General features: G+C 46.8%; 1 protein-coding gene across 1 annotated transcript; it reads left to right on the top strand.

Annotated features, from left to right (window-relative positions):
* Positions 1 to 39,026: 39,026 nt before the first annotated feature.
* On the top strand, positions 39,027 to 42,955 carry A4galt (alpha 1,4-galactosyltransferase (P blood group)). The gene is made up of 2 exons (XM_051189500.1): positions 39,027 to 39,115; positions 41,160 to 42,955. Exon 2 carries the CDS (start codon positions 41,204 to 41,206, stop codon positions 42,251 to 42,253), a length of 1,050 nt encoding a protein of 349 aa, XP_051045457.1. The 5' UTR covers positions 39,027 to 39,115; positions 41,160 to 41,203; the 3' UTR covers positions 42,254 to 42,955.
* Positions 42,956 to 64,770: the final 21,815 nt, after the last annotated feature.

The raw sequence follows: 64,770 nt of genomic DNA, 5'->3' as shown, positions 1-64,770 counted from the left end.
TGTGTGTGGTAGTGTGGTATGGTGTGGTGTGTGTGGTGGTGTGTATGTGGTGTGGTGTGTGATGTGTGTGGTATGGTGTGGTGTGTGATGTGTGTGGAGTGGTATGGTGTGGTGTGTGGTGTGATGTGTGTGGTGTGGTGTGTGTGTGGTGTGGTATGGTGTGGTGTGTGATGTGTGTGGAGTGGTGTGGTGTGGTGTGTGTGGTGTGGTATGGTGTGGTGTGTGGTGGTGTATGTGTGGTTGTGTGGTGTGGTAGTGTGGTGTGGTGTATGATGTGTGTGGTGTGGTGGTGTGTGGTGTGTGGTGTGTGTGGAGTGGTATGGTGTGGTGTGTGTGGTTGTGTGGTGTGGTGGTGTGGCAGTGGCCGTGGTGATACATATTCTGGGTGTACTCTGCAATTCTCAGTGCAGCCATGTTCAGAGAGTAAGCTGGTAACTCCCATCCTCTGTTTCTCACTGCCCTGGGGCAGAGGACAGAGACCAGAGCAACCTGAAAAGGAAGACAAAACCTACTTAAGGAGGGGAGAGCCATTTGCTTCATCTCCCAGAGCACTGAGGATGCAGCCTCTGCAGGTCTGGGGCGGGGTGGAGAGCATAAAGCCAAGTTGACAATAGAAGGACTGGACTCTCACTGCTTGGATTCCTTAGAAAAATTCTGTGTCAGACCAGGAAAACTCAGCCATGCGTCATGAGGACATAATCAGCATCAATCAGCAGGCCTTGCCATGTGGAGAGCAGGGGAACAGCAAGAGAACCTGCCAGAACTGGAGCCAGATGCCCAGATAATCCGGTTAGGGCTGAAGCTGAGCAGACATGGACAGCCTGACCCACGTCCATTAGGGAGTTCACTGGCTCCCAGAACCACAGCTCATGAAAGGGTTCCGCCCAGGATCCTGCTAACAGTATGCTACCCCAAACATGAGGGAAGGATGTTCATTCCTCCTAGTTAGCAAATAAAAACAAAACCAAAAAAACACTGAGGGTCTGGATAGCAGCCCATAGTCCCACAGAGAGTAAATTGCTGAGACACTAAGTGTGTTGGCATTCCAATCTTCCTGCGTCCTAGAGGTAGGGGTACCTTGGCTAGCACTGCTCCTGGCTGCCCCAACCAGTCCTTTTCCCATGGGACATGGAACCCCACCCCCACCCCCCAGTGTGTGTGTGTGTGTGTGTGTGTGTGTGTGTGTGTGTGTGTGTGTGTGTTTCAAGACAGGGTTTCTCTATATAACAGCCTTGGCTGTCCTGGAACTCACTCTGTAGACTAGGCAGGCTAGCTTCAAACTCATAGAGATCCACCTGCCTCTGCCTCCTGAATGCTGAGATTAAAGGTATGCACTACTATGCCTGATCAAATAAAAAGTTTTTAAAGGAAAATAAACCAATGATAAAGGAAGACTGGACATAGCAGACAGACAACAGACCAGACACTCATGGCTAGCTACATGTAATAAAACAGCATGCACAAGAAAAGGGCACTTGCTCTCCAAATGAGAGAGGCAGGTGACTCATGAATATGTAAATGGCATGTGCAGGCTCAGGTCCAGGCGTCCAGCCCATTCCTTCATCAGCCATATGGCCTGAGTCCAAAGCTTCATTATGGAACTCAAGAACTTGGACATCTCAGTGGGTCCATTCCTTCAGCATCAGCCAGACAAGATTCACTGTGTACCCACTGATCCAGCTGAGGAGACACTGAGCTGAAACTGGAGTATTGATTGCATAGACAGGAGTTTCACTGTTCTGTGGATACCACCTCCACATGGGATTATCAGAAATGACACGTGTGGGAAGCCTGGAGAACACTTTTGCTATGGGAAATAAGATCCTCCAACCGGGCATAGTGTTGGCCACCTTCATTCCCAGCACTTGAGAGGCAGAGGCAAGTGGAGCTCTGTGAGTTAGGGGCCAGCCTGGTCTACAAAGTGAGCCAGGGCTCCATGGTGAGTCCTTATCTTAAACATATATACATGCATGCATGCATGCATGCATACTACATTCCTCACTCTATAATAATAAAGTCAAAAGACTAGATAAAACAAAACTGTGTTTAATATGCCGTCCTACAGAAAGGGATGACAGCAAAAATAGCTGTGCTGATTTGGTGCCAGGCAGTGACTTTTAAATCTCCAACCCTGAAAAATCCCGACCCTCTTTTTCCAATAGGGCAGGACTTCAGAGATGCATAATCTAGCACAGCCCTTTTCAAAGATCCTCCACCCTATTGCTTTAGGACCCGAGGCTTTATCTAAACACTATTCTGGGGCTATTCTCATTATGGCTTCGGGTCATATCACAGATTGCCTATCACTTTCCAGTCTCAGTGTTAAAACAAACAAGTCCTCGCTTCCAGCCAGAAGAGAGGGGCCTGATGCCTCCTGCTCACTCATACTGAAATAATTTATATTTTATACCAGGGATGTCCCATTGCATGTCAGAATGTCACTAAGTGGGAAGAGGTGCTCATCTCCCATTGTGCTGGAAGCTGCACACAGCTGGAGACTAGGCCTGCAAAGGGAGGAAGGAGACCTAGGCAGTATCACCTACCCTACCCATCCAGGTAGCAAGGCAGGAAGGGAGGGATTTCAAGCCCCAAGGGAAAGCTCACAAATTGAAATCTGAATCTTTAGGGCCACACCCTGCAGCTGCCCTAACACAGACAGGAGGATGGGCAGGGAGCTAATTCTGTTTCCTCTCTGTGGATACACAACTTTGAAAGCCATGTACTCAGATTGAGAATGAGACTGGTCTGAATGTATACACTCAAACAACAAGGGAAAGACAGTGATTTTAAAAAAAGGTTTCCTCTTGTTCTGAACAAGTCACATTATTCCCCAGGGCATTTCTCCTGAGCAAGGCAGTATCACATCTGTTTGCCTTGTTTCGTAATGAGTAATCCAGAAATGATGGAGGGAATAGGTAGCCAGGCATAATGATGAAGGTTTATCATCCAAGTAGCCAGGCATGATGATGAAGGTCTATAATCCTAGTGCCAGGGAGGCTGAGACAGGAGGATGGAGTGTTTGAGACCAGTCTGGCTTCAAACTTTTTTCCCCCTCATTTAAGAAAGACAGGATTTCATATAGCCCAGGGTGACTGTAAACTTGCACACAACCAAGTGTTGACCTCTCAAGGGCTGGGATCATTGTATTATGTGTCTACTGTTCAATGTTGCTCTTGCTGGTTGTAGGTTTTAATTTAATTTGTGTATGTTTTTACCTTTCCTTTTCCTGGAATATACTTCATCATTGTATATAGTTTTTGCATCAGGCTTAAAACATTCTTCAGACTGAAAGGGGAATTGTAGTAGCATCTCACCGTGCCAGTCATTTGTGTTAATGGCCACACCCCTTTGGGCGTGGCTTCAGGTGTGTACTTGACCAGGAGGGTAAAAAGGTAGAGAAGATAGAGGCAGGTGTGTATTCTCTCCCTCTCCCCTACTCCCCTCCCCTCTTCTTTTTTCTTCCCCCTCCTTCCTCTTCCCCCTCCCCTCTCTCCTCCTTCCCTCTCATCTCTCCCACCCCCCCTCCTCTGAAGCAAGAATGCCGCAGCAATTCTTTACTATCTGTGTAATTCGTTCCCCAATAAAACACCCATTTACCCATTTATCATTTATCTTGGGTCTAGTGAATCCATTAATACACTGCCTTCACAGCACACTGGCAGACATTATACCTGCAGAGCTCCTAAAAAATATTTCCACAATCCCTATGGATTATGGGGGATAAATGATAATAATGTTAGTATTATTACTGAGTTATATAGCCCTGGCTGGCCAAGAACTCACAGAGTTCTGCCTGCCTGTGCTGGGATGAAAGGTGTGAACCTCCACAACTAGCTGGGATAATTTATTATTAATAGTTATCCAGAACATTTTACTGAATCTAAAGTACAATACCATAAACTAAAGCAGTCATTCAGACAGTGCCCCTGACACCACCCCTGTGTTTACATTTCTCTAGTGTCTTAGTTTTTTTCTTTTAGTTTAACATTTTAAAGTTATTTTACTGTATGTGTATTTGCCCAAGTGGATATCTGTTTTAGAATATTAGTTAAAGATGTGTTACATTTGTTTATGCTATGGAATATTTGTTTAATGATGCAAAGATGTGTTGCATTATTTTATGTTGCATTTGTTTAACTCTGTAAAGCTGTGTTTCTGTGCCTGTTTAAAGCACCTAATAAAGAGTTGAATGGCCAATAACTAGGCAGGAGAAAGGATAGTAGGGACTGGGAGGCAGAGAGAAAGCTATGCTTTGGAGAGGAACAAGAGAAGGAGGAGGATTCCAGGGGCCAAACGCCCAACTATACAGCAAGCATGGAGTAAGGAGTAAGGAAAGGTTGCTGGGCATTGAGAAACAAGGTTTAATCATAAAGAGGAAAGAGCTTAGTTTGTCTTTACTATGATATGGCCTCTTAGCCCAAGATGGAGGTGGGCTGGTTCATCAGTGTACACACACACACACACACACACACACACACACACACACACACACACAATTAAAAATAAAGTTAAAGGAATGAAAAGCTGGCTCAGCGGTTAAGTGTCTTCCAGAGACACAAGTTCAGTCCCAGCCCCATGTGATGATGGCTCACAACTGTGTTCCAGGAAATCTAATGGATTCCTCTGGTTTCCACAGGTACTAGGTACACACACAGTAGGTACAAAGACATCTGTAGCTGGTTGTTTTATTATTCTTTACTCTTAGCTCTTTGGGGGCCCACTACCCAACTCCCAAATAAATCACATGGAGGTTCATTCTTTCTTATGAATGCCCAGCCTTGGCTTGGCTTATTTCTAGCCAGCTTTTCTTAACTTAAACTATCCCATCTACCTTTTGCCTCTGGACTTTTATCTTTATACTATATACCTCTCTCTCTTTGAGACAGCATTTTTCTGTATTGTTTTGGAGCCTGTCCTGGAACTCTCTCTGTAGACCAAGCTGACCTTGAAAGGATGGAAAATACAGCCTAACTCTCCAATGACCCCAGGAAGCTAAAAGTTTAAAAATACTATCTAAAAAGCCCTAAATACCTTAAATTCCAGACCCTATTCTCTGCCAGTAAATAGGCAAAAGGTCTAGGAGCCCATGCAAATCCAGACCTCCGGGGCTATAGAAAACTGATTGGTCTATAAAGTGCGGGCTTGGATGATTTAAAATAATTGGTTTAAATTGATTGGCCTGCACTGCACGGGCTCTTGATGCTATGAGATGATTGGTTACGATGGGCTTTGTTGTAAATTCTATAAAAGCTGTCTCAATTCTATACTTGGGGTTCTCAGTCCTCTACCCCTGCATGGTGTATGACTGTGGACCCCAGTGCACTTGTAATAAAAATTCCTCATGCAGTTTGCATCAAGACAGATTTTCATGAATGATTTGGGGTGTCACCTTTCCTGAGTAGGAACATGAAGGTCCATACTCTGTGGGTCTTTCAACCTCAAATACAGAGATGTGCCTGCCCCTGCCTCCTGAGTGCTGGGGTCAAAGGCATGCACCCCCACTGCCTGGCTGTGACTAACTTCTTATGCTTATGCTCTCTGCTCTTGTAACCCCACCTATTTTGCTCCTCAAATCCCCCATTTGGAAACCCCTACCCCGCTCAAACCCTACCTTAGAGGCAGCCAGTGCATAGGAATAAAAAAAAGCTTGCCTTAATTAATTGCTTGCTTTAATTAATTTGGTCATGATCATTTGAGTCACTGGGTTTTCTCCAATCTTTGGGATTAATACTAGTCCCACTGAGCAGGACCATACCGGTCTCATCCAGTCATTTCCAACTGAAGCTCTGATGAAGTTTGACAGATGGAAACTTCTTACAAGTAGGAAAGTACTTGCGAGCTATTGTTGAAAACTCATTCATTCACTCAGTCATTCATTCATGGTTTTGTTTTGTTTTTCTTGAGAATGGGACTCATTGAGATTGTGTGGTCTTGGCTGGTTGTATGATACTTGTTTTAAACAATGATGAATCTTTTCAGGGTCAATAGAGAAACACTGAGACCAGATTTTAGGTGAAATCCCCTCTAGTTACCCAGGCTACCCACAAAGGAGGACTGGACTGTAGATTGACAGCAATGTTCACCTTGAAGGAATTTCCTTCCTTTTACAGACAGTAGAGGGGCACTTTTCAGACTGCAAAGATAAGGCATTACAACAATTGAGGAACAAGCCCGATGGCTTCTGCCAGTTACTTTGTAGCTTTCAAAGGTAGATAAGATGTAGGTCAGTAAATCAGATTGCTTTGGAACCCGCAGCTGAAGCAGAGGTTTTCCTGACCTCCCTGTGATAATGGTCTCAGCAGGGAACCTGATAATTGCAGCATGGGTGGGGGGAGGGGAGGAAGCAGCAGGGGGGGCGGGGCGGGGCGTGACTAATCCCAAAGCCTGACCCGTGCTTGTGATCTCATCCCTGTAGTCCAGGTTGGTCTCTAATTAAAGGCAGTCTTCCTGTCTCCACTTCCTGAGTGCTGGGATTATAATCGTGAGCGCCATACTCAGTCAGATTCAGCCTTCAGGACTTTTATTTTTGTTTTTGAGACAGGGTTTCTCTGTGTAGTTCTGGCTATCCTGGAACTTGTTCTGTAGACCAAGCTGGCAGTAGAGATCAGGGATTTCTGATTCTCTGGAAAAAGAATACACATTTATCCAACCACAGTGGAGCTAGGTTTTCTCCTTCACTAAGACTTCCATCTTTGACTTTTTCTTCCTTCTTAAAAAATAATTTTGATTACTTAAGTTTTATTATTTATTGGTTTGTTTATTTGTTGAAAGGGAGGGTCTCACTATGTAGCTTTGCCCCACCTGGAATTCACAGTGTAGATCAGGCTGGTCTCAAACTCACAACAATCTTCCCGGCTCTGCTTCCTAAGAACTGGGATGCCGCAACATGCCTGGTCTGATTCTTCAAATTGTTATTTTTTCATTTATGTGTGTGTGCATACATGTGCGTGTTCATGTAAGGATAAATGTGTTGAGATGTATAATGCGACTCTTTTATGTGGGATTGAACTGTGAGAGTGCTGCATCCAGGGGAGCCAAAAGAGGGCGTGGAGCTGAGTGGTGGGAGCTGCCTAATGTAGGTGCTGGGAACTGAACTTGGGTCTTCTAGAAGAGTAGTAGAGGCAGCTGATAAGGGCCCAATCAGATGCCTTAACACCAAGGTCTCTCTACCAGTAACTGCAGTAAGGTTAAGGTTACCCCTAGCGGTTTAACCAATAACACTGAAGTGGAATCTAGACTCTTCACAAGAACAGAGCTGCAGCCAGTAAGACAAGATTCTGCTCACAAAGAGGAGAGAAGGATTCATCCTATGTAGCCTACTTGTGGGAAAAGGGAGCTGACACAGTAAAGTTAGCCTCAAAAGAAATGAAGTGAGTCAGTGAGTCTTGGGGAAATCCCTACATAATTTAAAGGGCTGGAACAAATTTTAGATATAGCCAGAGTGGAAATCCACCCTTTATTAGTTTGGATAATAACTGCATGGAGGCAGGCTTTCCCCATACTTGATCTAACTCAGTTTGGAGGCAAAAGGAGAATGGGAAAATGTGAAAGAAGCAGTTGGACTGCTTTACGTTATTCAAATGTAATTGGCCCCCATAAGCTTATAGGGAATGGCACTATTGAGAGGTGTGGTCTTGGTGAAGTAAGTGTGTCACTGTGGGGGCGGGCTTTGAGGTCTCCTTTGCTTAAGCTTCATTCAGTCTACTTCCTGTTGCCTTCTGATCAAGATGTAGCCAGCATCATGTCTGAGCACACCACCATACTTCCAGCCACCATGCTCCCACCATGATGATAATGGACTAAACCTCTAAAACTGTAGGCTACCACGAGTTGCCATGGTCATGGTGTCTCTTCACAGCAATAGAAACCCTAGACACAGCCCAGCACCAGAAGTGTTGCCACTGCTCCCCAGCATGAGGAAAATTCTAATTAATGACAGAGAATGACATTGAAATCAACTCTGGCCAATTGTCAAACCACTGGAGAAGCCATCAACTACTTCCAGCAGACTAGAGAACTGGAGGCAGATAAGACAGTATCCTGGTATAATGTACAGAATAGAACCAAACGAGCACTATGGAAAAGCTCTCCTAAAAGGTAGCTTTTATCAGGCAGAGGCCAGGCAAGACCACCACCCAGACCCAATCCTCCATTCTTTCAAAAACTTAGGGATAAAAGACCATTTGGAAGATGAGATCAGATACCAATAAGACAGTTCCAAGGAGGATTCAGAGACAGATTCCTAGGAACACCAAAGAATGGATGGAATTGACAACCCCAGAATCAAGGAAGGACCCGAAGCTTTCATACAGATCCCAGAAAAGATCAGGAGAATGGTCCAACACATAAATTAGCTGATAGATATAAGGAGTAAGATGAAAACTTGCAACCTTTTCCCAATCCTGCCAAACTACTACAATTATGTAATTATTGGAGTAGCAGAAATCAAAGCAATAATACAATATGTAGAATTATTAGTTTATAACTTACCTCTAAAAATTCCCACAATATTTATACTAGCACCCAACTATGAGTTGAGGAGGAATGTCATACTCAAATTATTTACCCAATGGTATCACATTAAAAAACTTAAACCAGGCTGGACAGTGGTGGTGCATGCTTTTAATCCCAACACTCATGAGGCAGAGGCAGGCTGATCTCTGTGAATTTGAGGCTAGCCTGGTCTACAAAGTGAGTTCCAGGAGAGCCATGGCTACAGAGAAACCCTGTCTCGGAAAAAAAAAAAAAAAGAATAAATAAATAAATATGGGGCTGTACTTCTCTTCTGGAGGACCTGAGTTCAGTTCCCAGTACCCATGTCAGATAGCTCACAACCACCTATAACTCCAGCTTCATAGGATCTGAGGCCTCTGGCCTCCTTAAACACCTGCACCCATGTGCATATCCCTCAACACACATATACATACACATAATTTAAAAGCAAGTACATAATTTGCAGGGGTTTCAAGACAGGGTTTCTCTGTATAAGGGCACTAACTGTTCTGGAACTCGATCTGTAGACCAGGCTGGCCTTCAACTCATAGAGATCCACCTTCCTCTGCCTCCAGAGTGCTGGGATTAAAGGTGTGCACCACCACTGCACAGCCAAAGAAGAGTTTGTTTGTTTTTAAATTAAATTAGAAACACTCTTACTTTATATATCAATCCCCACTTCCCTCTCCCTCCAAGAAAAGGTTTTTGAGACAGTCTGTAAGCTCATCTCCAAGCATGCAACCTGACCAATATTGAACTAGATGATACCCTAATTATGAATATCATATTTATTAGGGAATATGGCAATATGACTCTTCATAAAGCTAAAGGGAGTCCACCAGCATTTGCCTGTTGGCTTCTATTGCAAATGTTTCCCAAATGTGGAGAATAAATAGTCATTCTTTGAGAAACAAATGTGTACACTTTATGAGACATGGAGAACCCTACACTCAGTCATTGCCAACTACCCTATGGTCATAAAGGAGCTCATTCTAATAATGGACTGGATCCACTTAAAGGCAGAGCGTCCTTCAAAGGCTCAGCCATGGAAGGAAAGGTGGAACCGGTACCTATCTGAATTCCTTTGTGACCAGGATGTGGTAGCAAAGGGATCTGTCCCTTCCCACATTGAGGAAATAGCTCAATTGCCTATAATCCCCATCCCTAAACCACTCAATCCAATGGAATGGTTATGACATTTGGCTAATGATGGTTCACTGATGGAACACCAACAACAGATGGAACTAAAGTTCAATGGAAAGTGACTAGAGCACTGGCTACTAGACAAATAGCTAACGAAGGCAAGAGGAAAATAATCTAGATCTTCTCCAATTACTTGACCAGCATCATGGTCAAGTAAGACTAGAATATTACAACTTGCTAGGTAACAAACTCAGTACAAACAAACAAGGATGGTAGATCACACAGTTAGTAAACTTGAAGGTTTACTACTAACACTAAAAACTAAGGGGAAATGGAAGTCCAAATTGAGTCAGGACAACCTGTGAGAATGATTATGTAAAGGAACCCAGATTGGAAAATTAAGACACCTAAGGATATTAGCATAGTCAGTAAGGAAGAAATTCTAGGATTAAGACATTGGGACATATAGGCACACACACTGTTTCAATAGTTTGATAAAAAGAGTCTCAATGTATCCTGGCCTACCTGGAAACAGGTATTTGTCAACCCCCCTACTTCCCCAGCAATGGTTACTGGTGAGCCCATGATAATGTCTGACTTCAGCCTGCCTGCAAGACTTATAGTTGCACCTAGGATCCAGAAGATCTCACTTACCTTCAACCTCAAATCATGACTCCTGCCTGAAGAACTCTGCTCTCAGCCTGAATTTAGAAGAATAGCAGACTTCTTCTACTCAGGAAATATGTTTGCTGCAAGAAAACCTTTACAGTTGATGACTGTTGGTTGGCTCCTCACTCAGAGCTGGCAGAGCATCTTCTGTTCTTTCATATATCATTGCAGATATTGTAGACGGAAATCTTACTGAACAACAAACACTGGCTATTACCTTGTCTGGTAGGTTATCTACAATTCACAAGTGGATTCCAAGTCTTCATCGGGAACTAAATGTATTAAAGCAATAGTTGGTGCATACTAACAATATACAGCTGTAAATGTGAAGAGATTAGTTGTAGCCAACCAGATCCCTCAGAATTTCCTGCTATAATTTATCCAAAAGGACAGACAAGAGAACAATGTATCCAAGCAAGATTGGCTTTTAAACGAGTAGAGACAATTGTGTTTTGTTGCCTGAGATTTCTCTCCTTACATTTATTTGTCTTTCAGTAACTGGAATGTTCACTGTATGTTTTCTCCTTTGCCGGCTTTGGCCCAATTTTGCACTTTGCTGTGAAACTATGATGTTAAGAGTTCTTTTGTGTGGTCCTTGTTGGCACAGTGTATGCTAGGACCATAATGAGCATAGTACGCCTTTAATCCCAGCACTGGGGAGACAGAGGCAGGTGGATCTCTATGAATTTGAGGCCATTGTGGTCTGCAAAGCAAGTTCCAGTGCTGTTACACAAAGAATCCCTGTCTCAAAAAAAAAAAATAAAATAAAATAAATAAACAAAAGAGGTGTACCACCATACCTGTTTCCTGTTTTACATGAGGCTGGGAACTGGACCCAGGACTCATGCCTGCCAGGAGAACACTCTGCTCTGGGACCATCCCTATTGCAGGGCAAAACATTTTTGAATCGGTTCCAAATGGCTTGTTTTTCCCTCCTTCTGCCTCATACACAGGAGCACTTCCTCCTTGGTGAGAACTATTTGGCTCTTGTATATCAGACTCCCAAGAATACTGAGAATATAGCCCCCCTCCCCTGCCCCCAAGAGATCTTACCTAACTTCCTTTTCTCTCTTGCAGCGTGGAGCTGGAACTCAATGTCTCACCTTTGCTCCGGCTAGGCCAGCTCCACCAACAAAAGCTCTGCCCCCAGCCCCTGGATCTTTTCAAAACTGGTTCACTTCCTTCTCTGTCTCAGAGAAACCTTCCCCAGGCCCCCATGTGAGTACAAATGGAACCCTAGACCATTCCCACCAACCAAGGTTTCAGTACCTCTACACCCATTCTTTTCTGGCTCCTCTCAGGTCCCAGTGTCTCTCAAAAAGTGGCCATTCTAGTCCTCTCGTTTATCCTGGAGAAACTTGGGCAGGTGGGGGGGGGTTATTCCAGGTGGAGGCAGCACTTACCCTCAGCCCCGCATGCTTCCAGGCTTGCTAAGATGGTATCACTTCCAAGCCTCCTCAGGTCTCCCAAAGTTTGTTCATTGCAGGGGCTCTGGTAAACTTTAACCATTCACCCTCTGGGTGTTAGATTACAGACCCTGTGGCTGCCTCTGCACGCGCGCACACACACACACACACCTACCCGCAGCTCTCTGGTAGAGGAGAAAATTGATACGCCAGCTATTCTGGCTTCAAAGTCTACTCCCCAACCCTTCCCTACCTTCTACCAAGGCCCAAGGCGATCTTGAATTATAAGTTGACTTTAGCTAGTGCCTTTCTGCCTGGTGACCTCGCATTATAAGTTGCATGTCAGCTATGCAGCCTTCCCAGAGGAACTTTTCAGCAAGCAGACTATTGAAACAGTGAACCCCAAAGAACAAATTCCTTTCAGGAAACTTGTGCTGGGAGATGAAGGGGAAAGTCTCAAGCTAGGGTCAGCCACAGAAGAAACTTTTCTCCAAGAAAGAATCATCACTTGTTAGTGTGGTGACTCACCATACAAAAGAGACAAAGATGGTCAGCAGTAGACAGGACCACACCTTGACTGACAGCTGCTGAGATAGGCATGACTCTGATTTTTACTTAAACCCCAGTTTCACTTCAGGGGGCATGGATACCTGCATCTCTTTAAAATAAAAAAAAAAAAAAAATTATGTGTCTGTGCATAAGGGTGTAGGTGCCCATGGAGGCCAGTAGAGGGCATAGTGTTCCCTAGAGTTGGAGTTCTAGGAAGGTGTGAGTTGCTAATAATGTGAGAGTGCTGGGAACAGACAAACTTAGGTCTGCAAGAACAGTACTCACTTTTTTTTTTTTTTAAAGTAACTTACTTATTTTACTTTATGTACATTGGTGTTTTGCCTACATGTCTGTTGGATCATCTGGAACTGGAGTTACAGACAGATGTGAGCAGCCATATGGATGTTGAGAATTGAACACAGGTCCTCTTGAAGGGGTGTCAGTGATCCTAACCACTGAGTAATCGCTTTAGCCCCCAGGTACTTACTCTTAACTGTTTAATTATCACTCTAGTGCAGTGGTTCCCATCCTTCCTAATGTTATGGCTCTTTAATACAGCTTCTCATGTTGTGGTGACCCCAACCATAAAATTATTTTGTTGTGACTTCATAACTAGTTTTGCTACAGTTATGAATCATAATGTAAATATCTGGTATACAGGATATATCTGATATGTGACCCTCCCCAAGGGGTTGTGACCCACAGATTGAGAACCACTGCTGTAGACCTAATTTGTCTATTTTACTTGGTTTATGGGGATGGGTAGCTAAACCTGGCTTGTTGGTGTACAGACTGTGACCTCAAGTCCTATGACAACAGTATGTAGTCTAAGTCAGACTTCCCCAACCCAAAAGAAACTCCCTTTGAGAACTGAAAAATGGCTCAGTGGTTATGTTACTTGCTGTTCTTACAGAGGACTTGGGTTCAGTTTCTAGAACCTATGTGGTGGCTCACAACCATCTATAATTCTAGTTCCAAGGGATCTGATGTTATCTTCTAGCTTCTACAGGAGCGAGGTATACACAATACACAGGCATTCATGCAGGCAAAACACACTAATAAAATAAAAATAAATCTTAAAAAGAAAGAAAAAGAAATATTGTCCGTGGAATTGAAGGCTCTCTTCCCTCAAGGCCCTATCATGACTGCCTGAAACCGAAGGGCAGTATGTTTCAGCACCTGTCTACATCAAACCAGCCTTAAGATTTTTTTTGTTTTTAATTATGTGTACATATGTGCATGTGTGGGTACAGGGGCATCAGATTCTCTGAAGCTAGAGGTACAGGCAGCTGTAACCCACCTGATGTGGGTTCTAGAAATCAAACTTGACTCCTCATGAGAAACAGCAAACACTGAACTGCTGAGGGGGTCCTCAACATCTCTTCCTGCTTTCCCCTCACTGTGTAGCCCTGGCTTGGCCTCTGCCTCCTGAGTGCTGGGATTAAAATAACGGGCTGTCCATGTTAATTTTTGAGACAGAATGTCACTAAGCCAGTAGAGTTAGATGCCACTGAATTAGATGACTGCCAGCAATCTCCAAGGTCCTCCCAAATGCTGAATTTATAGACACACCCTCCTGGGACTGACTTTTTTTTTTTTAACATGGATGGAAGGACTCAAACTCAATCTCATGCTTATCTGATAAACACTTTATTCAAGCTAGCCATCTTCCAAACGTTTGTCTGAGGGTCTGTTTGTGTGTGTAGTTCTTTTTGAGACTGTGTAACTCTGGCTGTCTTGGAACTCACTATGTAGACCAGGCTGGTCTTGAACTCACAGAGCCCTGCCTGCCTCTGCCTCCCAAATGCTGGGATTAAAAGTATGCAGGGCTATGTGCAGTGTTTCTTGAGTTTTCAGGTGGGAGGAGCCTGTCATCCCAGGGTTTGGGAGGTGGAGGCAAGAGGGTTGCCACAAGTTTGATATATATGTTTTACATATATATCCATTACCAAGAAAGCCCTGGGCTAAAATGAGACCCAGTCTGAAAAATCCAAAACAAAACCTGGGCATAATGAGCACTAATGGGAATGAGAGGGGTAGGATCGCCAGATGGTTGTCAGCTGAAGGCTGAGGCTCTCCTGGAAAAGGAGAAGGGGTGGGTATAGCCAAGAGCTGGGTAGTGTCAGAACAAGGAGGGTATGCGTGGGGTGACAAGTTTTCTACAGATTGGCTTATTCAAAACCCCTTTATCCAGAGTGTTCTGAGGGTTGGGATAGGGTGTTTCCATTTTCTCAGAGTCCTGGACACCGGTTTGTGTCCAGCAGGGGAGGAGAGCTGGCTGGGAAACTGCCACTAAGGGACATCACGCAGTGAGTGGGCCCAGCCCTTCCCTGGATCGCAGCAGGCTGGGGGCCAGGGAGTGGAGTATTTTCAATAGAGGTTGGGAAGTGGCGTCAGGCGGACTCCAGTTCAGACTCTCCCCTTTGCAAACTGCAGAACAATCAAGTAACTAACCAAACCGCTTTGAGCATGGGTCCCGCCCCCCAAATCTGTTAAAATAAGAAAAAGTTGCCACGGGATGGGGGATTCACTCCTATCTTCCTAGCGCTTGGGAGGCTGAGGCAGGAGGATTGCTAGGATTTCCTGGGCAGCGTGGGCTGGAGAGAGAACCCGAACAGGATTTTGAGCCGCGTAGTGTGAGTGGGTGACGGAGAAGCTGAGAAGGCTGTTCACACCTGTTGGTTACCAGCTAGCGATGACTCAGGTCGCGGTCCCTCTCCCGCCAACCCCCTCCCCGCAAGTGAGGACTAGCTGCAGACGAAAGCGTTGGACAGGGACCCCGCAGGCAGAGAGGGACCCGCGGGGCAGGGCGGGCTGACCCCGCCCAGGGCTGGAGGGGCGGCGCTCTGTCCGCTGCGCTCACGCCACCGCCCTCCAGGGCCACAGTAGCTAGCCGCCGCCGCGGGAGCCAGAGGTACTTGGGGATAAGAGACAATGCAGCGGGAGGGGGTCCTCATTGGGATCCAGGGCTCCCTTGGTCTAGGCCTGGTGGGGAGATGAGCTTCGAGACCCCAGAGGCCCGGGTCCCCGCCTGGCCACCTGTTACACAGGTGACAACTGCCTGCGCACCAGTTCCGCGCCATGGTCCCTCGGTCGCCGCCTGTACCCGAGCTGCGCCCAGAAGTTGAGCGCGGCACGGGCTAGTCTGGGCCGGCAAGGGTTCCGAAATTCCCCCCGCAGCCCCGGTGGCCCTTGGTGGGTGAGTTCCACAGGGGATGGGGACGAAGCCCTGATGCCAAAGCGCTGCTCTGCGACCTTGGGCGCGCAGGAGACCGGGGAGGCCGCGGCGGGGCGCGTCCTGGAGAGGACTGGACCACCGCGCGCTGTAGGGAGGGCTGCGGGCCGGGAGTTGGCGCTAGCCTTTCGGGATGCTCCGGCTTCGGACCCGCCGCACGGGGAAGGGTCTTCAGATAGAAGCCTGGGAAAGGGCTGGAGAGCAAGGAAAGCCGGCATGGAGCCGCTGATTCCAGCGCTCAATCCCGGAATCAGCATACTCTCGCCTCTCCTCCAGATGAAAACAATTGGGGTGGGACTGGAAACCTGATGGGCTTGGAAAAGGCTGTGGCTGGGAGATTTATCCAGTCTACGACTTTTCGCTGTTAGGGCGAGCTCCCTTGCCTCAGTTTCCTTGCATGTCATATGAGGCTAGAAGTCCTCATCTCCTTGGCTGATGACACTGAGTCTCTTGCCTACTTGCTGGAGATTAAAAATCTCACCGTGGACTCTCCGCTCTCTCACATTCACAGCAATCTAGCTGCTGCAACCCCACCCGGCTCCGAAGTGCCCGCCTCTCCCCCAACACTCTGACCTTTCTGCTCTCCTCCCTAAGGACAGGGAATCAGCCCGACTGCCCCCGAACTGCTCCCGCAATCACCCCAACCTGACCTCCCGCGGGTCCCTAAACCCACCTATGCGCTTCTTAAGTGGAAATCCCACAAAAGAGAAGCCCTCAAAAGACCAAAACGCATGAGAACTGGGAGGAGGAGAAGGGAGTCCTGGCCTCCTGGGTTTTTTGTTTTATTGTTTTTGCCTTTTGTTTTTGAAAACGTTTCTTCAATGCCTCAGTTACTGGTCCCTGCCTGGACCCTTCAGTGTAAGGGGACCTACTTGGAAATTCTGTAAAAAAGAGTTTGCTTTGTTTCATTGCATCAATTATAGCCCTACAGCTGTCTGGGTTGACAGGATTAGTCCCAGAGAGAGGCTGTGCACTCCCAGGGTGTGGGGAGGGTTGGTTGAAACTCTAGAGTTGACCATGAGCTCACATCAGTCTTGGTAGGAGTGGAGGGGGCGGGTCCAGTCCTGACCTTCAATGACCCAAAGTAAAACCTTTGTTTACTGAGCCCACCTCAACTGCCCTGGGTTTTGTTTTGTAATGCATTTGTTTCTTTTAGCTACTGTTACTTTTTGAAATGGAGTCTCACTGTGTAGTCCTGGCTGCCCTGGAACTCAATGGAGACCAAGCTGACTTCCAGCTCAGAGATCTGTCTGCCTCTGCCTTGGAAATGCTGGAACTAAAGCCCCTCACTCACCCCAACCCCCTGCCCCCGCCTGAATAGTGTTATATTTTAATAAATGCATACATTTATACATTGCTGGGTTTTCCCCTGAAAAGAATTAACTGGTCAACGCGTGAGAATAAGAATGTCTCACAGCTGGTTCTGCTGAAGGCGTGAGCCTTGGCACACTTCCTCAGGCTGTGGGTGTATCTCTATTTTCCCTAGAAATGAAACCATGAAGTCAAACCCTGAGCAGCCTGTGTGAGCTCTTCAGTGAGGGGCATGTTTGTCTCTTGTCCAGTCTTCCGAAAAGGGTCCCCCCTCCTCTGTTGTCATTTAGCTTTCTACTCCTGTCACCACGTGGACAGTGTTGGAAGAGCTGGGCTTCTATTTATTTATTTGTGGTGGTTTGGTTTCAGATTTAGTTATTTTGCTTTCTGTGCATGAGCATTTTGCTTATATATGTGTACCGCACTGGTGGGAAGAAGGGAGCCTGATTCCCTGGACCTGGAGTTGAAAGCGTTGTCACCATGTGGTTCCTGGGAATCGAATCTGGGTCCTCTGAAAGAGCAACAAGTGCTTTTAACTGCTGATCTGTCTCCAGCCTCAGGAGCTGAGTTTTATGGTTTTGTTTGTTTAGGTGTTTTGTGTTTGTTTGTTTTGAGATAAGTCTCAGGTAGCACAGGCAGGCTCCTAACAGGCTATGTAGCCTTAGGGGCTGACCTTAAGACTTCCAATTCTGTTTTCCTGGAGTGTTGGGACTATAGACCACAGTGCCCAGTTTTATGGGGTGCTGGGGATCAAACCTAGGGCTTCATGCAACTTAGCAGTCTAGCAACTGGGCTCTGTCCCTCCCCCAACATGGAACAGGTTTTTAATTTTAATTTGGCTTTGTGTGTGTGAGGGGGTGGGAGTGTGTGTTTACTGAGAGACTTGGCTTATATTTAGAAGCTGATTGGAAAAAGCCAGAAAAGGGCTCTGCAGATGCCTAGAGTGAAGGAAGGGGGCCAGGCAATAGACTGAGGCCCCATGGGACCCAGGAAGTAGGGGGAAGTCAACCTACACTAGAGGGAAGTAAGGATAAGAGTTGGGAGAAGGGGCTGAGAGAGCCCTCTTTGAACTGGCTTTGAGCACCTTTGGGGAAGGGATGAGACATCTCAAGAGAGGGCAGGGCCTCTGCACTGAAGCTGAAGGATATTGAGGGCCCCCTAACAGCTGCCAGGGTTGGACTGGCTGTTAGAGTCTCCAGCCTCTGGAGCCCTCATATGAGATGGCAGGTGTTGACACCAGCCATTGACACACTCCAGATGTGAAGAAATACTCCAGGTGGTTGTTTCCCTTTGTATTTGATAGATTTCAAGAAGCAGAGCCCAGCAGTTCCAGTGTGAGTGAGTGTCCCTTGCTCTCTCCCTGGGGACCTTCATTTCCATCTGGATAGAGAGCCCTACCTGCAGCATTGGGAGGATGGCTTTTCTTTCTATTCCCAACCTGCACTTCTCCCCTGGGTCCAGGTTCTCCTGACAAGCTCACTCCATCTGATAGCACAGCCTCTGAAGCCACGCCTGCTATCGTAAACTGTCAAACGTGGAGCTTGGGCCACCATGCCCTGCAAGTGTGGAAACTGTCAAGTGGACCAAATCCAGTGCTATACTACCTCAGGCTGAAACGTCTCCACCCGAATCCTCTATCTCTAGTCTAGAAGCTAGACTTCATGTCCCTCCCTCCAGCTTCTCTTGGCTCTTCTCTTCTCTTGGCCATAGGCTTCTCTCTTGGTCTGCTTGGCCTCATCTCCCCCTCTGTCTTTTCTTCCTGGATCCTTTCATTGACTTGTTCAGTCTGGTCGGTCTCTACCAGATGCCTCTGGCTGTATATTTGCTCAGACCTACAATAAAAATCTTGACCTCAACCATACGTAGTAGTGATCATGTCCTCATTTTCATTCATGGTGCTAAGAATGTACCCTGCCATTGAACTAACCTACCCTTCTGTCTGTCTGTGTGTGTGTGTGTGTGTGTGTGTGTGTGTATGTTTTTTATTTTTGGTTTTTTGAGAAAAGGTTTCTCTGTGTAGCCCTGGCTGGCCTTGAATTCACAGAGATCCGCCTACTTCTGCCTCCCAAGTACTGGGATTAAAGGTGTATTGGACTACTGCCCAGCTATATTTTTAAAAATCGTTCTTGCATATGTGTGTATGATGTGTGTGTAGGCATTGGTGTGTGGAGATCAGAGGACAATGGTTCTTCCTCCATGGGTCAAAGACTGAACCGGGTTTCTAAGGCTTTCACAGCAAGTGAATTAATTAATGGGCTGTTTTCCTGCCCTGCTGCCTGTTATTAATAATTTTATTTTAATTATGCACAAGCTAGGCAAAGAAGCATTCCGCCACAGTTACATATGTTTTAATTAATTCGGATGTTGTGGGGTGGAGAGATTGAAACAGTCTTGCTATGCGGTCCAGTTTGGTCTCCACCTTGAGTCAGTCAGCCCTCCTGTCTCAGCCTCCCAAATGCTAGGATTACAGGTGTGTGTTAGCACGTCCATCTTAATGTATTTTTAACATTAAAAAATTTATGTGTGTATGAGTATTTTGCCTGTATGTATGTATGTTCACCACATATGTGCCCACTTCATTCAGGGCCAGAGAGGGGCCAGAACCCTTGGAACAGACACTTGTGAGCCTCCATATCTGTGCAGGGAACCAAATCAAGTTCCTCTGCAAGAGTAGCCAGTGTTCGTAAGTGCTGAGTCATCTCTCCAACCCTGTCGTTTTCATCTTCCTATTTTTTTAATTTCATTTTTGAGACAGGCTCTCATGGAGTCCAGGCTGGCGTTGAACTCACCTGAGGATAACATTGAGGTTTTGATCTTTTCCTTCCTCTACCTCCCATACGCTAGATTTAAGGTGTGTGCCACCATGTCCCCTGACTCCAGCGCTGTGGATGGGATAGGGCTCTAGCCACGCTAGGCAAACATCCTACCCACTGAGCTGGATCCCAGGCCATGTTGTTTGTTTTTGAGTTTTTGTTTGTTTAAGTCAGGTCTCTTTTTGTAGTGCTAGCTCTCCTGGCACTTGCTCTGTGTACCAGGCCAGGAACTCAGAGATCTGCCTGCCTCTGCCTCTCCAGTGTTGGGATCACAGGTGTACACCACCACACCTGGCAAGTGTAGAAGCTTTCAAGTGAGCCAAATCCAGTGCTTTTCTGACTCAGGCTGAAAGTTGTAGATCCCCTTTGCTGGGTTATTGCATTGCCGGCCGTGGTTTTATATGATAAAGATTTGCCTGCTATCTACCCAGCAGCCATGACTGAAAAGCTGTCCACATTCAGCCACCTTGGGTGTGTGGGGCTCAGTGAAGGGCCAGGAGCCCAAGGTTCATGGAGCCATACTGTGTCTTTCACAGGGCATCAGAGGGTGACCCCATCTTGTCCCAAGGAAGCCAGCTGCAATTCCAGTACAGGACAGGAGTGATCCTGGGAGGAATAGGGAAGGTGTTCTTGTTTTTTTGTTTTGTTTTTTGAGACAGGGTTTCTCAGTATCTATGGAGCCTGTCCTGGAACTCTATCTATAGACCTGGCTGGCCTTGAACTCATAGAGAGCTGCCTGCCTCTACCTCCCAAGTACTAGGATGAAAGACATGTGCCACCTTGGCCTGGTGGTAATGGCGTATGCCTTTAATCCCACCACTTTAATGCCACCACAGAGCAAGTGCCAGGACAGGTTCCAAAGCTACACAGAGAAACCCTGTCTCAAAACAACAACAACAACAAAAAGACATGTGCCCACTGCCTGGTGAGAGGTGTTCTTGGGAAATCCAAAATTTATGTCCTTATTTGTACCCTCAAGTGGGTTATGGTAGTTACAATTGTGACTTAATCCTTAAATCCCAGCACTGGGGAGGTGGTGAAGGGGGATCTCTGAGTTCCAGGCCAGCCTGGTCTACACGGTGAGACCTTGTCTCAAAAACAGTTTTGAGCAGGCATGGTTTTTGTCTTTGGATGGGGGTCAGTAATTTATAAGCAGCATTCCCGTGAATTTGTTAACTTTATTTGATGTTGGACAGGGTGACCCACTCATGATTCAGGGACTCTATTGGCCCACGTGTCACCTGTCCTGAGTCAGTCCCCTCAAGAAGGACCATGGGGTTTTCTAATCTTATTCTGATTGCAAACAAATCTATGACCCATGACCTTTCACATAGGCCACCTTTCTGTAGGACAAATCCCCAGACAGATGAGACGCTACAGGGATTTGTGTGTGTGTGTGAGTGTGTGACTGAGGCCAACCTCCAGTATATCCTCAGTTGTCCCCCTGGGTTTTTGTTGTTGTTGAGACAAGCACTGGCCTACAGGCACCAAGTAGGCCAGGATAGGTGGCAAGGGAGTCCAGGGATTCTTCTGTCTCTGTGTCCCAAGCTCTGGGATTACAAACACACCCCAGCACTCTTAGCTCCTTTTATGTGGGTTCTGAGGATCGAACTTGGGTCCTGGTGCTTGAGCAAGCACTTAATGTCTGAGCCTTCTCCCCAGCCCATGCCTGGAGGTTTATTTTGCTGTTGTTTTTAATAATTTGTCTATTTTTATTTCATTTATTGCATTGGTTGTTTTGCTTGCATATATGTCTGTGTGAAGGTGTCAGAACCCTTGCGACCAGAGTTACAGACAGTTGTGAGCTGCCATATGGATGCTGGGAATAGAACCAGTGCTCTTAACTGCTGAGCCATCTCTCCAACCTTCATCTGGGAGTTTTGACAACTGTCTGAATGCTGTCTGCAGCTGAGCAGCTCTGTTTTGGATACACACCATATGAAATGTCTACTTAGCCTATAACTTTTCTAAAAGCCAGTGTTTGGGGTGCTGCCAGTCTGATTAGGTGAGATGTTATCAGTTTGCATTTCACCTCCATTGAAAAGTATCCTTGGGGGCAGGGGGTTGCCCCCATACCCCCCTCTCCCGTTGTTGGACTGCTTACCTAGCATACATGAAGCCCTTGGTTTGGTGAAACTGGATATGGTGGTGTACATGTGTGATCTTGGCACTCAGGAAGTGGAGTTCAAGGCCTTCCTCAGCTGCTTAGTGAGTTTGAGGCCAACAGGGCAACTTGAGACACTGTCTCCAAAGCAACAATCTTGCATAATTATTAAGGGTCATATTTTGCCTGTGTTCAAATTGTTCCTTGTCCAGTGTCTTTTGTGGTGGTCCTTTTTAATTCTGGGATCTCTTTATATTGCAGGAAAAACCTAGCACTATATTGTTTGTTTGCTTTGTTGCTGGTGGTTTTTTGTTTTGTTTGGGGCAGGATTTCTTTTAACGTTTTTTGTTAATGATTATTATTTATTTGGTTTATCAAGACAGCTTTGATAGCTTTGGAGCCTATCCTGGCACTTGTTCTGTAGACCAGGTTGGCCTCAAACTCACTGAGATCCTCCTGCCTCTTCTGGGATTAAAGGCATATGCCACCACTGCCCAGCAGTGTTTCTTTCTATATTTAATTTCTCAGTTAAAAATGGTTTACTTTTATACTAATGTGCATAGATGTTTTGTCTGCATGCATGTCTGTGTATTATGTGTGGGCCTGATGCCTACAGAGGTCAGAAGAGGGTGTTGGGTCCCCTGGAACTGGAGTTACAGGTGTTTGTGAGCTGTCATGTGAGTGCTGGGAACTGAACCCTGGTTCTCTGCAGGAGCAGCTGTTGCTCTTAACCTCAGAGTCATCTCTCAGCCCTAATTTCTCAGTTATTACGTTTCTACTCATTATTGTTTTATGGCCATAAAGTGTTTATCATCATAGATGTCTTTGAAATTTCCTTTCCTCCTCTCTCCCTCCCTCCTTCCCTCCCTCCCTTTCTTTCTTTCTTTCTTTCTTTTTTCTTTTTAAATAAAGGGTTTCTTTGTATACTCCTGGCTGTCCTAGAACTCGCTCTGTAAATCAGGTTAGCCTCCAACTCAGTGATCCACTGCTGCCCATCCAGAATCCCTTTCTCCCCAGTGCTGGATTAACAGATGCATGCCACCATGCAGAGCTTATCTCTTGACAACAAGATAGGGTTGGGTTTTGCTGAGATCTGACCTAAAAATCCTTTCCTAGCCTGGTCAAATGGCTACTTGCCACAAAGCCTGATGACCTGTGTTCAGTCCCAGCGACCCACATGGTGGAAGGCGAGAACTGATTCCCAGGAGTTGTCCTATGACCTCCATATGCATGCCATGGCATGTGAGCCCCCTGACACACACACAATAAAACAAGTAAATAATGTAACTTTTAATTAAATCCTTTTCTTCCTAAAGATATGTGAGTTCCCATATAAATTTGGAGCCAAACTGTTTAAAAGAGAGCTAAATGAGCACATCCGGTTTACTCTGAGACAGCTGTCTCCAGTCTTCCTGCCATGTGACAGGGTGGGAAAAATCCTTTAACCATCCTGGGAGGGATTTTGCATTTTAAAAAGTGTGGTCATAGAGGCTGGAGAGATGGTTCAGTGCTTACAAGCACAGGCTGTTCTTGTAGAGGACCAGGTTCAGGTCCTAGCACCAGCATGGCCCACAAACATCTGTAACTCCAGTTCCAGGGAATTTGATGCCCTCTTCAGGCATGAGCCATGTACATGGTGCAAATACATACAGGCAAAACACATAAAATAAAAATAAACAAACCTGGGGCTGGGGAGGTGGCTCAGCAGTTCAGTGCTGTCCCAGATTCAATTTCCAGTGCCCATATGGCAGCACACATATAGTTCTCTCTGTAACTCCAGTTCTAGAGGATCCAGTGCCTTTGCAGACATGAGTGCAGGCAGAACACCCATGCACATGAAATAGAAATAAATAAAAATTAAAAATAATAAATCTAAAATACATATCAAAACTGTGTTTCTGCCAGACCTGGTGATACACACTAGGGAGGTAGGCCTCTGAGTTCCAGGCCAGTGTAGTCACATAATGAGCTTTAATTAGCCAGAGATACATAGTGAGACCCTGGCTTGAAAAAACAAAATCAATTCAAACAAAACTGGTCTGAGCCAGCAAAATACCTTAAAGCAAGATTACAGTTATGAAGTAGCAAAGAAAATAATTTCATGGTTGGGGTCACTACAACATGAGTTGTATTAAAGGGTCGTAGCAGTAGGAAGGTTGAGAACCACTGCCTTAGCAGGTAGAGGTACTTGACTTGAAAGCTGATAACCTGAGGTCAGGTCCCCAAACCCAGGTAAAGTTGTATTCTGGTCTTCACACAAGCATGCCCATTCCATCCCATATCTCTCTCTCTCTCTCTCTCTCTCTCTCTCTCTCTCTCTCTCTCTCTCTCTCTCTCACACACACACACACACACACACACACACACACACAAGTCTTAGTTAAGGGTTTCTATTGCTTTGATTAAAAAGCATGACTAAAAGCATCTTGGGGAGGAAAGGGTTAATTTAATCTTTCAGTTTGTAGTCCAGCATCCAAGAAAGTTAGGGCAGGAACCATGCATAGGCCCTGGAGGGGTGATACTTACTGCTTTGCTACCAAAGGCCTGCTCAACCTACTTTCTAATAGAACCCAAGACCACCTGCCCAGGAATGGCCCCAGCCACAATGGGCTGGGCCCTCCCCCATCAAGCACTTATTTAGAAAATCCCCAATAGGGTTGCCTATAGCCTGATCTTATGGACACATTTCCTTAATTGAGGCTCCCTCCTCTCAGATGACTTGAGCTTGTGTCAAGTTGACAACACAAATAACAAATAACTGTGGTCTTAATATTTAGGAAGGATTTTCTGTTTCGTCTTTGTCTTTGTTCTTGTCTCTTTCTCTTGTCTAATCTGATTTTTTTTTTTTCATTTAAAAAATTACGTTATAGAGCCAGACAGTGGTGGCTCATGCCTTTAGTCCCAGCACTCGGGAGGCAGAAGCAGGCAGATCTCTGTGAGTTTGAGACCAGCCTGATCTACAAGAGCGAGTTCCAGAACAGGCTCCAATGCTACACAGGGAAACCCTGTCTCAGAAAAAAAAAAAAAAAAAAGTTACTTTATGTATATGAGTTTTTTGCCTGAAGTATGAATGTGGACCAGGCATGTGCCTGTTCTTGAGGAGGTCAGAGGAAGGCATCCGATACCCTGGGATTGGATTGGTAGATGGTTGTGAGCCATTGTGTGGGTGCTGGGAGTCAAACCCCAGTGCTCTGCAGGAGCATCAAGTGCTCCTAACCAAACCGAGTCAGCGCTCCAGCCCTTCTCTTTGAATTTTGTATAGGGTTTTACCATGTAGTCCAGGTTGGCCTTGAACTCCACATTCTCCTGCCTCATCTCCAAAGTCCTGGGCTCAGAGCCAACCCTGGCTGGCTTATGTGTGGATATAAAGATAAAACACTCTTACCCCCTCTTTCAGTAGCATCCATCATTTCTTTCCTGCAGAAAAAGATATGCCATTGGTCTGTCCTCCTCACCTTCCTTCCTCATGGTTCTGCCCCATTTTAGCCAATACTGTGAGCAATTTTAGGGAGCAATTCTATAAGTTCTGCCATCTTTCAGGGCAGTTGAGGCACATAGCACATTTGTGAAGATCGAGGACAACATTCTTTCCACTGTTGGTTCCAGGGTTTGAATTCAGGTCATCAGATTGCACAGCAATCGCTTTTCGTCTGCTTAGCCATCTTCTTGGCCCAATAACTACAGTTTTTAGGATAAAAGCCAGGGCTCTGGTTATAGCAGTCCTGTTAAACTCAGCAAGGCTGCCTGTCCCAGCACACAGCTGAGAGGAGTAATAATGAAAGCCAGGTTTACTTGATGTGACCACATGGAAGGAGGAATAAAGAGGTCCAGTAACTCCCAGTTCTGTGTTGAGTTACTTACTGACGTGGTATGCAGGTTTAAATGGTAGACGAATCAGGGCGGGGGACAGGGCATGTCTTGTGAAACAGTCCTGGTGGAGGTGTGATCTGGCTGGTCATGGGCCATATTGTAGTTGAGCAATGTGGTCTTAAACCCTTGCTGTCAGTGCTCAATCGGAGCAGTATTATTCCTCCAAGATGACTCCCCAAGGCATAGTCTCCTCTTCATAGATAATTCCCTTTCCCTGGGTGTGTGTGTGTGTGTGCACGTGCGTGCGTGCGTGCGTGTGTGTGTGTGTGTGTGTGTTTGTGTTTGTGTACAGGGTCTCAATTCTTCCTGCTTCAGCCTCCCATGTGTTGGGACTTTAGACATGTGTCACTATGACCCCAACCATTTGCTTTCTTTTTCTTCTCCTCCTCCTCTTCTTCTTCTCTTGCTTCTTTGTGTGTTGAGACAGGGTTTCTCCTGGCTGTCCTCTAACTCAGAGATCTACCTGCCCCTGTCTCCTGAGTGTTGGAATTAAAGGCTTGCACACCATGCCTCATGAAGCTTTATTTCTTATTTATGTGTATGTGTGTATGATGTGTGTAGGGGTGTCCATGGATGCCAGAAGAGGAGTTGGATTTCATGAAGCTGGAGTTTTGGGTGGTAATAATCTGCCTCATGTGGGTTCTGGAAACTGAACTGGGTAATAGGTTTTCTGTACCCTGGCGATAGGTTTCTCTGCCAACACAATAAATGAGATCAAGCAGAATTGAAAAAGTAAAAGGTTTAGTTGAGCAAAGCAACTCCCATGTGTGTTCTCCAGCCCCAAGTTCCAGGCAGGAGAAGTCACACACCTGAACTAAAGCATGGAGCTTATATAGGCTGTAGGCGAGGGGTGATGATGTGTCAGCCACAAGCTGGGTTTATGCCTAGTATAATCAAAAGCTGGAATGCTGGGGCGGGGACTTGGGCCACCAAGAATGCAGAACTGGCCTTTTTGGTGCCCTGCCTTGTTGGAGATTCTTTCTGGATTAAGCAGGAAAATTCCTGCTGTGAGCTAGAGGTTCCAACCAAACATCCCAACCTTTTTGGGTATATGGGAGCCAGTTCAAACCTGGCTACTTTCTGTTGGTATGGGACGAACTAAGGAGTAGGGAGTTGGTGGGCTCATGCTCAGTGGGAGGCATGGGTGAAGAAGCAATTGGTTAGCCGTCACCCTGGAGACTCATGAGTCTGTTCTGGGAGGAAGCAGATAAGGCAAGTTGCTAGGAGAAAAAAAAAAAAAAATAGATTATTACCACCAGCCCTATGAACAAGGTTGCCAATGGGAAGAGCAAAGGAAGACAGCCAGAAAGAATGGAACAAAGGTATGCCTTGGTTGTATTGGCAAAGTTCTTCAATTTCTGGAGTGACTCAATATTTATTAGTTTCCACCAGGCCAGATTTCCTTGATGTAGAAGCAGCACTATTTCCCCAGGAACATGTAGAGCAAAGGCTTTGTTTAAAAGGCATGGACATTTTTTTTTTTTTTTTTTTTTTTTTTTTCCTGAGACAAGGTTTCTCTGTGGTTTTTAGAATCTGTCCTGGAACTAGCTCTTGTAGACCAGGCTGGTCTCGAACTCATAGAGATCCGCCTGCCTCTGTCTCCCGAGTGCTGGGACTAAAGGCGTGTGCCACCACTGCCCAGCAGGCATGAACATTTTTCCTGTGTCTAGAGAGTCTGATTTTAGCCCGATGAAACACTCTTTAAGTCTATACTAAGAAGGCAACCAGAGGAAATTTAAAGCCCTGAGCTTGTGACTGAATGTAAGTAGTCAGGGCTCTATCAGTTTATCAGAACTCCATTTACCAATGCTAAAACTCTGCCCCTCTGAAATGCCAGTGTAGGGGAGAACAGGTGTGTCCTGGGCTCAAAGCAGCTCTGACTCCGGCCTTATAAGAAAAAAGGACAGGGCATTTACTCAGATTAGGGTGGGAGGGCAGGAAAACAGATCGAATCTGATGCGGGTGGAGCGAGCAGATAGGATACTAGCATGGCCAGACCAAATGCCAGGAGAGCCTAGTATTATCCCAGGCTGGGGGAGGAGAGAGCAGCAGAGCAGCCTAATTAAAAGGGAAGACAGAAGAAAACCATTGTGTGCTGGCTTCTCCTCTCTGATTCACTGCCAGCAAGAGCATCAAGAACTCCACCATGCCTCCCCTGCCATAATGGACACCACCTTCTCACAGTGTACACCAAAATAAGCCCATGCACTGCTTTTTATGAGGTATTGATGACTTATTTTAAATATAACAATACATGACTAATATCTATTTTGAAGTTAATATAGAGAGGCACAGTATGTGGTCCTGTCTAATTCTCTCTGCTTGAGGGCCATAGTCACAGGCAGGGGATACCGTTCAGCATGCAGGAAACCCAGGGGTCCATCCATAGCACCATATAAACCAGGCATGGTGGCATGTGCCTGTAATTCCAGTGCTGTAACTTAAAAATAGAGGTAGATGCAGAAGGATCAGGAGTTCAAAGTCATCCTTGGATACATAGAGCTGAACAGGGCTACAAGAGACCCTGATAAAAAAACAAAAACAAAAAAAAAGCAACATCCCCCCCCAGTTCCACATGTTGCCCTCTCTCCTCCATACACACATTTTGTGGATTATTCATGCGCACATACGCACACACACACTTGTACACAGTTGAGCCAAAGGGTACTCCTAGGTAAATCATACGTTTATAAAAGGTTAGTATTCTAGAATTCTCCATAAAGCCATCGAGATTTCACAGTTACATATGTTACAATAAAAAAGTCCGGGTCCCAACACCTTTGTTTCTGTGTGACTTAAGTCACAAAATTACAGAAATCAATCTCCCCTGTCACACCAGCCTGTGCTCAGAATACTTTACCTGAGCCCACATCTGCTTGAAAGGATCCCAAAGACAGATGGCAGACAGTTCAGTAGAGCTCCAGACTGGCTCAAAAAAGCCTTGAAACTGACAAGGAAAACGGAGGGCAAGGCCTGATGTGCACCTCGTAGGGAAGGCTCACCAGGGTGTCATCAGGACCCATGTCATCTGAACACTCACCTCTGCTGCTTGGGCTAGTGGGAGAAACTGCTGAGAAGCCAAGGCAATAGGAAGGGACCCTGCAACAAAGAGACCCCGGCTGCGTGTGGGCCATTCAGTCTTTCCTCTCTTTCTGGGGTTTGAGTGGCTGACCCCAGAGGGTGGCTTTCACCTGGTTTGGTCTCCCAAAGTTGCCACTGGTATATTGAGGGTGAGAAGCCCGGCCCCCCATCCATTAGGGGTAGAACTGGTGAGTGATGGAGGTGAGACTTGCTCAGTATAGCCACACTGGGAAGAAGAACAAAACAAGGAGGTTAGTGACACCCCTAAGTCCGTCTCCACAGTACTGGCATGCTCTTTAGTTTTAAATGGAGGGAGAATCAGGGCAGGGGGAGAGGTTGCACAAAGGGGCAGCCCTGGTCAAGATGTGGTCTGACTGGTTTTTCAATTCTGGTTCTATAAGGTGATTGGGGAATGCTCTAATCTCTCTTGCACTGCTCTTGGGGTGGGGGTGGGGGTGGGGGTGGGGTTCTGTCCTGCCTGGTTTTATTCCAAGTTGACTCTGAGCAGGTTAGAGACTGGCTTCTGTCTTTATGCCTTCAAACATAGTAAAGGAGATGGGCACCAATTGAAGGTAGAGATGCCAGACATTCATCTTGCTTGTAGCTAGCCTAATGATCCCAAACAAGAAGCCTATGCTTTTGGTAAAAGCAACCCCTAGCCATATGGGAATAGTCACGTATGTTTGAGTTCCTTGGGAACTAGGGCCCTAGGACCCTGAGAACTTGATTACTGCTGGATCTGGCCCAAACCAGTGGCTTTTGAGTTCTTGGGGGATTTGAAGAAAAGAACTGATGAACCTTCCAAGACAGGGTTTCTCTGTAGCTGTGGACCCTGTCCTGGAACTAGCTCTGAGATTAGGCTGGCTTCAAACTCACAGAGATCTGCCTGCCTCTGCCTCCTGAGTGCTGGGACTAAAGGTGTGCGCCACCACTGCCTGGCTTCCCTTTGAGTTAGGAATGGAGCTCAGCCTTGAGCCATCTAAGCAGCCACATGGCAAAAGGGTGGGAGAGGGGAGAGAGGCTTCAGAGACAGAAATCCAGAGTACCTGCAAAGTGTGCTAGGCCTGCACTGGCAGAGTTAGCCATTCTGAGTTAGGACTCCAGAATGTCCAGTTACCCAACAGAACCTCATGGTGAGTAGGGAGGACTATACTCAAGGTCAGGAATTTTGGGAAGGAAAAGAATGTTATCTCAACAAAAGTTTAAGTTCCTCCTATCTCTTTAGTGGGGCTTAGGGTGGATGGATCTACTAATGATAGGGTGGTCCAGCCTTCCTGAGAGGTGACCCTGTAGCCAGATGATTAACCGGTCTGACCTGTTAACTCTTGGGTAGCTTGGAATGCTACCCCCTCCCATATCCAGGCCAGAGAAATAGCTTTCCCCAATGGGCCACTACAGTCCCAACCAAAGCTACTGAATATTTAAGCCTGTTTCAATGAAACCAGAAGTATCAGTGCCTTGAAGAATTCTAGAGGCCATAGTGATATCATGCTCTCTCCTGCAGTAGAAAACACAGGGGTAAAACCACAGAAGAGTCAGGCCAGACAGCTGTGAATGGGTGAATGACATAGCATATGTTTAGCAGGAGCAAGGCCTAGGGTCTGTCCCCAGCACTAAAAAAAAAAAAAAAAAAAAAAAAAAAAAAAAGGAGGGACATGTCTTTCAAAATAAATAAACATTCTGTATGACAAAGTGGCCTGTTGTAATTGGTACCATTTTATTTCTTTTTATTTTCGAGATAGAGTTTCTGTGTGTAATAGCCCTAGCTGTCTTGAAACTGTTCTTTGTAGACCAGGCTGGCTTTGAACGCACAGAGATCTGCCTGCCTCTGCCTCGCTAGTGCACCATACCTGGTCTGTTTTATTTCTTGGTGGCTCATGATAGCAATGGTACAACTTTTAAACAGGGTATATTAGATCAGTGTCAATAAAAACAGCCAAATCATCCTTCACCACAGTCATCTTTGTTATTTATAAACAATCTGAACTCTTATTGTTCCGTCCGTCCTTAGCTATTATCCCTTGCAGGGGAAGGTGGTGCAGCCAGCCACTCCCACTTTCTTCCTGGCTCTCTTGCCAGGTTTTTGTGTTTGGTTTTGGTTTTGGCCTTGCTGGGGTTTGAATCTCATGCCTTAAATGCTCTTTGTTCTATCAATAAATGATTCCCACCCTCCCTACTGGTTTCCTCATGGTTTGAGATAGGGTCTCATTAGGTAGCCATGGCTAGCTGGAATTCACAAGAGAGCCACCTGCCTTCTGAGCTTCTGGGACCCTAGGCTTTGATATTCATGACAGATGCATGTTACTATGGCCCCGGGGAGTCTGAAGTCAGCCTGGACTTTGATATGTGACCACAGGTATATGCTATGTGGGTAGAGAGCCAGAGGTAAGGGAAGATAATGGAAGTGGCTCCCTTCACAGTTCCTGAGGAGTGCTGACTGTGGGCGCTCATCTATCCACCAGCAATCCTTCAGAATTTAGTCTGAGCTGAGGTGTCATAGTTTCATGGTAATTTTCTTTTCCTTTTTTCTTAATTTCCTGGGAGTCAGAGGGCAAGCTTCTGGAGCCAGTGGCTTCTGGGATCTGAATTTGAGTTGGCAAGCTTGGCTGTGGACACGATACCTGAATCATCTCTCTGGCCCTCAATCAGTCCTTTTTTTTTTTTTTTTAATTTGAGTACAATTTTATTAGAGTTTAAAAGAAAAACACTGCAGGACAGGCAAGGTATAGATCTTAGCAGCTGCTCAGAGTACCAAAAGAAAACACTTGCTTCTGGCCAGCACCTGAGGGAAAAAGAAATAGTTTCATCATTCGGAGTGAGGACACAGAAATGCAGATGGACCCAGCTAAGCTTCATGACTACTTTGACTAGTAGGACTGCCAGGAATTTTCTTCAGATTTACCAAAGCAGTTGTGCATCTCCTTAACCTTTAATTATCTAATTAACTCTGTATCCAAATTAATAAAAAATTTCTGGGCCAGCAATGAACAGGTTTTTTGGTTAGTTTGTTTTAGAAAGGGTTTTGGCCTTTCTAAGGGTGTAGTCTTGGCCAGACTGGGACTTGTTTTGTAGACAAGACTGGGTTTGAACTCACAGAGCTCTGTCTGCCTGTCTCTGCTTCCAAGTGAAAGGTGTGCACCACCAAGTCCAGCTTGACATTGGGTTAGAGGCCTGGGTTCTAGGTCTCTGTTGAAGGGCTTCCTCCTCCTCCATTGCTGTTGTTACTGTGGTTGATGGTTCTTCGAGGGTACCCTGGTTTGGGGTGGCCAGCTGCATTATGGTGTTGAAAATCAGGAGGTAACACAGAGATATTGCAAGGTAAACTTTATTCATGGCTGGGCCAAATTTAACAGTTCCCCTCCTCAGGCATAGGAGAATGTAAGCAACCTTCAGCGCAGCTATAGGATCCTCTATAGGTCCTTCATGACCTTTGTAAGCAAGCAAACCTTAAACAAAAGCAGATTTTTTTTTTGCTATTGGCATTTAACATAAACACATTGTTAGCTGGGTGTTGGTAGAGCACACCCTTAATCCCAGCACTCGAAAGGCAGAGGCAGGCGGATCTCCGTGAGTTCGACACTAGCCTGGTCTACAGAGCGAGTTCCAGGACAGGTTCCAAAGCAATACAGAGAAACCCTGTCTAAAAAAACCAAAACAAAAAAAACCACATTGTCATTTTTTGATGTTGTTGTGATTAGCTGGATTCAGAAAGCCCATTTTTATGTCAAGTTGACATGATTTCTCAGATGGTCTTTGTGGTCTGTTGGTTTGAAAAACGGTCTACATAATAGAGACATGAGTCCTGTTTCACCTAAGAAAACCAAGTACAAAATCAAGATTCTGGGAACATGTCTGGGAGTTGTGTAATAGGAGGAATGGAGGCTCTGACGTAAACTGTTTAACCCATACTAAATAATAGTGAAAGCAGAAATGGTGGGGTAAGCTTCTAATAAACTGCTTTTAGCCAGCAGCCCTTTGTCAAGTTCAAAGGAAACTCCATTTCCCCAAATGCTGGAAGTTAGACAAAAGCATTTCTCAGAACTTGAAAGCCTGTTCCTCTCTACCAAAAGGAGCCATTTCCCTCATCACTGGCAGAAGGAACATGTGGCTATCTGTGGTGCCTGCTAGGTACCAAAGCCCATGCTGGCCTCCAGGCTCCCATAGTATCACAAGTACCTATTACACATTTCAAAGTCCCTGCTGACATCCTGGCACTTCCCAGCCTAAACCTCTCTAGCTTGAGGGTTTCTCTCCCACCATTCATTCTCCATATAACCCTGCTATTTCGACTATCTCTCTCTTTTGCCCTCGTCTGTTCCCACGCTTTCTCTCTGTCTTCATTAGTCACTCCCCCCTCCCTCTTTTCCTGTCTCTCTGCTCCTGCTTATTGCCTGACCAGGTCCAGTCTGCTGGCCATGTTCCATCTACTACTTTTTCTCTCTGCTCTGGACTCTTCCAGATGCCTCTAGCTGTTCTCTCCTGCATAGCTACAATAAAAACCTTCCTCTAGGCCTGGCAGTGGTGGTGGCTCACGCCTTTAACCCCAGCACTTGGGAGGCAGAGGCAGGAGGATCTCTGTGAGTTCGAGGCCAGCCTGGTCTACAAAGTGAGTTCCAGGACAGCCAGGGTGTTACACAGAGAGACCCCGGAGGAAGGGAAGAAGGGAGGAAGGAAGGAAGGGAGGGAGGGAAGAAAGGAGGAAGGAAGGAAGGAAGGAACCATGGAAATGGATTCTCCATGATTAGGGGGGAAGGCTTTTATTGAGAATAAAAGGTGTGTGGGGCAACAGAGGCATATGGAAGAGTCTGGAGCTGAGAGAGAGAAAGCAGCAGACTGGTCATGGCCAGGGCTATCTGCAAGAGAAGCAAGGAGAGCAGAGAATAGGAACAGAGAAAATAGCAAAAATAGTAGGGGAGAGAATAGCAAGAAGAGAAGTGGGTGGAGGAGAACCTTGCCATTATATAAGAATGAAGGGCTACCTGGGAAGATGGAAGGCTATGAACTACAACAGCCTAGAAGCCAGCCTCACAGGGTGTGGGGGCCATAAGGGCAGGTGAAAAGAGCCAGCATGCTAGCTAGCTTTGGGATGTTTAACAAGTACACGTAAATAGGGGCTGAAGGAGCCTAGAGGCCAGCATGGACTTTGATAATCTATCAGGTGTCATATGTCCTTTCTGCCAGAGGCTAGGGAAATGATGCTTTTTGTTGGACAAGGTCCTGAGGAATGCTTCTTCTAAATGCCAGAAATCCTTCTGTAGCAGTGGTTCTCAACTTTTCTAAGGCTGCAACCCTTTAATACAGTTCCTCACATTGTGGTGACCATAACCATACAATTATTTCCATTGCTACTTCATAACTAACTTTGCTACAATTATAAATTGTAATGTAAATATCCAATAGACAGGATGGTCTTAGACATCTGTGAAAGAGTTGTTCCACTCCCAAAGGGATCGCAACCCAAAGGTTGAGAGCCACTGTCTAAAGTCCAGCTTGAGGTGCGCCTAGACTCAATTTTGAACCAATTCAGTAACAATGGGTCTGCCCTTTGGGGAGGAAATGGGGAGTATTCTTTGGGCCTGACACATTCCTTTCTTCCCTCCTTTATTTAGTTTTTATTTTTTAAGACAGGGTCTCATATCTCAGGCCAGCCAAAGATAACACTGAGTTTCTCATCTTTCTACCTCTAACTCCCAAATGCTAGAATTATAGGCATGTGTCACCATGCCTGTTTTGTGTGGTGCTGGGGATGAAATCGTGAATTTCATGGATACTGAGCCAGCACTCTGCCAACTGAAATACTTCCACAGCCCAGCCCCGGAGCATCGTTTGTAGTGTCCTGATGGCCCAGGAAGCACAGCGGAATTAAAGCCTTCTTCCCTTGTCCTGGGTGAGCCCCTGCCCAGGTCTCCTACAGTTGCCTGGACCCTGGGAACTGCAAGGGACCCATGGCTCAGGGAGGTGACTTGTCCTGTGGCATGTGTCCTGTACACAGCCTTGCTGGAAAGAAGCACTGAAGTGGGCTGGAACTCTGGGACATCTTAGTCCCTGTCTAAGCAGGGGAGAAGGCAGTAGGAAGGGAACCTGACTTGATTGCACCAGAAACAAGTGTGATCACTGGATGGGGATTGTGTGCTCTATTATGAAAGTTGAGGGGGGGGATAATAAAAAATAGGGCCAGTCATGGTCAAAGGCTGCTTCCTGGCTACATGTAGCCATACTGCTGAACTTGGAGATGAGAGGGAGAGGTTCTACTGTGTCCTCCATGACCTTAGAGATTGTCCCATTTGAATGAAAAGAAGAAATAAGGAAGGACAGACATTTAGGTATAGCGGAGGACAAGGTTTATTGTAGATACAAGGGAGAGCATAGCAGGGACCTCAGGGAGAGTCCAGAGTGGGTATGGCCAGATTGAGCTGGACTGTGAGGGGAGAGAATCCCCTGACCAATAGGGCAGCCTGGCCTAAGAGACTGGCCAAGAAAGTAAAGGGTAGACCAAAAAGGGGTAGCTAACCAAAATGGCCAGATTGTATAGGGAAGGTGGGGGAGAGGGCAACCCAGGCCCTGGGCTGGAGAAGCTTGGGGTAGGGGTGAGGTATGCCAGCCAGGAGGGCTCTGTAATAGACAGAGACTCAGGGATTCTGGGAGAACTGGGCAGCCTAGTCCACTTTGATATGTTAAATAGTACCTCAGCCTTAGGGACCTAATGCCAATGTCCTTTCTTTTCCAGGCCTTTCACAGATGCCAGATTTCAAAAAACAAAAAACACCTGACACTGTGGCCGTGGAGGCCTGCCTTTCCAGCCTAGGCATACATTGTGCTCTCCAAGGCCAGATGGGTTTTGTTTTAAGCCTGGTCTATAGAACAAGTTCTAGGACAGCAAAGCTCTGCAGAGAAACCCTGTCTCAGAAAAGGGAGAAAGAGAGAGAGGGAGAGGGGGACAGATGAAGGCTCTGCAAGGCTTAGAGCCTCCAGCTAACCTGGGGCTTTGTCTTTAGACTCCTGGGGTCACATGTCATAGGTTGGGGGTTCTCCCTACCCAGCCTGACTTGTCTGGTAGCCTGGAAATCCCAGCAGACTTGCTCCTGGGCGCTGAAGGGATCACCCTCCCCATCCCACTTTTCGAGGACCTCCCCAGTCTCCACTCTACAGCCCTAGCTCAGCTCCTCAGGGTCCATGTCCCTGGTCCTCCCAGGCATGTCACCAAGAACCTTTTGTGTTTCTTTGCATTTATGAGGATCCCTGGGTAGGGGGCAAGTTGTGTCTGCAGAGGACTGGGAAGGGAAACTGATGAGACACCACACATAGCAAGCCTGCCTGAGTCACCATCAGAACGTCTGACCCTCTGTTGGCTCAACACAGGTTTTCTGTGAGCCATTCTATTGGTACTCAGCCCAGGGGTGGGAATCTCTGGAGTTCAGTGTGGGCTGTATCGGACTATCCCCACGACACTGTCCTGGCTCATGTTCAGCCAGGGAAACAGATGGGAGGTACAGCCATTAAGGGTGCAGCACTCAGGTTGGAAAACAGTGCTTAGAGCTGGTGCCAAGCTCTGCCTCTGCCAGCCTGTATCTCTGCTCCATCTCATTGCCTGCAGTGAATGGTGGAAAGCCCCGACAATAGAAAGTACGTAGAGCAGCACTTAACACACTACCTGGAGATAGCATCCTGTCCTAGGGAAGGAAGCCTGGGGACAGGGGGTGCCAGTGGGGACATGCCAAGCTCTTATGACAAGGGCCAGGACTTAGGGTGCAGCCCCAAGGCCTACCCAGGGGCATTGGGAGCATCTGAGACTGAGGTCACATGGGTATCGAGCTGTGGCCAACTTGGCCCGGGATATAACTTCTATTCCTGGGTCTTCAGCTCAGTCACCAAATATGGTGTGGCCTGAGTCTAGCACCTCCAACTGTGGTCAGGCACACCCTACTTCACCTCAGGCCTGGGCTCTCTACCCTGTACCATGGCACAGTCAGGGCATCCCAGGACATGGGGTCCCAAATACTCAGAGACTCACTCTTCTGATGTCTAATGATCCACATTCAGATAGATGTCTGTCTGTCTCCCACTAGGTTAAAAATGCTTATGGTCAAAGGGTGGTGACCACCAATTCCTTGAATCTTAGCACTCAGGAGGCAGAGGCAGGAGAATCTGTGTTCAAGGCCAGCCTGGTCTACAGAGTGACTTCAGGACAGTCAGGGCTACACAGAGAAACCCTGTCTTGAAAAACCAAAACCACAAAAAAATTACTTATGACCAAAATAGCCTTACTCCCCCAAGGAGGAGGACACAGCTGGTGCTATTCTGGGGTCTGTCTCTGCTCCTCACATGCATGACCCTGGTGGGGTCCCAAGCAGCTCACCAGCTGTGAGTGTGCCAGCTCACTGATTCATTCACTTGCTCTTTGGTGCCTGTACCTATCAAGAACTGGACAGGGTTCTGGATGCTGAACAAATACAAACCCAAAATATACTTTTCCAGTCTGGTGGTGGTGACACACACTTTTAATCTCAGCACTCAGAGGTAGAGGCAGGCAGATCTCTGTGAGTTCAAGGTCAGCCTGTCTACAGTGTGTGTGTGTGTGTGTGTGTGTGTGTGTGTGTGTGTGTGTGTGTGTGTACTTGAGTGTTGTGTTATGTGCTTCTAATCCCAGCAGGAGGGGAGGTTGGGAGTGGGATCATGAGTTCAAGGCTAGCCTGGTCTAGTTAAGACCCTGGCTCAGAAACAAAGCAAAACAGAAGGCTGTGATAAAGCTCAGTGGGTAGAGTTTACCTTGCTTGCATGAAGGCCTTGGCTCCATCCCTAGCAAGGCATAAACCTGATGCGGTGCTCACCTATAATCCCAGCTCTGTGAGGCAGGAGGCAGGAGGCAGGAGGCAGGGTCATCTTTGGGCTACCTAGTAGATTGGAGACTAGCCTGTTCTACATGAGTCATTTAATAAAGCACTGTCCTTGTTGAGTTGTTTCTTTTTCTACATGGGAAGTTTATTGGGGGAAGGGAGAGAGGGGAGAAGGGGAAGGGAAGGGAGAGAGGGGAGAGAAGGGAAGGGAAGGGAGAAGAGAGGAGAGGAGATGAGAGGAGAGGAAGGGACAGGAGAGGAGAGACAGAAACCTGTTTGCCTTTTCAGAGGAACAGTGGACAGAGAGTGTTGGGCTATTTCTAAATAAATTACTTAAACAAATAAACACGGTATATCGGGGTAAGTGCTAGGGAGAATGAAGTGTAGAAGTGAAGAGAACATTGGAGTCTTAGGGGTTTGAGTCTTGAGGGTGAGTTGGAAAGAGTTGTCCATGCAGAGAGAGTGGCAGGTGTCCTGGTTCCCGAGGCAACGCCTTGAGTTCTGAGAGGCAGAACTCTGAGAGGTTTAGATAAGAGACCAAGGGGAAAGTGGTGTGAAGTCAGGAGTGTAAGGCATATGCAGGGCCTTGGGGACCTGAGTCTCTCACATTGCGAGGGTCTGTGCAAGGCTAGGATGTGATCTGGCTTGGGTTTTTATTGTTGTTATAGATAGGGTCTCATGTAGCCCAGGCTATCTTTGAACTTTCTACATAGCCAAGGATGCTCTTGTGCCTCTTGTTTCATCTCCTTAGTGATGAAGACATTTTCTCATTTGTTTATTTGCTTTTGGTGATTTGGTTTGTTTTGTTTTTTCAAGACAGGGTTTCTCTAGGTAGCCCCGGCTATCCTGGAACTTACCGCTCTGTAACCAGACTGGCCTCGAATTGAACTCAGATCCACCTGCCTCTGCCTCTTGGATGCTGGGATTAAGAGTGTGTCCCACCACCTCCTGGATGTTTGTGTTTAAATAGCATCTGGCTATGTTGCACAAACTGGCCTTAAACTTGTGAATGAACTTAAGTGCCTTGCAACCCAGTCACTTTTTCCAGCTCTGAGTTTATATTATCTTGTTATTGTTCTTGGCTTGTGAGATAAGGTCTCCCTGTGTAGCCCAGGCCGGCCCGGAACTTGTGACCCTTCTGTCTCTGCCTCTTTAGTGCTGGGATTCAGCCTTTGACTCTAATTTGCTGAGCAGTAGCTGATTGGTTTCCTAGGTGCTTCCCACAGCCCCTTGCAGCTTGTAGCTAATGAAGGCGCAGAGTTCCAGCTGGCCAACACCTCCTCCATTTGATCAACCCTTCCTATCTCTCCCTGGTGCCCAGCCCAAGTGCCATTTCACCCAGGGAGTTCTAATTGATTGTATTGTCCCTCTGTCTCCAGATGGTCCTCCCACAGCGCTGTACTCTGAAAGCCAAAGTAATGGGCTGCTGATGGTCTACAGCTTTCTCATACTTTCTGCTTTCTCTCTTTTGCAGGTGGGCTGGCAGACCTGAGCATGAGACTACACAGCATGTTCCTGTTGGCATAGAAGATGGGCTCCTAACCCAGTATCCAGGATGCCTGAAGGCAGCTAGGACTCCACTTTCTCGCCATGGGCTGCCCAGGCTGGTCAGTAGCCCTTTAACCCAGAAGTAATCCATCCAGGTGGCTCAAACCCCAGCTCTTCCCTGTGGGATGGCTATTCCAAGAGTCCTGGAAGGGACTGAACTCTCAGGTTCCCGTAGCACCTACCTGGCTGTGTCTAGTCTAGTCATTTGGCCTCTGTCCATACAAGTTTCCGTGTTCCTAATGTAAAAATGATGCAACTGTCCCCTGGAGTGGCCAAGGGCTTGATGGGTATGAATGCAACCTGGAAGATAAAATAGATATGGTGTGACCTAGGGCCAGGGCTGCTGTTAGTCTTCTGGTTATAGGACTGAGTTCCTCCAGGGAACCAGGTACCATCCTGGCCACTCCTTCCCCAGACCAGTTCTCTCCAGGAAGAGTTAATGGAAGAACACAGACCCCATCCCCACCCGCCCATTGTTCCCATACACAACATGCCAGTTTCTGCCTGGGGACAGCATGAGGGATATAGCTGGTCCACTTCCCTATCCTTAAGGCAGAGGTGAGAATTAACCCTTTCAGGTGCTTGTAAAGGTTTGACAGGTTTGTATTGTATGAAATGCCACTATGTTGGTGAGATGGTCAATATTTATTGGAGGAGCAAATGTCTAAAGTAGTAGGGCTTAGTGGTGCATAGCTGCAATCCCAGCACTTGGAAAGCTAAGGCAGGAGGATCACCTTGTCAGAAACCACCCTGGTCTATGTAGTGAATTCAAGGCCACCCTCACCAACTTAAAATAAAAAATCTGCCAGGTATAGTAGCACACACTTTTAATCCCAGTGCCTGGGAGGCAAAGGCAGGCAGATCTCTGAGTTAGTTCTAAGGCAGCCATGGCTATACAGTGAGACCCTCTCTTTAAAAACTTAAATTAAAATTTAAAATTAAAAAAAGGACAGTGGGGGTACTCATTTTTAATCCCAGCACTTGGGAGGCAGAGGCAGGAGGATCTCTGTGAGTTTGAGGCCAACCTGGTCTACAGAGCTAGTTCCAGTACAGCCAGGGATACACAAAGAAACTCTGTCTCTAGAACCCCTCTCAAACAAAAGTCTCAATGGGATGGAAAGATGGCTGAGCAGTTTAGAGTTCTTGCTGCTCTTATAGAAGACCTGAGTTTGGTCCCTGGCACTCATATTGGATGGCTTATCCAACACACTCTTGCTCTCTGCAGGCATCTACACTTGTATACAGTATGCACCCCCAACACACAATAATTCAAAATAAAATAAATTGAGGCTAAAAAGCTGGCTCTCTTCCAGAAGACTCAGTTTCAATTCCCAGCACCCACATGATACTAGCTCACAACCTCTCATTTCCAGTCCCTGGAGATCCAGTGCCCTCCTCTGGTATCTGAGGGCAATTTGTGCATATGGTACCCAGATATACACACACAAGAAAAACACCCATGCAATGAAATAAATAATATACAATAAATAAATCCTCAGATAAAAGACCACTTGCCCCAAGTATCACTCTGTGCGTCCCTCCCCAGCACTGGAGTTATGTGTGTGTCATGCTGTTCTTGTCTTCCATGAGTTCTTATGATTTCAACCTAGGCCCTCTTGCTTTTGCATTTAACCCACTGAGTCATCTCTGCACCTGAGCCCAGGTCTTCATGCCAAATTTTAGATATTGAGTAGCATGTCTTTGAGTGAGCCAAGTCCTATTCATGGAACTGAGGGGTCAAGGGACAGGCCACCACCCCAGTAGGCTAAGAGAGACAGATTTTTTCAGGTTAGTGGCAAAGTGGTTACTTCTGACTGTCCTTGTATCTGCTAGATTCTGGCTGCACACTGTGAGAGACACTGGTTCTGATCCTCGGGCATTCACAACTTTACTATACAAGGCAAAAAGGACCTTGCCCAGGCTCCAGTCCAGTTCTGTTTTATAGGTGAGCAGCCTGTACAGGCATAGCTCATGCCTCTTGGGGCCCAGAGACCCCCAACTTTGGAAGCTGTCAGTTCCCTCGTGTTGGTAGGAAGCGTGTTTCTTGAGGGTCAGGGGTCCCTGTAGCCAGCCAACCTGAATGCTGGTGCTCATTTCTTACAGACCAGTCAATCCTTGTGGGCACCTGCTGTGATCTGGGGGAGACCATGTTCAAGTCCCCCAACTGCCTGCTGAGGATGCTCAGGGGCACCCCCAGACAGCGGGTCTTCACCCTCTTCATTATCAGCTTCAAGTTCACATTCATTGTCTCCATCATGATCTACTGGCACACTGTGGGTGCACCTAAGGACCAAGGACGACAGAATAGCCTGCCAGTGGACATCTCCTGCCCCCAGCTGTCCTTCCCTAGCATCTTTGCCCCAGACAATATCTTCTTCCTAGAGACCTCAGACAGGACCAAACCTAGCTTTCTGTTTATGTGTTCCGTGGAGTCGGCTGCCAGGGCACACCCCGAGTCCCAGGTGGTGGTGCTCATGAAAGGGCTGCATAGATACAAAACAGGCCTGCCTCAGAACTTTGGCATCTCTCTCCTGAGATGCTTCCACAATGTCCAGATACGACCTCTGGACCTGAAGGAGCTGTTTCAGGACACGCCATTGGCAGCCTGGTACTTGAAGGTGCAGCACAGCTGGGAGCCCTATCTGCTGCCTGTACTGTCTGATGCCTCCAGGATCGCACTTCTCTGGAAGTTTGGTGGCATCTACCTGGACACAGACTTTATCGTCCTCAAGAACCTGAGGAACCTGACCAATACGCTGGGTGTCCAATCCCGATATGTCCTCAATGGAGCCTTCCTGGCCTTTGAGCGCCATCATGACTTCTTGGCACTGTGCATACAGGACTTTGTGGACCACTACAATGGTTGGATTTGGGGTCACCAGGGCCCCCAACTGCTCACCCGGGTCTTCAAGAAGTGGTGTTCCATCCGAAGCCTGGAGGAGAGCCACACTTGCCGTGGAGTCACTGCTCTGCCGCCTGAGGCCTTCTACCCCATCCCCTGGCAGAACTGGAAGAAATACTTTGAAGACATCAGCCCTGAGGAGCTGGCACGGCTGTTCAATGCCACCTATGCTGTTCATGTGTGGAACAAGAAAAGTCAGGGTACACATCTAGATTCCACGTCCAGGGCTCTGCTGGCCCAGCTACATGCCCGCTACTGCCCCACCACACACAAAGCCATGAAGATGTACTTGTGAGAGCCCTCGGGCTGCCTCCATAGTATATCAGTACTGTTACTACCTTTCCCAAGGGAGGCAAGATGAGCAGGAGGGAAAGGGCTCTAAGTTGTTGATACTGACTTTAGAGGAGACCAAGGCTGGCCTGGGGAATATGTGTCACCTCTATACACCTGCCCCACCAGGCCAGAGTGGGACTGGTAGACACATTTTGTCCAGTGTTCTTGGTGGCAAGTGATTCTAGAATTAGAGCTAGATCAGCAAGCCTGGAACACTGAAGAGTGTTCTGAGGTAGCTGGAAAAATAGACAGGGCCAGGAGCAGAGCTCAGAGAAGCCTGGGTAGAAATGCTAAGAAGGGTAGAGATCTCCCAGCTTCATGAGCCCAAGGGGAGGGGCAGAGCTCTCTGGGAATCTTTCCTCCCTTGAGGCACTGCTCTGAAGATCTGCCACAGCCCATTCCAGAGTGCAGGGGAAGTGAAAATTCTTGGGAAAAGTGGTTTTTGTTTGTTTGTTTTGTTGGTTATAGATTTTTAAGACAGGGTTTCTTTGTGTAGGCTTGTCCTGGAATTTGCTCTGTAGACCAGGCTGGCCTCGAACTCACAGAGATCCACCTGCCTCTGCCTCCCAAGTGCTGGGATTAAAGGCGTGCACCACCACCACCTGGTTGGGGAAAGTGTTTTAAATACTACCCCTGTTGTAGACAGGAGACTCTAATAAAAGTGGCTTACCAACATCTAATACCCCATGGTCACATAGCACATTTGTGAACACAGACTTGAGCGTGTGTGTGCGCGCGCGCACACACACACACACACTGTCCTATAGATGGGAAAGGGGCTGGAGAATGGTCATTTCATGGGTTACAAAACTCCCTTGGAGAAGCTGGGCTCAGAACTGGGTGACTGGCTGATATGACATGAGAGGAGCCTGTGGTCTCACCTCACAGGAACATCTATGCGGTAACAATTGACTCTTTGGCTGGGCATTCCCATGGATGGTGGGAGGTCAGGAGGCTGCCTGGAGCCCTGGGCTTCTCTTTAGCAAACAGGTGACATATCAGCCTCTGGGCTTTGCCTTTGTACAGACTTGGATGGCTCAGTAAGGGGCTGAGCTGCCAGGCTCCAAAGGTATTCAAGAACAGGTGAGGTTTTTGATGAAGGCAATGAATTATAAGCCAGTTACTTCTCCAATCAATCACAATATCATTTGAAGAGATCTCAATGGTGGGAGCTGGAGAGATGGCTCATCTGTTAAAAGCCCTTGCTGCTCTCCTCTCCCAGAGGACCTGAATTTAGTTCCAAGCACCCTATTTGGGCAGTTCACAACCACCTGGAACTCCAGGTGCAGGGGATCTCCTCTAGTTCACATGCACACACACGATAACAACAACAACAAAAATCTCTACTTCATGGCTGGCTGCTGTGGAATTTACTGCAATTCCTGTTTCCATCTCCCCAGAGATAGGATTGTAGGCCCAGATTCACCAATCTTTTTAAATTTCTTTCTGTTTTAGAATTACAGGCTTTAGCAATACAAACACTATATGTAACTGTACATGTTAGCACAAGTGTTAGGGTTGGGGGTTGTTTAGCCTCATGATCATCTTACAGTGAGACCATAACATGGTAGCACACAGAAATGAAAGACATCACTTCCTCCCCATACGCTCATCCACTGCACCCCGTAGCCTTCAAAACAAAGCCTAACACTTAGGCTCAGCACTCAAGGCCCTCTTTAGCTTGGGCCCACCTCCTTCATACTAAACTCTTATTCTTGGCTCCTTTCCACTCTCATAGCAGCATCTTGATACCCACTATGCTCCTGCAAATGCTGCCTGTCGTACCTCTCCAAACATCTTCACTACCAACTCATTGCTGCCCAAATGCATACTGCCTCTTAGGAAGCCTGGGACTGAGTCTCCTGCTACACAGCACCCAGAGTGTCCCAGTTTAGTTCAACAAAGGTCTTGAAAACGAGAACTTGCCAAATGCATCTCAGAGTCATTCCCATGCTTGGACTCAGAATCCCATGTAGCCAGGTGTGGGCCTCCCAATGTTCATATTCCCTGCAAAGCTGAGGTCCCAGAAGGGGCCAACCATGGTCTACCACATCAATCTGAGACTTGGCCACATGACTTCTTGACACACAGCTGCAGCCTTCTCTGAGGGCCTGCGGGCTGGCCTTCCAGATGGATCTAGGAGGCAGCCTTGGCCCCAGACCTCCCTTGAGTCATGCTTAGCTGGGCCGTGTCCAAGAACAGGGAACTGAAAGATGCTCTGGGAATGGGGAGCACTGAGCAGAGATTTGTCTATATCCTCTACCTCCCTTCATTCAGCAGCCTGTGTCTCGACCAGCCACTCCACACTGAGCCTCTTAATCCAGCTGCCATAAACTGCCAACCAAGATATAGCACTCCAAAATAGCATCATACCCTGGAGATTAGATGGGGAATGGGGAGGTAGGGCCTGGATGCCAGGAGCTGACTCATTCCGAGACTGAGAGGCTTTGAGGCTCAATGAGGGGATCCCAGCATCCACCATCACAAGCCTTGTTCATGTACTTCCTGGGCTGGGAAAAGGCTTGCTAATGTCCAGCTAACGAGCTCACCCCTTTGCCAGCCTCCAACCTCTGAGTTGTGGCCAAGTGTGGCTTTTTCCTCTTTTGCAAAGAGCAGCTGAGTGATGCCACCTCCCAGCATGGATGTGACTGTCACACACTGTATGCCCCCAAATCCTTTTGTATCATACCCCACCTTCCACATTGGGGAATGGAGGTTCAGCCTAGACCCTTCTGAGTTTGGAGATAGAGAGATGGGGGCAGGCTGGCAGAGCTTGTGTGACCTGGGAGCTGGACACCCTATCACTTCATTGCACCCACAGACAGAACCCTGGACAACCCTACCCACCCTCCCACTCACACCTCCCTGCAGGGTCCCTCACCCTCTGCTCGGGCCTGATTTCAGATATCCTGCAACATTTCCCCTGTCCTGAGCCACCCCCACAGTGGGTGGATACCCTGGCAACCTCGAGCTGCCTCTTTATGGAGAAGTCATAACATTCACTGTGCAGCTGGGTATTCTGAAAAAGGGAAAGGGAGGGTGCCTTGTGTGGAACATGTCCTGGGGACATGAAACCAGATTCCCAGGCCCCTATGCTTTCTCACTGGCTAGTCTGTTTACAGATGTTTTTGAACAGGGCTGTGGAAGACAACCCACAGAGGCCCAGGCAAGCTGTCAATTACCTAATGAATCTTCCAGGCTAGCTAGCCAGGCACTGGCCAGCAGGGAAATCTTTCCCAGCAGCCCAGAGCTAGGGGACTAATTTCCCCTGGCTGCTGTATTGACATGCAGCCTCTTGTTTAAATATTAAATTGGACCGCCCTCCATCTGCGTGCCTGGGCAGAGACCAAGGATGATGAGCACTGTGGGCTCCGTTCCTGGAAGTCTGCTTTCTTGTCGTGCTTCTTGCAGACCCCTGCTTAGGGCAAGCTGGGTGTGCAGGGAATGTGGTGTGAGGCTGGAGGTCTGCCCTGGGCAAAGATTCAAGTATGCTCTATGCTGGGGGCAGGTCAGGAGGGAAGGAGGAACACGCATGTCCTCCTTAGGGTTTCTATTGCTGTGATAAAGCACCACTGCCAAAAGCAACTTGGGGAGGAAAGGGTTCATTTCATCTTTCAGCTTGTAGTCCAGCATCCAAGGAAATCAGGGCAGGAACTCAAACAGGACAAGAACATGGAGGCAGAGGTTGATCAGAGGCCTTGGGCAAGTGCTGCTTACTGGCTTGTTCCCCATGGCTTGCTCAATCTGCTTTCTTATGCAAACCAGGACCTCCTGCCCAGATAGCACTACCCATACTGATTTGGGCCTTCCTTCACGATTAATTAAGAAAATGCACTATAGGCTTGCTCACAGGCCAATCTGGTTGGAGCATTTTCTCAGTCGAGGTTCCTTCTTCCAAAATGATGCTACCTTGTGTCAGGTTGACATAGAACCAGCCAGCACAAAACACTTCCAGGAATCTCTACATGGGAGGAAGCCAGTTAGTGGCAACAGTAAAGTCGAGAGCAGGATCTATTCCTAATATCTTCAATATGTCAACAAAACTCAAACTCAACCCAGCTCCACCAACTTCCAAGGAGAGAAGTGAGATCCTAGAGGAACCTGGCTGCTCCTGAACTGGGTGGGAATTGAATATATGCCCAGCAAGGCTTTCTTACAGTAGCCTGAAAGCCACTGTAATAAACAGCCCAGTGGTTTGCAGAAGAGCATGTCTGCCTCACATTAGTCCCAAGTTCAGAGGTGTCTCAGCCATTCCTGGGCTGTGGTTTGTCAAGAATTCAGCTACTGCCACTTTCCAGTCAGCCAAACAAGGGCATACTAGTGTCTAAGGCAGATGTCTTCAAGGACATAATCCAGAAGTTGCATGCTTTGCAACTTTTGTTCATGTCTCATCTGCTTGGACCACATCCGGAGAGTAGACAGAAGAGGAAGGAAGCAAGAGCCTCAGGCAGAGTGACCTAAGGACTAGTGTCCTCTCAGCTGCTCTCACTGACTGCCTCTGCCATTAGACTGTGTACTCTTCTAGACTCTGATCCATCCATGAGCCTGACACCATCCTGCCTGAGCCCTGATACAGGGAAACCCATGACTGCTTGCTAAATGCATGAGAGAGGCCCAGGTGACTGAATGAATATAGCAGAGCCCCTGTGTCATTCTCAGAGCTTGGGCCTGGTGGGGAGAAGGGTCTTTAGGTCACAGGGGGCATACCCTCCAAGGGGATTGTGGGACCCAGTCCCTTCCCATTTTGTTCACTGGCATGTGATAAGCAGTGTGTGCCCTCCCTTGCCATCCGGCACTCTACCAGAGGTCTAACACCTTCCTAGTCATGGATTAGAACATCTCCAATTCTTTGCAGAAACAAACCTTTTTCACAAGCTGACTAGCCTAGGGACTTTGTTACAGCCACAGAAAACAAGCACTGGCTGCTCTTCCAGAGGACCCAGGTTCAATTCCCAGCACCCACATGGCAGCTCAAGACTATAACTCCAGTTCCCAGTGATTCCACCACCCTCACACAGACATATGCGGGCAAAACACCAATGCACATAACATAAAAAAAGAAGAAGAAGCATGACAAGCCATTAGAAGGGGCAGAGCTGAAGAATGGGGGGTGGCCTGTTTTCCAAGAAGCAGCTGTCACACCTGGGCACTGGTAGAGGAGGCAGAGTCCTTGAGTCAGTGTTTAGAGTAGCTACAGGGTGGGAACAATCTAAATGTCCTTCAAGAGGTGAGAAACAGCATGAGTCTGTCTTGATGTGGCTTGTCAGTACTGAGGAATCCCTAGAAGCCATACAGCATTATTAGGGGTATGTCTGAGAAGTTAACAACTGACTCTGAACCATGTGGGAAGGAGCTGCCTTCAGGCCTAGCTTGGTCTAGTCCCTAAGGCTCCCAGTGAGAAGAACAGGGCTGGGTCATACTCTTCTACCCAGGCCATTGTCCCTCCAGGCTCAGGCTGGGACTGAAAACAGCAGGACTTTATCCAGTGTCCCCTTTGCAGGCTTCCATTTTCAGGCTGTGGTGATGCCATCAGCTTCCCTAATTCTGAGCCTAGTCTCTGGAACAGAAAAGGGCATTTCTATGCCAGTGACAGGATGTCTCCCTGTAGAGGGCATGGAGGTCTTTGTGCTCACAGATAGGCACTAGGGGGACCAGGAATGTTTAGCACAGAGTTATTCCTTCAAGGGGAGGAATGTGAAACCTATTTAATGCTCAGAGGTTGGAACCATTATGTGCTGTAGCCTGATGACCTTTACACCATCTATGTGGCCAGAGCCGGCACCAGGCTCTCCTCCAAACCTTTCTCGTAAACTTGTTTTTTGCAGTCAATCTTAGAACTCATCTTTATGGAAGGTATCACATGTACTTTATAAAGAGTTCTGATGCAATCACATCTGATCTGGATTGAGTTTACTTTGTTCCTCAAAGAGATTTTGGTGTGCTCTGTTGTGGATTTAGGGTTGAGTTAATCATCACAAGGACAGTTATCAGCAGGTTGTACTGTGTTTAAACACACCTAAAACAAACAGTTTAGAGCCAGGCTCCCCAAGTTTGAACTCACTGGCTACTGAGTTGTGTTGTTCCACTGCCGTACCTTCCATGGCTTGTGGCTCTGCTGTCCATTAAGGCCACAGAGACCCTCAAATTTCCCTGCTTCCCTAGGAGCTGTGTCACACAGATCCAGCAAATTTTCTGTGCCTGCTATGACCCCAGCCTGCTATGTCCTGCCTGAAGCTTGGCTCATAGCTCCCACTTCATCATTAGGTTGCCATTCTGGGTTTTGCCACAAAGACAACAGCCTATTAAACACCACTCTGCCCTAAAAAACTCCCTCTGAGTTTAGGGTGACATCAACATACTTGTCCCTTGCCCCCGTCCTGCTGAGCCAAACTGGGGTGAGGGACAAAGTGTGGGTGGGGTATCATCTTAACCCCCAAAAGACTGTACAGTCCCCAGGTTCCGTTACCCTCCACCCTAGGGCAAAACCAAGTGGGTGGAGCTGGTGGCTCTGGAGTCTGGTTGGAAGCAGTGGGATGATGACAAGTGACAGGCTCGTGTCTTCACGACCCCACAGACAAGACTGAAAAATGAGGTTCTGTGGGTAGAGTCCCTGCCTTCTGTGCATGACGTCCTGGGTTTGATCCCCAGCACTGAATAAACTCAGTTTGTTGGTGAATCCCAGAACGTGAAGAATGCAGGCAGGAAAATCAGAAATTCAAGGTCATTCTCCACTACAGTCAATCAGCAAAGTGGTGACAAACCACACCCAGCACAGTGTGATGAACTGGATACCTGACAATGGCTGAGATGGAGCCAGTGTGGTGTCCAACATCTATGGTCCCAGCACTGACATGGCTAAGGCAGGAGGATCAGTGCAAGTTTAAGGCCAGCCTGGATTACATAGCAAATTCCAGGCCAGCCAGAGTTACATAGTGAGATCCTGACTTAAAAAGCAAAATCAAGGCAGTGTCTGCCTAGCATGTACCCTGGGTTCAATTCCCAATACCACATAAATGAGCATGGTGGTACGCACCTGTAATCCTCTCACAGGGGTAGACACAGAGATAGCAGGAGTCTGAGTTCATTCTTGGCTAAATAGCAAGTCTGAAGCCGACCTAGGCTACATGAAACCTATGTAATACAAAAACTACACCAGGCACAGTGCTCATGCATTTTTTTAACCTAGGTTTGTTTATTTATTAAATGTGTATGAATATCTTGCCTATATCTAGTGTGTGTATGTATGTGCCACATGTGTTTCTGGTGCCCTTAAGCTCAGAAAAAGCATCACATCTCCTACAACTGGAGTTACAGTTGCGAGTTAGCATGTGGGTGCTGGGAATCAAACTCTGATCCTCTGCAAGAGCAGCCAGTGCTCTTAATCACTAAGCCATCCCTCCAGCCCCAAGGGGGCTTATGTTTTTAATCTCAGCATTTGGGAGGCAGAGGTAGTGGATGTCTGAGTTCAAGGCCAGCCTGGTCTACAGATCAAATTCCAGGCCAGCCAGGGCTATGCAGAGAATCCCTCTCTCAGTAACAACAGAATGGTGTGCAGTGAAGTCGCAGAAGTTCTGGTCCTCAGAGTCTGAACTTGAGGGTCATCTGCAGGTATGTGTCAACATTGTGCTTATAAGCAGAGACCCCTACCGCTGGAGTAATAAAGAGAGACCCTCCCCACTCGGGACTGTGTAAATAACTGTCTACTTAAAGAGCTGAACCGGCCACTGTGGTATCTTTGTCTGGGGCCTACAGCATGATAATTAGGCTGGCTAGTTCTGTTCTTCTAGTTTTCAGGGCTTTTTAAAAAAATTATTTTTATATCACATTTTATTTATTTCTCTTACGTGTGTATGTGGGGGGGGGTATGCCATGGTGTGAATGACTCTTAGAGAGTCAGTTCTTACGTGTGGGTCTTAGAGATTGAAATCAAGTAATTAGATTTCCTGGATCATGTGAAGACATGTGTATATGTATATAACTGTGTATAAATGGTGTGCACAAATGCACATATGTGTGGAGGGCAGAGGTAGACACTGCATGTTTTCCTGTCTCCTGTAACCATTCCCCACCTTTGTGTTCCCCTTTATTTTCATTTTATGGGAGTTTTGTCAGCATGTATGTCTGTGTGTCACATGTCTGCAGTGCCTTCAGAGGCCAAAATACATGTTAAACCCTTGGTCTACAGTTGCAGGTGGTTATAATCTTCCATGTAGGTGCTGGGAATTGAACCTGGGTCCTCAGTAGGAACACTCAGTACTCTTAACCAACAAGCCATCTCTCCAGCCCCCCACCCTATTTTGTGAGCCCGGGTCCTGCTCTGAACCTGGAGCTCAGTGATTGGCTGGCTGTGAGCCCCTGGGCTCCAGCCACACCTACTTCCCAGCACAGGGATTACAGAAGTGTGCCACTCCCAACAGCTTCCCCCACAATGGGTTCTAAGGATCCAACTCAGGTCTGCATGCTTGAGGAACAAGCACTTTACCAACATAGCCTTCTCCCCAGGCCCTTTGATGGATTTGTGCTTCTCCAGGTTTGTCTAGTCTGGCTATGCAGTGATGCCTTCCAGAAACCCTGGGACAGGATTGCCTATCCCAGAGAGGTCCACAGGTTCAACTTTGCCTGTAGAACTAACAGCTGGGCATCCCCTCTCCCGAACCCTAAACCTCTGTGCCCCCACAACACTGCCTAACACTGGTCAGCCTCCTTTCTGCCAGTGCCAGAGGCTCCTGTCGCCCCCACCTCCAGCTAAGCCTTGGTACAGCCCAAGCCTTTAGCCTCCCCATTCTGTCCCCTTCCCCAGGGAAATCCCCAGCTGTCTGCCAGACTTCAGAGAAACCACATGAGCCTAAACATTTCTTCACTGGGAAATGCTATATCCTAGGATTGCTGGGAAATCAGGCTTAAAGGGGAAAAAAAAATCAGTCAATTGAAGAAAAGAAATGACTCATGCTTTGGTAAAAGGGGGTAAAAGGAGCAATATTTCACAAGCTTCCTTCTGGACATTGAACAACAGAGAAGCTGCAAGAAAACCCTGTCTCCTACAGCAGTTAACTTTCCATTTGAACACTTTTTCCCATTTTGGTTTTAAATGTATTTCAATCCCCAGATCAATCATGAAAGGTCAGGATTGAGGTTAAGGAAGAACAGTCCATCTGAGGAAAATGAGCGAAGACAGATGAGCATGCATCCCAGCCCTGCTGCGTTCCAGAACCACAGGCTTTTAGAGCTGGCAGGGAACAGCGATATCCTAGGCTAGCTGCTGGAACCCACCTTCCCAATATGAGAGTGCCAGACATGGAACAAGTAGATATAATTAACAACAAAGGCTTTGTTTCTCTGGGGTATGAGGCTAGAAGATGGAGAGTGTGGGCTCAGGTTATTTCCTCATCTGAACATCCCAGGCTTATGAAATTGTCCTCTGTCTCTGAACATTTTATTTCATGATCTCTCAGTAGCTGCTTCAGATCCTGCTGTTACACCACATTCACCATGCAGATTTTACCCAGAAATCATTGCCACTTTATCACATCCATGTTTATTCTTTTTTTTTTTAAATGCCAGTTCTTGCCTACATGTGTGTATGTTGTGTGTATGTGTATCATGTGCTTGTTTGGTACCCCTGGAGGCCAGAAGAGGGAGTTAGGCCTCCTGGAACTGAAGTGATTGTGTGCCACTATAGGTGCTGGGAACTGAACCCCAATCCTCTAGAAGAACAATAAATGCTCTTAACCACTGAGCCTTCTCTCCTGTCTTGAGTTAATTAATTAATTAATTTGAGGCAAACTCTATGTAGCCTTGGATAGCCTGGAACTCACTATGTAGACCAGGCTGGCCTCAAACTCATAGAGATCTGGCTGCCTCTGCCTCCTGAGTGCTGGGCTCAAAGGTGTGTGCCACTAGGACTGGCCATACTTCTGCCATTGTTGACTAGGCCATACTCTCCTATAGTTGCAAGGAAATCTGGGTAAAACAGTTGTTAGGTAAGAACAGTACTGAGCTAACAGTCTAGTATAAGACTGTAGAGATGGTTGATGGTTAAAAGCACTTGTTGCTCTTGCAGAAGACCCAGGTTCCGTTCCCAGCACAACCATCTGTAACTCTAGATCCATGGGATCTGACACCTTCTGCCTCCACAGGCACTAGGCACACATTTGGCACACATACGTAAAGACAGATAAAATACTCATATACTTAAAAGGAAGTAATATTAAAAATTCACCGGGCAGTGGTGGCACACTCCTTAACTCAGTGGGTAGAGGCAAGTGGAACTCTGAGGTTGAGGCCAGCCTGGTCTACAGAGCTAGTTCCAGGACAGCCAGGGCTACACTGAGAAATCCTGCCTCAAAAATGGGGGTGGGGTGGGTGGGTAGGGGATGGATACTAAGGAGAAGTCACCCATGTCTGTCACAAGAGCTTTCTGCCAGTTGCAGGCAAGAGTCTGGGGAGATAGCTCAGTGAATACTGCACAAACATGAAGAACCGACTTCTGATCTTTAACACATGTATGAAGAAGCTAAGCATGGTAGCAAGAACCTGTAACCTCAGTGCTGAAGGGGCAGAGACGGGATCCTTGGGACTTGCTGGCCAATCCAGTCAAACCCATGAACTGTAGCCTCAGTGAAAGAACTTGTCTAAAACACAAGGTAGAGATGTAATTGGGAACATCCAAGGTTCACCCCCAGCCTCTATATATGCATACAGATACGTGAAACCACACACACACACACACACACACACACACACACACACACACACACACCACACACACACCAGAAGAAGGAAGGAAATAAATTCGGGCCATCATGTGGCATGACTTCCTAGAATGCAATGATAGAACATTTAGATTGTCAGGCAGGATACAGACGTGAGTGGGACCTGGGAGGCCTGCTGATAGCCTACACCCTCCCTCTGTGCAAACTCAGAAGCTATTGTCAAAGCTCAGCCTTCCATGGGAAACCTCAGTTCTAAAAACAGTAAAAGTCTTAACTGACAGTCATGACATGAGTCATGAGACCATGAGCCATCTCAAGAAGTGACAGATGAGCTGACCAAGCAGCTGAATCTCATGGCGGTCAGAATGCCCTTCTCAGAGTAAAGTTCCCTGAGGCTGTGCAGGGAACACCTTTAACCCCAGCACTCTGGAGGCAGAGCAGGTGGGTCTGTGAGTTCGAGGCTAGCCTGTCTACAGAGAGAGTTCCAGGCCAGCCTTCACGTGCTTTTGGTTGTTTTGTGTTTGTGGAGCTCACTTGAGCTTCGTCCTTTTATTTTTCTCAGAGAAAATGTATTTAATTTTTATTCATGTGTATGCCACATGTGTGTGTGTGCCCTTAGAGACCTGAGGCAGGTGTCTCATCCCCTGGACCTAAAGTTACAGGCAGTTGTGACCTGACCAATGTGGGTGCTGGGAACTGAACTCAGGCCTCTATAAAAGCAGCATGGTTCCTCTGTATATCCCAGCTGTCCTGGAACTAACTGTGTAGACCAGGCTGGCCTCGAACTTAGAGATCTGCCTGCCTCTGCCTCCTGAGTGTTGGGATTAAAAGTGTGCACCACCACCGCCCAGCTGAAATTGACTTTTCTTAAAATTAAAGTGTTGTTTTTGGGAGTTGAAGAAAACAAAACTTGGGTTCTGTAACAAGTTAGCTAAACCAGATCCCTTGATCTCTAACCATCTCTTGAGGAATAGCTGATCTGCCCCAGAATTACAGTGATGGCCAAATATCTGTTACCTGCCATTAGACAGCAGCTTCCTCAGCTCCACTCATATCCACAGCTGAGAGATGGGACATGTCTGCCACACGAACCTGGGCAGAGGGAGGCTGGTGTCCTAGCTCAAACACCTGCTGTGACACTATGATTGGCTTCTTTGTATCACTCCACCAATCTGCAGGTTCTGGACTCTTTGTGCGGAAATCTAACTCGTTATTTCATAAGGACAGCTATTTGGCTGAGATGGGACATAATGTTAACAAATTAAAAATTATGGCTGTCTTTGAACTGCCTGTGATAAGAAATAAAAGGAATCTGATGAGCCAAGGAAAGGATAGTTAGTTGTTTTGAGAAACCTAGGCCCCAGCAGATCTGTGATCCGTAGCCCTAGCACAGTCTCTGACTAGCCCAGCTCTGAGCCCAGAGCCAGTAAAAGAAACAGATCCTGGACTTGGGACCTGAGCCAGCCAAAGGGACACTTTATCCCTGAACCCAGAGCCAGAGAAAAACGCCCTGATGTCAAAGCCAGAGTCAAAAAAAAAAAAAAAAAAAAAAAAAAAAAAAAAACCCACACATTTTTGCTCCTAGAATCAGAGCCAGTTAATGAAATTTGCCCTGGCACTAAAATTAGAGCCTAAAAGCTACAGTTTGTTCCTGAAACCAGAGCCATCTCTGCTTCCTCACACAAAATGAACCAATCCCTGAGCAGGAAAAACCGACCAATCCCTGAGAAGGGAAGTAGTAACCTCTACTCTAAAGGCATGACTCCCCATGGATCTTAAACCTAGGGAAGTAGTAACCTCTAGCCTAGAGATGTCCCCCCTGACCTTAGCAGGAGGCAGCCTCTTCCAATCAGTGAGGTGCATGACTGCCCCTGACCTTAGCCCACGGGGATGGGCCAATCAGAAATGGGCAGCGCATCATCCCACAAAGAGAGAGACCAATCAGAAACAGAAAACGTCCCACCTAATGGAGCCAATCCCAAATCTGTAGTTATGCAGGTTAGAAATTCCTTAAGCCACCTCCCTCCTGCCTGGGCACTATACACCCACACACACCCGCCCCCCTACCAGCCCCAGCTGCTGCCTCTGCTGCTGCTTTTTCTTCTTCAGATAGATGGAGTGACCCAAGTTAACTCAGAATAAAGACTCTGCTTTTGCATTCTCATGGTGGTATTTTGGGGATCTGAACTTTTGGCATAACATCTTAGATTTCAGAGAAGATTAGGAGGTTAGAGCTGGGCAGGGTGGTGCACACCTGCCATCCCAGCTGAGCCAAGAGGATCACAAGTTTGTACTCAGCAAGGAGGGGAGTAGGCAGTGATCAAAAAGTTTAGCATAGAAACAAAGTCTCTTAACAGCCAGGCATTGTGGTGCACTCCTCTCCTGTAAGCATTGCAGCTTGGATAGGATGAGGATGGATTCTGGCACTTGGGAGCCACAGAATACTGAGTGTTACAGCTCGGGTGGAAAGGTATTCTGGCACTCTGGATCCACAGGCCACAGTAAGTGTAGCAGTTTACAGCCCTGCTTCAGGGAAAAGCTTCCCCAGAATAACAGCTCTGCTCCTGCAGGGGAGGGCTTTTGGGTGAAGTTGTTACAGTTCCACTCAGGTCCCCTGGAGTGTAACAACTCCACTTCTAAGGAGAAGGTTTCGCCAGTGAAAAGTGTTACAGCCCTGCTCTGCTTTGGCTCCAATGGAAAGTTGTTGCTTCTCTCCTCCGCTCCATTCCAGTGAAGGAAGGTCTCACCCAAACCTCATTTAAGAGATTTATTGGGAGCTAAGAATCCAGGTAGCTGGACAGGTGCAAGCTGAACAGGTACAGAGTTTATATAAGGATACTTAGGGTGAGTTTTTCCAGGGAAGTTTCCAGGGTGGGGATTGGTCAGATTGCAATCCCTGAGTTCAGATTGGCTAGATCTCCTGCTCAGGGATTGGTTAGTTTTCTGCACAGGTTTCGGATCTGATTTGGTTCTGGTTTCACGGCCAAAGTGTGTTTCTTTCACTGGTCCTTTGTAGCTTTTTGGCTCTAATTTTAGGGTCAGGGTGTATTTCTGATTCCAGGGACAAAATGTGTTTCTTTGGCACTGGATTCAGGGGTCAGGGCGCCATTTCTTTGGTTCTGGCTACAGGGCCAAAGTAGTTTCTTTGACTCTGCTCAGGGTGTGTTTCTTTGGCTGGCCCTTCGCGCCCCCCCCCCCAACTCCAGTAATCCCAGCACTTGGGCAGTGAAGGAAGAACACTCAGCTAACCAAAAAAAAAAAAAAAAAAAAAAAAAAAAAAGTAGGGGTAGGGATGCTGGTGAGGTTAAGAGCACTGGGAATTCAATTCCAATTCCCAGCAACCACATGGTGGCTCACGACCATCTGTAATGAGATCTAGTGCCCTCTTCTGGTGAGCAGGCATACATGCAGGAGGAAATCTATACATAATAAATCATTAAAAAAGAAAAAAAAAAGTCAGTACACACCTAGGATGTAGAAACTACCTCATTGCACTATTTTGTTTTGCTTAGCAATGAGTCTGAGTTCTATTGTAATAAAATTAACTTTTTCTTCTATCTCCCCTCCCCCATGGCCAGGTGCTCATCCAAATGTTTACTTAAATGTCATGGTTCATCCTGTTGTGCCGTGGTCCTGCCCATTGGCAAATTTCTCCTGTTTTTGTGTTTTTCTCCCATCTTGGCAAGTTCTTCATCTGCTAACAGAACCTGTTGCCATGAAAACCTTAATTAAGCAGAGCCAGTGGCCCAAGCATTGAGCTGGGTACCTGGGAGTTGAGTACACTTTACAATTAGAGGTTTGTTTTTTTTTTTTTTTTTTTAAGATTTTCTTTTTTTATTTATTATGTACACAATGTTTCACCTGCCAGTACGCCTGCAGGCCAGAAGAGGGCACCAGATCTTGATGAATGATTGTGAGCTACCATGTGGTTGCTGGGAATTGAATTCAAGACCTTTGGAAGAGCAGCCAGTGCTCTTAACTTCTGAGCCATTTCTCCAGCACTACAATTGGCCTTTTAATACTTTTGTTTTTGTAGCTCAGAATGGCTTCAAACTCATGTATAACCAAGGATGTCTTTGAATTCCTTATCATCCTGCCTCCCCACCTTCCTTGAGTGCTAGGATTGCCAGTGTGCATCACACTGAACTACATGCCCAGCCCTACTGTTGGCCTTTATATCCAAAGTTTCCTCACAGGTTTAGTCAAAGTCACATAAAAAGTATCCAAGGGAGGATGGCTCATCGATTAAGGATGAATGTAATCTGGGATATCCCTACCATTGACACCCCTCCTCTCGCCATTCTGGTTCTGATAACCCACCACAGCAGTTGCCCTTTGGCACATCTGTCTCCTTACTCAAACCCACACCTGCCTCCCCAATGCACCCACAAATAAATAAATGCTATTTCTGAAAGGTTTTATTAACTTTCTGTGTATGTAAGAACCTTTACAAGTGAGTGAAGCCCACAAATGTGATGAGAACAATTTTTTCTTTCAGACAGAGCAACCCATCTGTGAAGGAGTGTGTGGTTGGGAGACATCTGGGCTGGTGTAGGGAATTACCAGGAGGAAAGATTGACCATGGGAGCATGTGTAGAAGCTGGGAGCGAATGTGGACTCCCGGGAGCTCCTTAATTCAGGATCTCTGCAGCCTCTGGCAGCCAAGCCTGTCCACAAAGAAGAATCCTCATGGCTCCAGGTATGGGGGTCAGACTGCTTTCTGAAATACTCTTTCAGGCAGACACTGAGGTGGTTTGCCTAGTTCCTGCCATGAGCAGACTTCTGGGCTGCTGGGGTCTCCCCATTTTGGAAATAGCATTGCTTCAAGGAAATTCTTAGGTAGGGTCAACATAGTAAAAATAGAGATCCTGCCAAAAGTAATCTACAGATTCAATACAATCCCTATCAAAATCCCACCACAATTCTTCACAGACCTTGAAAGAACAATACTCAACTTCACATGGAAAAACAGAAAACCAGGATAGCCAAAACAAGCCTGTACAATAAAGGATCATCTAGGGGCATCACCATCCCTGACTTTAAGCTCTACTATAGAGCTATAGTAATGAAAACAGCTTGGTATTGGCATAAAAACAGACAGGTAGACCAATGGAATTAAATTAAAGACCCTGATATGAACCCACACACCTATGAACACCTGATTTTTGAAGAGAAACTAAAAATATAAAACATAAAAAAGAAAACATACTCAACAAATGGTGCTGGTATAACTGACTGTCAACATGAGGAAGAATGAAAATAGATCCATATCTATCGCCATGAACAAAACTCAAGTCCAAATGGATCAAATATCTCAATATAAATCCACACCCCATAGAAGAAAAAGTGGGAAATACACTTGAATGCATAGGCACAGAAGACCACTTCCTTAAATAAAACAGCAGTAGCACAGACACTGAGAGCAACAATTAATGAATGCTCAGCATTCTTAGTCATCAGGGAAATGCAAATCAAAACCACACTGAGATTCTATCTACACAGATCAGAATGGCTAAGATCAAAAACACTAATGACAGCTTATGCTAGAGAGGGTGTGGAGAAAGGAGAACACTCCTCCATTGCTGGTGGAAGTGTAAACTTGTACAGCTGCTGTGGAAGTCAGTATGGCGATTTCTCAGAAAATTAGGGATCATCCTACCTCAAGACCCAGCAATACCACTGTTGAGAATATCCCCAAAGGAGGCACATTCACACCACAAGGACATTTGTAGTGAGGTAGTCCTTCTGTAGCACTGACCACGCCCATTGGGGGGTGGAGCGATGCTCAACTATGTTCATAGCAACATTATTTGTAATAGCCAGATCTTGGAAACAGCCTAGATGCCCCTCAACTGAAGAATGGATAAAGGAAATGTGGTACATTTACACAATGGAGTACTACTCAGTGATAAGAAACAATGGCATCTTAAAATTCACGGGTAAATGGACAAAACTAGAAAAAAAAAAAACATCCTGAGTGAGATAACCCCAAACCAAAAAGACAAATATAGTATGTGGGTACCAGACATAAAGCAAAAGATAACCAGTCTACAATCTACAACCCTAGAGAAGCTAGAACCCTCTCCCAGAAACAGATGGAAGCAGATACAGAAATCCACAACTAACCACTGGGCCAGGCTCCTGGAGTACAATTTCAGTGATGGAGGAGCAAAAATATGAATAAAGAAGTCAAGACCATGATGGGGAAACCCCCAGAATCAGCTGACCCAAGATAGTGAGAGATCACTGGCTCAGGTCTGACAACTGGGTAACCGGCATAAGACCGAACTAGACTCCCTTAATATAGGTGACAGTGGTGTGACTGGAACAATATATGAGGCCACTGGCAATGGGCCCCAGATCTAACTCTAATGCACAAACTGACTTAGTGGAGCCCATTCTATGTGGTGAGATACCTTGCTCAGCCTAGAAACAGGGTTTGGGGGGTGGGGAGTGCCTTGGTCCTGCCTCAATGAAATAACAGGACAGACTTAGTAGACTTCCTAGGGGAGGCTTTACCCTATCCAAGGAGCAGATGGGAGATGGTGGGGGGGGAGCTAGGATTGGAATGTAAAAAAATAAAGAAAAAAAGAAAATTCTTACTGGCTGTTTAAATTTATTTCAAGAGGAGGGGCCAAAGCACTGCCTCTAAGCACTGGGTGACCTACTTGACTGCACAGGTCCGTGGTGAGACATGGTGAGAGTGGCCAGGGTAGGTGGAGGTGAGGGTAGTTTGTGGTTACAAGTGGGGTAGACATCAGGAGAAACCCCAGTAACTTGGGTCAAATTCCATTCTATTCTATTCTGTTGTTAATCTTTTGAGGTAGGGCCATAAGCAGCCCAGGCTGGCCTCAAACTCACTAAGTAGCTAAGAATGACCTTGAACTTCTTTTAATTTGCCCCCTAATTTTGAGAATGGAGAAATGGCTCTTGCAGAAGACCTGGGTTTGGTTTTTAACACCCACATGATGGATCACAACTGTTTATAACTCCAATTAGAGGGAATCTGATGCTCCCTTCTAACCTCTGGTGGGCACCAGGCATGAATATGGTGCACATACCTATATGCAGGCAAAACTTCCAAACACATAAAATAAATAAATCTAAACAAACAAACAAACAAAAAAACACCCTGAATTTCTTGTTGGGAGAGGTAGTGTCCATGTGTGTCATGGTGCCCATGTGTAGGTCAGAGGACCACTGTCTCCACCCTATGGATTCCAGAGATGGAACTCTAGCTGTCAGGCTTGGTGGCAAGTGGCTTCTGCTGACTCATTTCCTAGAATCTGAATTTCTGATCCTTCTGGCTTCCCCTTCCCAGTGCTGGGGTTACAGATGTGCACCACCACATTGTATGTGCCAAGTATCAAACCAAAGACCTAGTGCATACTAGGCACACTCCACCAGCCGAACTACATCACTGTGACCTTGGGTCCCATGTTTCTATGTAATAAAACAGAGTTGCATGAACTACCTGTGGCCCCAGATCAGGAGATGGCCCAGGCTTCTCTTGCCTGTTATCACTACCTTGGAACCAAGGCAGACACTTCTTCTTTTTCAATTGTCCACACGGAGGCGATGTTGTTCTCGGGATGTTCTTACAGAGGGAGGCTGTGATAATGATGCTAAATTTAGTCTAAATTTAATCTAAATTTAGTCTTCCCTCAAGGTCCCACAAGCCCTTCAGTTTCCCAGAACGGACCGTGTACATAAGCCACCTGGCACCCGGCTCCACTCCTCCACTCCCAGGCAGGAGGGGTGCGGACTCCAGGTACTGCAGGAGGTTAGTGTCAGCCCCAAACTGACCGCCAGCCCCACCCCTAGCCCTGTATAATCCAGGACTGGCTTGAGGGCAGAAGTGTAGCCAGGCTTGGGTTAATGAAGGAGAGGCTTCACACCTCTGTGACCAAGTCTTGGATGAGCAGTCTGCACCCCAAACTTGCTGGCCTCCAGAGGCAGCCAGGTTCTCAGTCCTATTCCCCTCTAACACTTCCTTGTGTTTTGGCTGCATTCTGAGCTTGGCTTGTGACCTCACAGGGATGCTTACTGACTCATGCATGCCTCAGACCACCCCTATCCCTAGATGCATGCACAACCCTTGACTTCTCTAACCACTCTGTACTTGAGTCCAGAAGAACTTCATATTCTGCAACCTCCCTGCCCTAAGACATCCAGAACAAGTCCCAGGAGGGAAGGGGGTGGGGGATGTTTCCAGATAGGACAGGAACAGGGGCAAGAAGGGAACAGGATCTGATAGGGACAGGACTGGAGGATGCCACAGAATTGACTTTTTTCTAACCAGATTGCAAGACATCAGTCAAAAGCAGAGAATGGCAAGGTCCCAGCTTATAGCACAGATGAAATTGTGTGAACTACAAAGAGCAGTAGAAACCTAAAGCTTCAACTGGGTCACAGAGCAAACCCTTTCCCATACATACTACCTGGGAACCATCCTTGGGTACTTTGGTAATACCTGGGATATGGTGTTATGTGGACACCTACCCCCCCCCCCGTCACAGGTGCCCCCTCTTCTAGTCTCCATGGGGGAGGGCTGATTGAATTGAGTGCTAGGACTCAGGAAGCCTCTGTGAGACCCACCATGCACATCTTATAATCTGAAGAGAGTAGGGAGGGGCACAGCACTAGAGGCATCAGTCAGTTAGGATATAATTCCACAGTTTTCATCTTTCTTTCTTTTTTAAGATTCATTTTATTTTGGGCTGAGTGCACCATTAATCCCAGCAGTCCCAGCACTCAGGAAAGGCAGGTGGCTCTCTGTGAGTTTGAGGCCAGCCTGATCTACAGAGCAAGTTCCAGGCCAGCCAAGGCTACATAACTCTGCATAACTCTGACTGCTCTGGAACTCACTCTGTAGACCAGGCTGGCCTGGATCTCTATGAGATCCACCTGCCTCTGCCTTCCAAGTACTGGGATTAAAGGCGTGCACCACCACCCAGCTCAAGACTCTTATCTCAAAGAGAAAAAAGAAAAAAGATTTATTTTTATTGCCTGTATGCATATCTGTGCATCACGTGCATGCCTGGTACCTTTGGAGGCCAGTAGACGGTAGAGAGTAGCGGAGCACCTGGAAGACAGTTCAGACCTCCTGCCCTGACTTTCTTCAGTGATGGACTGTGATATGGAAGGGTAAGCCAAATAAATCCTTCCTCCTGAAATTGCTTTAGTCATGGTGTTTTATCACAATAATATAGAAACACATATATACCATTTGTTGTGTGAGTGCTGTGAACCAAACTCTGGCCCCCAGGTTTGACACATGTATCATTGACCAGTAAACCATCTCACCAGCCTCCTTTCTTCTTGGCATATATTCTTACCACACACCGTTGAGAGAGCCAACACTGTAAAGTATTAGCCAGCTATAGGGAAGAACCAAGCCCTGATGTGAGGCTCAGTTACAGCATGTGGGGAAGCAAGAGTATTAGCTCTGCCCTGTCAGGGGAATATTACTAGGGGTGTGACTTTTGTTTATGCTGCATTTGTTTAACTCTGTGAAGCTGTGATTCTCTGCCTGTCTGAAACACCTGATGGTCTACTAAAGAGCTGAGCTGAGTAGCAAGGCAGAAGCAAGGATAGGTGGGACTGACAGGCACAGATGATAAATAAAGGAGAAATGAGGAAGAGGGGAGCAAGAAAACAAGGAGAGGAGGAAGGACTTCAGGGGCCAGGGGCCAGCCAGCCAGCCAGCCATGGAGTAAGAGTGAAAGAAAGTATACAGAAGTAAGAAAAGGAAAAAGCCCAAAGGGAAAAGGTTGATGAGTTAATTTAAAAATAAGAAAAGCTGACTAGAAACAGGTCAAGGCCGGCACTCATAACTAAGAATATGCCTCTATATCTGATTTACTTGGGAACTGGGTGGCAGCCCCCCCCAAAGAGTTCAAAAAAGTAAAAGAGTAAAGCATCTCACAATACTGCCCTGGTGGTGCCCAGTCAGCCCTGAGCCTGGCCCTGCCCTGTGCTTCTCCCTCCCCTTGCTGACCCTGGCTTCTGCAGTGTTGTGTACCAGTAGCACTGTGGCCTATCAGGAAGCAGAGCTTTGCCCAGGTGGGATCTGCTGATGTCAGATATTGCAGAAGAAGTTGAATGACAGCTGGAGGTATCAATATGTTATTCTGAGATAGGGGCTCACTACTTGTTTGGGCCAGCCTTGAAATTGAGATGCTCCTACCTTGGCCTCCTTCATAGTTTGGATTACACAGGCCTTAACTCAATTTCTTTTAACTTGTGGAAATGAACACCAGCCCTCATGACTGCTGGGGAAGACCCCAGGGTCTTATGGATGGCTTGGCTCCTTGATTACCCCATCATGTTGTTGGAAAAGGCGAATTTCAGTGTTGTACTAAGGAACACACAAAGTGAAAGTAATTCAGCAGGGCAATTTCTTTTTGTAAAAAGGGTGTGCCGCACCCCCATCTTGAGCAGTGGGATAGCAGCACATGGCCCAGATAACCTCTGTCTTTTGGGATTGTTTGAAAGAAAATGGTCCCCAAAGAGAGTGGCACTATTAGGAGGTGTGGCCTTGTTGGAGGAAGTGTGCTACTGATGAGGCAGGCTTTGAGGTCTCTTAGATGCTCAAACCACGCCCAGTGACAGACCATTTCTTGTGGCCCATGGGTCAAGGTGTACACGCTCAGTTCCTCCAACACCATGTCTGCCTGTAGGCTGCCATGTCCGACCAAGATGATAATGGACTAAACCTCTGAAATGTAAGTCACCCCAATTAAATGTTTTCTTTTATAAGAGTTGTCATGGGGATTAGAGAGATGGCTCAGTGGTTAGGAGCACTGACTGCTCTTGCAGAAGACCAGGGTTCAATTCCCAGCAACCACATGACAACTCACAAATGTCTGTAACTCCAAGATCTGACATCCTCACACAGATATAACATGCAGGCAAATAAAATAAAAGTAGTTTAAAAAAAAAGTCTTGTCAGTCATGGTCATGGTGTCTCTTTCACAGCAATAAAAACCCTAGGACATATTGTTTTGTTTTGTTTGAAATAGTGTTTCGCTGTATAGTCCTAACTGGATTGGCAATCATAGAAATCCTCCTGCTTCTGCCTCTGCCATGCTGGAATTAAAAGTGTACACCACTGTATCAGTGCCCTTTGTTTTTTATCCCTAACTCAAGGGGGAGTTTGATGAGAACAGAGGGAAGGTGTAGGGTTAGCAATATGGCATTCATGAGCATTTCATGAATTCTAGGAAAGTGATTACACCTGGTCAGTCAAGCTTATCAAACAAAGTCTGGGAAAAGACATGAAACCTGGTTATAAGAAAAGGAATGAAGCTGGGAGTGAGGTGGATCTCTGTGAGTTGAGTCCAGCCTGGTCTACAGAGCAAGTTCCAGGACAGGCTCCAAAGCCACAGAGAAACCCTGTCTCGAAAAACAAACAAACAAACAAACAAAAAACAAAGAAAGGAGGGAGAGAGGGGGGAGGGAGGGAAGGAAGGAAGAGAAAGAGAACGAGAAAGAACAAAGTGGACCTGAGGGACATCTGGAGCAATGTCTTCCTGCTTATGAGCACTTGCTGCTCTTTCAGAGGACCCAGGTTCAGTTTCCAGCACCCATATGTTGGCTAACGGTCATTTATAACAGTAATTTATAATAACTTATTTATAATGCCAGTTCCAGAGGATCTTAAGTCCTCTTCTGGCCTCCTCAGGCACCAGGCATATATATATATGCATGCAAAACTCTCAAACACATAAAATCTCAAAACAAATCTTTTAAAATCCAGGTGTAG

The sequence above is a fragment of the Phodopus roborovskii genome, unplaced genomic scaffold (genome assembly GCF_943737965.1).
Source record: "Phodopus roborovskii unplaced genomic scaffold, PHOROB, whole genome shotgun sequence".
NCBI classification, from domain to species: Eukaryota; Metazoa; Chordata; class Mammalia; order Rodentia; family Cricetidae; genus Phodopus; species Phodopus roborovskii.
This window is presented reverse-complemented; position numbering and strand designations above follow the sequence as displayed.

What these genes read in the sequence shown, in the direction of transcription:
- A4galt (XM_051189500.1), top strand. Translation starts at nt 41,204, where the DNA reads ATGTTCAAGTCCCCCAACTGCCTGCTGAGGATGCTCAGGGGCACCCCC.